Raw genomic sequence first — 72,089 nt, 5'->3', positions numbered from 1 at the left:
CTAGTGAAGTTGTTGAGCTCCTCTTGCATCGCCACCACCCAATCCGAATCTTGAAGTGCTTCCTCTACCCTATGTGGCTCAATAGAGGAAACAAAAGAGTAATGTTCACAAAAATGAGCAACACGAGATCTAGTGGTTACCCCCTTATGAATATCGCCGAGGATGGTGTCGACGGGGTGATCTCGTTGGATTGCTTGATGGACTCTTGGGTGTGGCGGTCTTGGTTCTTCCTCATCCTCCTTTTCTTGATTATTTTCATCTCCCCCTTGATCATTGCCATTATCTTGAGGTGGCTCATCTTCTTGATTTTGCCCTTCATCAACTTGAGCCTCATCCTCATTTTGAGTTGGTGGAGATGCTTGCATGGAGGAGGATGGTTGATCTTGTGCATTTGGAGGCTCTTCGGATTCCTTAGGACACACATCCCCAATGGACATGTTCCTTAGCGCGATGCATGGAGCCTCTTCATTACCTATCTCATCAAGATCAACTTGCTCTACTTGAGAGTCGTTAGTTTCATCAATCACAACGTCACATGAGACTTCAACTAGTCCAGTGGACTTGTTAAAGACCCTATATGCCCTTGTGTTTGAGTCATAACCAAGTAAAAAGCCTTCTACAGTTTTAGGAGCAAATTTAGATTTTCTACCTCTTTTAACAAGAATAAAGCATTTGCTACCAAAAACTCTAAAATATGAAATGTTGGGCTTTTTACCGGTTAGGAGTTCATATGATGTCTTCTTGAGGATTCGGTGAAGATATAACCGGTTGATGGCGTAGCAGGCGGTGTTGACCGCTTCGGCCCAAAACCGGTCCGGTGTCTTGTACTCATCAAGCATGGTTCTTGCCATGTCCAATAGAGTTCGATTCTTCCTCTCCACTACACCATTTTGTTGTGGCGTGTAGGGAGAGGAGAACTCATGCTTGATGCCCTCCTCCTCAAGGAAGCCTTCAATTTGAGAGTTTTTGAACTCCGTCCCGTTGTCGCTTCTTATTTTCTTGATTCTTAAGCCGAACTCATTTTGAGCCCGTCTCAAGAATCCCTTTAAGGTCTCTTGGGTTTGAGATTTTTCCTGTAAGAAGAATACCCAAGTGAAGCGAGAATAATCATCCACTATTACAAGACAATACTTACTCCCGCTGATGCTTATGTAAGCAATCGGGCTGAATAGATCCATGTGGAGTAGCTCAAGCGGCCTGTCGGTCGATATGATGTTCTTGTGTGGATGATGGACTCCAACTTGCTTCCCCGCCTGGCATGCGCTACAAATCCTGTCTTTCTCAAAATGAACATTTGTTAATCCTAAAATGTGCTTTCCCTTTAGAAGCTTATGAAGATTCTTCATCCCAACATGGGCTAGTCGGCGGTGCCAGAGCCAACCCATGTTAGTCTTAGCAATTAAGCATGTGTCAAGCTCAGCTCTATCAAAATCTACTAAGTATAGCTGACCCTCTAACACACCCTTAAATGCTATTGAATCATCACTTCTTCTAAAGACAGTGACACCTACATCAGTAAAAAGACAGTTGTAGCCCATTTGACATAATTGTGAAACAGAAAGCAAGTTGTAATCTAAAGAATCTACAAGAAAAACATTGGAAATAGAATGGTCAGGAGATATAGCAATTTTACCCAATCCTTTGACCAAACCTTGATTTCCATCCCCGAATGTGATAGCTCGTTGAGGATCTTGGTTTTTCTCATATGAGGAGAACATCCTTTTCTCCCCTGTCATGTGGTTTGTGCACCCGCTGTCGAGTATCCAACTTGAGCCCCCGGATGCATAAACCTACAAAACAATTTTAGTTCTTGACTTTAGGTACCCAAATGGTTTTGGGTCCTTTGGCATTAGACACAAGAACTTTGGGTACCCAAACACAAGTCCTTGACCCCTTGTGCTTGCCCCCAACATATTTGGCAACTACTTTGCCGGATTTGTTAGTCAACACATAAGAAGCATCAAAAGTTTTAAATGAAATAGCATGATCATTTGATGCATTAGGAGTTTTCTTTCTAGGCAACTTGGCACGGGTTGGTTGCCTAGAGCTAGATGTCTCACCCCTATACATAAAAGCATGGTTAGGGCCAGAGTGAGACTTCCTAGAGTGAATTCTCCTAATTTTGCTCTCGGGATAACCGGCAGGGTACAAAATGTAACCCTCATTATCCTGAGGCATGGGAGCCTTGCCCTTAACAAAGTTAGACAAATTTTTGGGAGGGGCATTAAGTTTGACATTGTCTCCCCTTTGGAAGCCAATGCCATCCTTAATGCCAGGGCGTCTCCCATTATAAAGCATGCTACGAGCAAATTTAAATTTTTCATTCTCTAGGTTGTGCTCGGCAATTTTAGCATCTAGTTTTGCTATATGATCATTTTGTTGTTTAATTAAAGTCATATGATCATGAATAGCATCAACATCAACATTTCTACATCTAGTACAAATAGATACATGCTCAACAATAGATGTAGAGGGTTTGCAAGATTTTAATTCTACAACCTTAGCTTGTAATATGTCATTTTTAGTTCTAAGGTCGGAAATAGTAGCATTGCAAACATCAAGATCTTTAGCCTTAACAAGCAATTTCTCATTTTCAATTTTAAGGCTAGCTAGGGAAGCATTCAACTCATCAATCCTAGCAAGTAAATCGATATTATCATTTCTAGGATTTGAAGTTGAAACATTGCAAACATGTGAATCAACCTTAGCATTTAAACTAGCATTTTCATTCCTAAGGTTGTCAATCATCTCACGGCAAGTGCTTAGCTCACTAGATAATTTTTCACATTTTCAATTTCTAGAGCATAAGCATTTTTAACCTTAACATGTTTCTTGTTTTCCTTAATAAGGAGGTCCTCTTGGGAATCCAAAAGGTCATCCTTTTCATGAATAGCACTAACCAATTCATTTAATTTTTCCTTTTGAGCTATGTTAAGGTTGGCAAAAAGGGTGCGCAAATTATCTTCCTCATCACTAGCATTGTCATCACTAGAGGATTCATATTTAGTGGAGGATTTGGATTTAACCTTCTTTTTGCCGTCCTTTGCCATGAGGCACTTGTGGCCGACGTTGGGGAAGAGAAGCCCCTTGGTGACAGCGATGTTGGCGGCGTCCTCGTCGTCGGAGGAGTCGCTTGAGCTCTCGTCGGAGTCCCACTCGCGACAAACATGGGCATCGCCGCCCTTCTTCTTGTAGTACCTCTTCTTCTCCTTTCTTCTCCCCTTCTTGTCGTCGCCTCGGTCACTGTCACTAGATATAGGACATTTAGCAATAAAATGACCGGGCTTACCACATTTGTAGCAAACCTTCTTGGAGCGGGACTTGTAGTCTTTCCCCCTCCTTTGCTTGAGGATTTGGCGGAAGCTCTTGATGACGAGCGCCATTTCCTCATTGTCGAGCTTGGAGGCGTCTATTGGTTGTCGACTTGGTGTAGACTCCTCCTTCTTCTCCTCCGTTGCCTTGAATGCAACGGGTTGAGCTTCGGATGTGGTGGCATCATCAAGCTCGTTGATCTTCCTCGAGCCTTCGATCATGCACTCAAAACTTACAAAATTCCCGATAACTTCCTCGGGGGTCATTTTAGTATATCTAGGATTACCACGAATTAATTGAACTTGGGTAGGGTTAAGGAAAATAAGTGATCTTAGAATAACCTTAACCACCTCGTGGTCATCCCACTTTACGCTCCCGAGGTTGCGCGCTTGGTTCACCAAGGTCTTGAGCCGATTGTACATGTGTTGTGGCTCCTCCCCTTTGCGAAGCCGGAACCGACCGAGCTCCCCCTCAATTGTTTCCCGCTTGGTGATCTTGGTGAGCTCATCACCTTCATGCGCGGTCTTGAGTAAATCCCAAATCTCCTTGGCGTTCTTCAACCCTTGTACTTTGTTATACTCCTCTCTACTTAGAGAGGCGAGGAGTATTGTTGTTGCTTGAGAGTTGAAGTGCTCGATTTGGGCCACCTCATCCTCATCATAGTCCTCATCCCCTACGGATGGTACCTGCGCGCCAAACTCAACAACATCCCATATGCTTTTGTGGAGCGAGGTTAGATGAAATCGCATTAAATCGCTCCACCTAGCGTAATCTTCACCATCAAAAGTTGGTGGTTTGCCTAATGGGACGGAAAGTAAAGGTGTATGTTTGGAAATGCGAGGGTAGCGTAGGGGGATCTTACTATACTTCTTGCGCTCTTGGCGCTTAGAAGTGATGGAGGGCGCATCGGAGTCGGAGGTAGAAGTTGATGAAGTGTCGGTCTCGTAGTAGACCACCTTCCTCATCCTCTTATGCTTGTCGCCTTTCCGATGCGGCTTGTGGGAAGAAGATTTTTCCTTCTTCTCTTGGTGGTGAGAAGAGGAAGCCTTTTTCTCCTTCCGTTTGGAGGAGTCCTTCTTTTTCTCCTTCCACTTGGTGCGGGACTCTTCCGATGAAGTGCTCCCATGGCTTGTAGTGGGCTTTTCGCCGGTCTCCATCTCCTTCTTGGCGTGATCTCCCGACATCACTTCGAGCGGTTAGGCTCTAATGAAGCACCAAGCTCTGATACCAATTGATAGTCGCCTAGAGGGGGGGTGAATAGGGCGAAACTGAAATTTACAAATATAAACACAACTACAAGCCGGGTTAGCGTTAGAAATATAAACGAGTCCGCTAAAGAGGGCGCAAAACAAATCACAAGCGAATAATGAAGTGAGACACACGGATTTGTTTTACCGAGGTTCGGTTCTCGCAAACCTACTCCCCGTTGAGGAGGCCACAAAGGCCGGGTCTCTTTCAACCCTTCCCTCTCTCAAACGGTCCCACGGACCGAGTGAGCTTCTCTTCTCAAATCAAAGCCGGGAACAAAACTTCCCCGCAAGGGCCACCACACAATTGGTGCCTCTTGCCTTGATTACAATGGAGTTGTGATCTCAAGAACAAGTGAGAAAGAAAAGAAGCAATCCAAGCGCAAGAGCTCAAATGAACACGGCAAATCACTCTCACTAGTCACTAGGGCTTTGTGTGGAATTGGAGAGGATTTGATCTCTTTAGTGTGTCTAGAATTGAATGCTAGAGCTCTTGTAGTAGTTGAGAAGTGGAAAACTTGGATGCAATGAATGGTGGGGTGGTTGGGGTATTTATAGCCCCAACCACCAAATGTGGCCGTTGGTGGAGCTGTCTGTTCGATGGCGCACCGGACAGTCCGGTGCCCCCTGCCACGTCATCACTGCCGTTGGATTCTGACCGTTGGAGCTTCTGACTTGTGGGCCCGCCAGGGTGTCCGGTGCACACCGGACAGGTACTGTTTGATGTCCGGTGTGCCAGCATGGGCGATTCTGACTTCTGCGCGCGCAGAGGGTGCATTAAATGCGCGGCAGAGAGCCGTTGGCGCGGAGATGACTGTTGCTTCGGAGGCGCACCGGACAGTCCGGTGCACACCGGACAGTCCGGTGAATTTTAGCGGGCAAGCCGTTGGCGTTTCCCGAAGCTGGCGAGTTCCTGAGGCCAACCTCCCTTGGCGCACCGGACACTGTCCGGTGTACACCGGACAGTCCGGTGAATTATAGCCGAGTCTCCCTGGAAATTCCCGAAGGTGGCGAGTTTGAGTCTGAGTCCCCTGGTGCACCGGACAGGTACTGTTTACTGTCCGGTGGCACACCGGACAGTCCGGTGCCCCAGACCATGGGTGCCTTCGGTTGCCCTTTGCTCCTTTGTTGAATCCAAAACTTGGTCTTTTTATTGGCTGAGTGTGAACCTTTTACACCTGTATAATCTACACACTTGGGCAAACTAGTTAGTTCAATTATTTGTGTTGAGCAATTCAACCACCAAAATTATTTGGGAAATAGGTGTAAGCCTAATTCCCTTTCAGTAACCTCATTCACCAAGCATACTCACCAGGACGTAGGGTGTTACGCATCTCTAAGCGGCCCGAACCTGTAAACACTGTCCACTGTCCCTCGTGCACCTGGCATGAACCATTTTGCTACAGTCGGTGACACCGTCCTACTCCTAAAAACACCTTGAGGGGCAACCCCGGGTGTGCGGTCGGACCCAAAACACCGACAGCTGGCGTGCCAGGTAGGGGGTGTGTCGACGATCCAAGCTAGCTCAATGGCCGTCACCTTCCACAGCAAGATCACCCTCCGTCCCGGATCCGTATTCTGCTTCGGAACAATCTCATCCATAGCAGATGAAGAGGGAACTCTACACCGCATTGCAGATCCGCCGAAAAAGAAGTCTCCTCCAACAAACTCCGAAAATATCGGAGAAGCGCAACCTCCAGCTCTCCGGAAAAAGATCGCCTTCAGAAAATCAGGGGCCGAGAGCCCGCTGACCCGGAGAACTCCATTGTCTACTTCCCCGACAAAAGAATGGACACAGATCGCGAGGAAGAAGGAGACCAAGGGGAAGCAAGTTGTTCTTTCCGTTCCTCCGCCCTCAAAGGAGAACGGAAAGAAGGTCGCCACGACAGCAGCACCATTATATCCCGATGTCCTCTTCATCGGGAGAGTGGAGTTGCCTCCCGTCTCCGACGACGAGCCGACCGCACCCGGAGAAGAACCACCTCAACGAGAATCCCGCCGACGGAGAAACCGGCGCCGGAACGTTTGACGACATCACAAGGCCAGAGAACGGAATCCGGAGCAACCTGTCTCGCGGGACGAGGTCTCGAAGATAGGAGAAACTCCGGAGGAACGCGTCTTCAGGGAACGAAGGAACTCCCGACGACGTGATCGCCGCCGGGCTCAGGAACAAGCCGAGCAAGACGCAAGGCAACGCTGGGAGAATCCATTCTTCAGGCGCAACCTGAATCCCGACTTCGCCCGAGCCATGAACACGCCAAGCGAAGTTGGAGGAGTACTAGCTCGGATAGCTGATGGACTCCCTCGGACTCCCGACGCCGAGGGCTACCGACGACTGTTCACCCAGGCAGCCAACCATCTTCTACCGCTTGCTCACCCGCCGAACGATCTATGACACACCATCAACAGTTGCCGAGACGCGCGAAGCTCCATCAATGCTTCGTGTGAACGACGGCACGAGAACGAGATCCGCCGCCGGGAGGAATACGACAGGGATCATGGCATCCCAGCTCGGAGCCAGGCCACCAGAACTGAGTCGGCAACGGCCTCAACTGGCGGTACTACCCGGGGACGGTCGAGGAACCACAACAACTACTCCCCTCCTCGGGACAGACATCATCCTCGACGACAGGAGGACACGTGTGGAGTGTCTGCTCTTACTCCGCGCCTTAGAGCCGTCCAATGGCCTCCTAACTTAAAGGTATCCAATGTCGACAAATATGAACCTAAGCAGGATCCAGGGGGCTGGCTAGCCGTCTACACCACCGCTGCTCGGGCCGCCGGGGCGTCCGAGGATGTGATGACCGCGTACTTACCCATTGTCCTCGGGCAAGACGCGCTACAATGGCTGCGACATCTACCCCGACACTGCATCGACGACTGGGGAGACTTCAGTCGACGCTTCACCGCCAATTTCCAGTCCCTCTCCGACAAACCGGCGCAACCGTGGGACCTCAAATCCATCAAGCGTCGGGGAGACGAAACTCTCCGGTCATACCTCAAAAGGTTCCAGACCATGAGAAATCGTATCCCTGAGGTCACGGAGGCGGCCGTGATCGAGGACTTCTACAGGGGATCCAATGACTCGGCCTTCGTCCGAGCCATATTACAGAAGGCACCGACTACTTCCGAGGAGCTGTTCCAGGAAGCCGACCTCTACATCACCGCCGACGAGCGGGCCCAGGACCTCATCGGAGGAGCAAAGCCCGCACCGGCGGCACCACGACGCGACGCGAACCATCAACCCGACAAACGCTGGGAGAAGAGGCCCCGCGAAGAAGTACACGCCGCCGGGCCACCAGCCTCTCGCGCCCGAGGAGGACCTCGTGGAGGCGAGCGCACGCTGGACGACATCCTCGACGCCCAGTGCTCGTACCACAAGGACATGCGCCACACTCTTCAGAACTGTCGGGACTTCAAGCACTCTGTCGGGCACAGCCGACCCTTCCAACCTCTACCTCCTCCTCCATCGAGGGGAGGACCAGATGAACCACGACAACCCCATCAGCAGGAGGAGGGAGGAGGAGGAGCTTTCCCGCGCGTTGACAGGGAGGTCAACGTCATCTTCGGCGGACACGGGTCGCAGGAGAACAAAAGACAACAAAAGCTCAACGATCGCCAGATACTGGTGGCGACCACCGGTCCTCCCGCCCCATACCGGTGGTCGGAGCACCCGATCACTTTCACTCGAGCGGATCAATGGCTCAACTTCGACCACCCAGGCAAATACCCGCTCCTCGTCGATCTGGTGATCCGAGAGAGCCGGGTGAAGAAGGTCCTAGTGGACGGGGGGAGCAGCATCAACGTCACCTTCCCCCGGACACTCCAAGGCTTGGGAGTTCACCTCAAAGAGCTCCACGAGTCGGACACTCCCTTCTTCGGCATCGTGCCGACTGAAGGGGAATACCCGCTGGGCCACATCTACATGCCCGTCACCTTCGGAACTCCGGAGAACTACAGAACCGAGTTTCTGAGGTTCGAAGTGGCGAACTTCGACTGCGGGTACAACACCATCATCGGGAGGCCGGGATTGGCCAAATTCATGGCCATTCCTCATTACACGTACATGATACTAAAGATGCCAGGACCACAAGGAATCATAACTGTGCGCGCCGACTTCCAAGGCGCCGTAGAGTGTTTCCGAGTGGCCATCCAAGTGGCCCTCACCGCCAAGCCGTCGACGATTTCTTCAACACATGCGAACTCTAAGCCTGAGGAGGACCTTGCAGTACCGGCAAACGAAGCTCAGGTCGCGACCTCTATGCGGCCGACTGAAGAAACTAAAAGGATCAACCTGGGGTTCGCTGATAAACGCAAGGCTGCCATCATCAGCTCCAGCCTAGACGACAAATAGGAAAGTGCGCTCGTCCAGTTTCTGCAAGATAACCGAGATGTATTCGCATGGCAACCTGCGGATATGTCGGGAGTCCCAATAGAACTGGCCGAGCACAAACTAAAGGTCTATCCCCAAGCAAGGCCGATTCGGCAAAAACTACGTCGTTTCACGCCCGACAAGAGAGAGGCCATTCGCGCCGAGTTAGCTCGCTTGGTCGCGGCTGGATTTATTAGAGAGGTGTTACACCCCGAGTGGTTAGCCAACCCTGTTCTTGTACTCAAAAAGAATAAAGTGGATTGGCGCATGTGCGTCGACTATACTGATCTCAACAAACACTGTCCGAAGGATCCCTTCGGGCTCCCGAGGATAGATCAGGTGGTGGACTCCACCGCTGGATGTTCTGTGCTATCTTTTCTAGATTTCTATTCCGGGTACCATCAGATTAGTTTAGCAAAGGAAGACGAGGAAAAAACAACATTCATTACTCCGTTTGGTGCTTTCTGTTATACCTCCATGTCGTTCGGCCTCAAAAACGCTGGAGCGACTTATTAGAGAGCCATTCAAACATGCTTAGCCGATCACTGGAGCAAATGTGTGGAGGCCTATGTAGATGATGTGGTAATCAAAACGGAGGACTCGGAAAACTTCATCGAAGACTTACAGCTGGTTTTCAACAGTCTGAGGCGGTATCGATGGAAGCTTAATCCCGAAAAATGTGTTTTTGGGGTACCAGCAGGAAAGTTACTCGGGTTTATTGTCAGCCACCGAGGAATTGAGGCTAATCCAGATAAGATTGAAGCTATCATGAAAATGGAAGCACCTCGATCACAAAAGAAGGTTCAGCGACTTACTGGATGTATGGCAGCTCTGAGCATATTTATATCCAGGCTGGGAGAAAAAGGTTTACCATTTTACAAGCTACTCAAGAAAGTGGATAAGTTTTAGTGGACTTCAGAGGCACAGGAAGCTCTAGATGCGCTGAAAAGATTCTTGACAACACCGCCAGTACTGAAGCCGTCACGGCGAGCCACATCAACTCAACCAGCTGAAGATCTGCTGCTGTACATCTCTTGCACGACTCACGTGGTAAGCACCGCGTTGGTAGTCGAGCGAGCAGAAGAAGGACATACCTACCCAGTGCAACATCCTGTTTACTTCATCAGTGAAGTTCTGGGTCCCTCGAAGAAAAAGTACCCTCAAGTTCAGAAGCTATTATATGCAGTACTTCTAACTGCCCGCAAGCTACGTCACTACTTTGATGACCACAAAGTCATAGTAGTCACTGGCTTTCCGATAGGGGATATTCTTTACAATAAGGAAGCCATTGGCCGAATAGCCAAGTGGGCTTGTGAGCTGGGATCTCATGACATCGAATTTCGACCTCGCACTGCCATCAAAACTCAGGCATTGGTTGACTTCGTATCAGAGTGGACTGAATAGCAAGTACCAGATAACCCAGAGACTGCAGAAATATGGCGGATGTATTTTGATGGCTCGCTGAAGCTGCAGGGAGCAGGAGCAGGAATTCTCTTCACTGCACCTGGAGGCGAGTACCTTAAATATGCCTTCCAGTTACTGTTTCCGGCCTCCAACAATGTTGCCGAGTATGAAGCTCTGATCCATGGATTGAACATCGCCATATCATTGGGCATCAAGAGACTGATGGTGTACGGGGACTCTCTGGTAGTCATTAGCCAGATAAACAAAGAGTGGGATTGTTCAAGCGATTCAATGGGAAAGTACTGCACTGCCGTCCGAAAGCTGGAAGATAAATTTGAGGGTCTGGAATTTCATCGTGTAGAAAGAGATCGGAACACGGCAGCCGATGTATTGTCCAAGCTAGGATCCAGTCGAACTCAGGTCCCACCTGGAGTTTTTGTACAAGAAATACTACAACCGAGCATCTCAATGGATCAAGCAGAAGAGTGTAATATGGTGAATCAACTAGAGTCAGACTCTGATGACTGGAGAAGGCCAATCATCAGGTATATAAAGAATGAAGAGGAACCGGATGACAGAAATGCGGCCGAGCGTATTGCCAGACAGTCAGCTCACTACACACTCATTGGGGAAACATTATACAGAAGGGGTGCGTCAGACGTCCTCATGAAGTGCATTCTCTCATCTACTGGGAAGCGACTTCTGGAGGAGGTCCATGCAGGGCAATGTGGAATACATGCGGCGTCCAAGACACTAGTTGGGAAGGTTTTCAGGTCAGGATTCTATTGGCCAACAGCGAAGAGTGATGCAGCCGAGTTAGTTCAGAGGTGCGAAGCTTGCCAGTACTTGTCAAAACAACAGCATCTACCAGCACAGCAACTGCAGACCATACCAGTGACTTGGCCCTTTGCGTGCTGGGGACTGGATATGATTGGACCTTTCAAGAAAGCTCAAGGAGGATACACTCATGTACTGGTAGCAATCGACAAACTCACTAAATGGATAGAATTCAAACCCATTGCCTCTTTGACCTCAGCTAAGGCCGTGGAATTCATACAAGACATAATATTCAGATTCGGGATACCAAACAACATCATAACTGACCTAGGATCCAACTTCACAAGTTCAGAGTTCTTCGACTTTTGCGAACAAAAAAGCATTCAGATCAGGTATGCTTCTGTAGCACATCCAAGAGCCAACGGGCAGGTTGAGCGAGCCAACGGGATGATACTGGAGGCACTCAGGAAAAAGGTCTTCGATAAGAATGAAAAGTTCGCAGGAAAATGGATAAGAGAATTGCCCTATGTCGTCTGGAGCCTAAGAACCCAACCTAGCCGAGCTCTGCATGGAAACACTCCTTTCTTCATGGTCTATGGGTCAGAGGCAGTATTACCAGCCGACCTCAAGTTCGGAGCGCCAAGGTTGATCTTCGAAAGCATAGCAGAAGTCGAAGCCACCAGGCTGGAGGACATTGATGTACTCGAGGAAGAATGGTTGAACGCAGTAATCCAATCAGCACGATACCAGCAGACTCTAAGGCGCTATCACGACAAGGCCGTGCGGCAGCGATCCTTCTCAGTAGGAGATCTCGTCCTCCGCCGAATTCTAACGGGGGAGGGACGGCACAAGTTATCGCCCTTATGGGAAGGACCCTTCATAGTAGCAGAAGTCACTCGGCCAGGATCATATCGTCTCACTTAGATGGACGGCACAGAAGTCAGGAACTCCTGGAATATAGAACACCTCAGGAAATTTTATCCCTAGCTGTATTTCAAAAGCTATCGGGACGACGATGTACTCTGTAAAATGGAAATATGTCATCAATAAAAAAGGCTTCAAAGATACTCAGTTTGTTCATGATTGACTTGCATTCTTACTTAACTCGGGGTGACCACTATGCCCTGCTAACGGAGCAATCGGCTTAAGTCGGCAACGACTTAAGGCGGTGCAACATGCTCGCGCTTACTTAACTCGGGGTGACCACTATGCCCTGCTAACGGAGCAATCGACTTAAGTCGGCAACGACTTAAACCGGTGCAACATGCTCGCGCTTACTTAACTCGGGGTGACCACTATGGCCTGCTAACGGAGCAATCGACTTAAGTCGGCAACGACTTAAACCGGTGCAACATGCTCGCGCTTACTTAACTCGGGGTGACCACTATGCCCTGCTAACGGAGCAATCGGCTTAAGTCGACAACGACTTAAGGCGGTGCAACATGCTCGCGCTTACTTAACTCGGGGTGACCACTATGCCCTGCTAACGGAGCAATCGGCTTAAGTCGGCAACGACTTAAACCGGTGCAACATGCTCGCGCTTACTTAACTCGGGGTGACCACTATGCCCTGCTAACGGAGCAATCGGCTTAAGTCGGCAACGACTTAAACCGGTGCAACATGCTCGCGCTTACTTAACTCGGGGTGACCACTATGCCCTGCTAACGGAGCAATCGGCTTAAGTCGGCAATGACTTAAACCGGTGCAACATGCTCGCGCTTACTTAACTCGGGGTGACCACTATGCCCTGCTAACGGAGCAATCGGCTTAAGTCGGCAACGATTTAAACCGGTGCAACATGCTCGCGCTTACTTAACTCGGGGTGACCACTATGCCCTGCTAACGGAGCAATCGGCTAAAGTCAGTAGCGACTTAAGCCGGTGCAACATGCTCGCGCCTACGCAATTCAGAGTAACCACTACACCCTATTAGCAGAAGCAATCGACTTAAGTCAGCAGCGACTTAAGGCGAGCTGACACGCTTATGATTACTCATATAGGGATGACTTCTATATCCCGCAAACAAATTTCAAAACCATCACACATCATTTTGCCACTGCAAATTTACGAACTGATGAATTCTGAAACAATAGGAGAATAACAATGTCATGTAAGTACTGAAATGACGTCCTCTAACAAATGTCTGACCATGCTAACCGCGCGCCCAAAGCACGCAACATGTTTCTCTATTTTGTGATATTTTTCTCAGGAGCGATCGATGAGGAAGGGCGACTCGAGGAATCAGGGGCAACATTCACGTCAGCCCTTATATCTTCGGGAACAACCACGCCGGGTCTCCTCATCAAGATTCGCCCCGCCCGAATGGCCTTGTCCATGGCTCTGTCGCGCTGGGCTCTGAGGGTAACGGAAGTTTCTTCAACAACCTTGGCAGCCAGTCGAGCAGTTTCTAACTCCTGGGCGATGGATTTCTTGGAAGCTCGGAGTTCTTTGATGGTAGCGTCCTTCGCTGATATCAACTGCTTGAGCCGGGTCACCTCATCTGTGGATTCCTGCAGCTTACAGCGTTGGTTGTCTAACTCTTCCATGGTGAAGCGATGACTCCTCTCCAGGATGGTCAGCGAGTTGCTAGAATCACGATACAATCTGTCAAGACTGTCGCGAGAAGCAGCAAGGATACATTTTTCTTCCTGCAAACAAAAGTCAACTCCCTCAAACATCAAGCAAGTAATAGGATCACAACAAGGCAAAGCACAGTTTCATACGTCACCTTTTCAGAATTAAGCTGAGCATGAAGAGAAGAACTCGGTGCATTGGCGTCATCTAAGGCAGCAGAGACCTGAGCTAGTTCAGTCTGACTTTGAGAATACTTTTCCTCAAAGTCAGAGCACCGCTGGACCAATTCAGCCTGATCTCGAGAATGTTTTTCCTCAAGAGTGGAAATCTGCCGAGTCATACCTAGCAGGAGACAATCAAACAAAAGGGGTCAGAATGTAAAGCAGTCTACAGTGAAGACAAAGAGAAGCAAAAAAGCACTAACCAGCATTGGTCGCCTCCAAGTCAGAGACACGATGTTGAAGTAACACTGGATTCCAACGCGCAAGAGACAAAGCTCCTTCTGGAACAGAAGTACCTTGTAACCTCAGCTGGCTAGCCATCCCGTCCACCAAAGCCTGATAAGGAGAACAGATGTTCATGCGTGCTTCGGGTAATGACAGCAGTTCATGCGGTATAAAAATCAAGCCAAAGTATATCACAGTACCTGGAGGTTGGAAAAGAACGAAGGGACCCCCAAATCATGAGAGATCAATTGATGACCGGGCGTAAGGCCGCCACCCGAAGCAGCTTGCAACGAACCAGCAGGAACCAACTCAGTGCCATCAACAGAGTCCACAACTTGGTCAGCGGGGACGCTGCCCCCTAAAGCGACCCCCTGGTCCAAAGCTTGGGCTACCACCATGCAGCCGGAGTGCGGAGGCGATCCCGCATGAACGTCCATGGAAGTACAAGAGGGAGACCCCGCTCAGACACCCTCGGGGGCTGGGTCATAGTTTGCACTGCCCACTTGAGCCGGATTATCCCCGGCAGCACCCTCGGGGGCTGGGCAGTGGCTTGCACTTCCCACCTGAACCAAGTCATCCCCGGCAACATCCTCGGGGGCTGGGCAAGTGTCAACACCATCCTTGGGGTCCAAGTTCTCTGCGGTAGCCACCTCTAAGGCTGATGGGCCCTCAGTCACTTCCATGGGACCAGGACGATCCAAGTTAGTCTCCTGACCCTCAAGATCGCGCTCTAAGGTCGACGAGGCACGGGATGACCTCAACCCAGCATCAAGCACATCAGCACAAACCTCCATCACACCATCATCTGCTGGCTCTGATAACAAATCCTCTGGAACCATATCCTCAAGAGTCTAATCAAAATTCACCAGGGACAATTCTTGCAGACCAATGAGAGCAGACAAAGCAGGAGAAGAAACTCCACTACTTTCACCACTAGCGATGAACTGCCGACTGTTTTTCCGAGTCAAAGGAACTTCGTCCTCTTCTTCCTCGTCGTCTACATTAGCAACACAGGCAACGCCCCCATTGGGATCAGCAACAGATGGAGCACCCACATTGGGATCAGCAGCAGATTGGGTACACCCATTGGGGTCAGCGTCAATAAATTCAGTTACAGGCACTTCTTCAGTAGCAGGAACCGAAGTACCAACGTCCCGATCCAAACTGGATACTCGCCGGAGGCGTCTCCTTTTCTTTTTCTGCTCATCAGCAGAAGGACCAGGTGGATTGGCTCGGCAAGGGCGCCTCGGGCGAGTACTGGTAGGCTTCTAAGTATCCAAGGTCGTACCAGCCTCTAGGGGGAGCGCCACCACCAATGTCCCAGCAGGAGCAGCATCAGAAGAGTCCTCAGCCAGCAAATCAAGCATAGCACTTATCTCTGCATCACTAGGATTCAGGGGCACCTCAAAATGTACCTGCCGTTCATCATCAGGAATCTCCCCGAGCGAGGCAACCAAGGCACTAACTTCTTCAGCAGAGGGTCGCACTCTAAGGCCCAAACTGCCATCAGTGTCAGGTGGATTCGACACAAAAAGGGTGAAGGCTTTGGGAGGAGGCAGGTTCCAGGCCGAATATGCCACTGGGGCACCAACATTTGACACCTTGCCTCTAAGGATCATCTCAAGTCGGTTCACCAAGTCTGCAGAGGGAATTCTTCTGTTGGTAACCCGAGTTGAGTCGGCTAGGCCTCGATATAGATAAGCCGGGTACGCCCTGTCTTTCAACGGCTGAATATTCTTGAAGACAAAATCAGCAACCACAGCTTCAGCAGTCAGACCCCTCTCCTTCAGCAATCCAACTTCAGCTAGCAAAGCACCTGCCTCAGCTACCTCCTGATCCGTGGGGGACTCGGTCCAACTCAGGGTGCGAACGTCCGGCTGTCTTCCCGACCGAGGGGGGAGAGAGTTTCCATAATTCTCAACAATGAACCACTCCAAGCGCCATCCCTTGATGCTGTCTTTGAGAGGGATTTCAAGATACTCAGTCTTCCTCCCACGACGCATCTCCAAGCTAGCACCCCAACTAACTGATGTTGTCCTCCGGCCATCCCAGGGCGACAGTGATACAAATACTTCCACAACCCAAAATGTGGCAGCACACCAAGAAAGGCTTCACATAAATGAACGAAAATGGAAATTTGCAGGATAGAATTGGGATTCAGATGGGTCAAGTTAAGATGGTAGAAATCAAGGAGGCCACAGAAAAAGGGAGAAATGGGAAGACCGAGGCCGCAGAGAAGGAAAGGAGCGTAAATCACGGACTCATGGGTATCCTCAGTCGGGACGGTAACCCCATGGCAAATCCGCCAAGAACAGAGTTCCCTCGGGGGAAGAACCCCGATGGACACGAGGTGGAGAAGTTCGGGCTCGGAGATGACAGACATGTGGTTACCTGCGAAAGGCAACTGGCTGTTGGGGTCGATTGGAGGAATCACCGTGGCAGACGAACTCGAGGCTTTCCTCTTGGGCGCCATCTCGATTCTACCGGCGAGCAGAGTTGAAGGCGAATTGCAGAGAGGATTCGGAAGCGAGAAAGGAAGAACTAGGGCACGGAAAGCAGAGGCGGCTAAAAGCGCAGCACTTATGGGATATTCCCGAGCCAGATACCGTTTCAAAAAGCGCCCAGTCAGCACCCGGCAGTTATTTCCAAAACACCGGCGAGCCACATCATCACCCGGCAGTTATTTCTAGAACACCGGTGCGCCACATTATCACTCGGCTATTATCCTCAAAGTGGCCCACACAGCCCGCTATCGCTCGGCGTTACCTCTAAAACGCTGACGTCGCCCTCAAGTCACTCGGCGTTACCTCTAGAACGCTGACGTCGCCCCCAAGTCGCTCGGCGTTACCTCTAAAACGCTGACGTCGCCCTCAAGTCACTCGGCGTTACCTCTAAAATGCTGACGTCGCCCTCAAGTCACTCGGCGTTACCTCTAAAACGCTGACGTCGCCCTCAAGTCGCTCGACGTTACATCTAAAACGCTGACGTCATCTTCAGTCGCTCGGCGTTACCTCTAAAACGCTGATGTCGCCCTCAAGTCGCTCGGCGTTACATCTAAAACGCCGACGTCGTCTTCAAGTCACTCGGCAGTTATCTCTAAAACTCTGACATCATCTACAAATCGCTCGGCAGCTACCTCTAAAAGCATCGATATGATGCCCGAGTTATTCACTTACTATTCCAAGGGAATCAACTTCACGAAAAAGGCGGGAAGAGAAATGATTCAAGAACTCTGAGTTATGAATATCAAATGAGCAACCATCACAGAGAAGCCAACATCATTAAAGGGAAGATATCATACTTACAAATCAACTCATTATGAGTTGATACTTCCCTACTACTACTACTACAACTACACTACACTATACTACTCTACACTACTAAATACTACTGAAAGTCGCCTAGAGGGGGGGTGAATAGGGCGAAACTGAAATTCTCAAAAATAATCACAACTACAAGCCGGGTTAGCGTTGGAAATATAATCAAGTCCGCAAGAGAGGGCACAAAACAAATCGCAAGCGAATAGTGAAGTGAGACACGCGGATTTGTTTTACCGAGGTTCGGTTCTCTCAAACCTACTCCCCGTTGAGGAGGCCACAAAGGCCGGGTCTCTTTCAACCCTTCCCTCTCTCAAACGATCCCTCGGATCGAGTGAGCTTTCTCTTCTCAATCACTTGGAACACAAAGTTCCCGCAAGGACCACCACACGATTGGTGTCTCTTGCCTCAATTACAAGTGAGTGTTTGATCACAAGAAAGAAAGCCAAAGAAAAAAAAGCGATCCAAGCGCAAGAGCTCAAATGAACACTACAAATCACTCTCTCTAGTCACTAGGGCTTTGTGTGGAGTTGAGAGAGGATTTGATCTCTTTTTGGTGTGCTTTGCAATGAATGCTAGCTCTTGTATAGTAGTTGGAAGCTGGAAAACTTGGATACAATGAATGGTGGGGTAGTTAGGGTATTTATAGCCCCAACCACCAAACTTGACCGTTGGTGGAGGCTGTCTGTTCGATGGCGCACCGGACAGTCTGGTGCACATCGGACATGTTCGGTGCGACAGCCACGTCACCAAATAGTCGTTGGGTCGACCGTTGGAGCTCTGTCTCTGGGCCCGCCTTGATGTTCGGTGGCGCACCGGACATGCACTGTAGAGTGTCCGGTGCGCCTGCTCCCGCGTGCCTGACGACTGCGCGCTTCTGGCGCGCATTAAATGCGCCTGCAGGTGACCGTTGGCGCGAAGTAGCCGTTGCCCCGAGGTTGCACCGGACAGTCCGGTGCACACCGGACATGTCCGGTGAATTATAGCGGAGCAGCCTTCGCGAATTCCCGAGACTGGCGAGTTCCTGAGCCGCGTCTCAAATGAGCACCGGACACTGTCCGGTGTACACCGGACAGTCCGGTGAATTTTAGCGCGCTGGCTCTGGAAATTCCCGAGGGCGACGAGTTTGAGTTGAATTCCTCTGGTGCACCGGACACTGTCCGGTGGCACACCGGACAGTCCGGTGCGCCAGACCAGAGGTGCCTTCGGTTAACCCTTGCTCCTTTATTTGAACCCAAAACTTGATCTTTTTATTGGCTAAGTGTGAACCTTTTGCACCTGTATAACTTATACACTAGAGCAAACTAGTTAGTCCAATATTTGTGTTGGGCAATTCAACCACCAAAATTATTTAGAAACTAGGTGAAAGCCTAATTCCCTTTCAATCTCCCCCTTTTTGGTGATTGATGCCAACACAAACCAAAGCAAATATAAAAGTGCATAATTTGAACTAGTTTGCATAATGTAAGTGCAAAGGTTGCTTGGAATTTAGCCAATATTGATACTTACAGGATGTGCATGGATTGCTTCTTTGTTTTTAACATATTGGACCACATTTGCACCACAAGTTTTGTTTTGCAAAATCTTTTGTAAATTCTTTTCAAGAACTTTTTGCAAGATAGTCAAAGATAAATGAGTAAGATTTTTGCAAAGCATTTTCAAGCTTGAAATTTTCTCCCCTGGTTTCAAATGCTTTTCCTTTGACTAAACAAAACTCCCCCTCAAATAAATTCTCCTCTTAGTGTTCAAGAGGGTTTTAAGACATCAATTTTGAAAATACTACTTGCTCCCCCTTTAGAACACGAAGAGATACCAATTTTGAAATTTTCCATCCAATTGAAAATCATTAATTTTGAAAATTAGGGTGGTGGTGCGGTCCTTTTGCTTTGGGCTCATATTTTCTCCCCCTTTGGCATGAATCGCCAAAAACGGAATCATTAGAGCCTTTTGAAGTACTTTCTCCTCCTTTGGTCATAAAATAAATGAGTGAAGATTATACCAAAGTTGGAGAGTGATGCGGAGCGACGGCGAAGGATGAGTAGTAGAGTGGAGTGGAAGCCTTTGTCTTCGCCGAAGACTCCAATTCCCTTTCAATATTCCTATGACTTGGTTTGAAATACACTTGAAAACACATTAGTCATAGCATATAAAAGAGACATGATCAAAGGTATACTTGTGTGCTATGTGTGCAAATTAGCAAAAGAAGTTCCTAGAATCAAGAATATTAAGCTCATGCCTAAGTCTGGTAAAAGATTGTTCATCAAGTGGCTTGGTAAAGATATCGGCTAATTGATCTTTACGTGCTGTTTGGTGAGGACTCCGTGAGTGCAACCGTTAATGGAATGGTTACCTCCGTGATTCAATAAACTGTAACGGAAGCCCGGGATTGTTTGTTTAGGGGATTTTTCTTTTGACTGGTAAGGGAATCAGTTAGCGCTGCAAGGTGAGCGGTATAGATATTATACTGCGCTGTAGCTATTAACGATGTGATCCGTTACACTACTGAGACGTAACCGAACAAGAAGCTATGGGATCCGTTAACCACGTGAATGGATTACAGGCCAAAAAGCCCCAACCAAACAGCACCTTAGTGTTAATGTAGGAAATCTCGATATCCCCCTTTTGTTGGTGATCCCGAAGAAAATGATACCGAATGGCTATGTGTTTAGTGCGGCTATGCTCGACGGGATTGTCGACCATTTTGATTGCACTCTCATTATCACATAGAAGAGGAACTTTGGTTAGTTTGTAACCGTAGTCCCGCAGGGTTTGCCTCATCCAAAGCAATTGCGCGCAACAATGGCCTGCGGCAATATACTCGGCTTCGGCGGTAGAAAGAGCGACCGAATTTTGCTTCTTTGAAGCCCAAGACACCAAGGATCTTCCCAAGAACTGGCAAGTCCCCGATGTGCTCTTCCTATTAATCTTACACCCTGCCCAATCGGCATCCGAATAACCAATCAAATCAAATGTGGATCCCCGAGGGTACCAAAGCCCAAACTTAGGTGTATAAGCCAAATATCTCAAGATTCGTTTTACGGCCGTAAGGTGGGATTCCTTAGGGTCGGATTGGAATCTTGCACACATGCAAACTGAAAGCATAATGTCCGGTCGAGATGCACATAAATAAAGCAATGAACCAATCATCGACCGGTATACCTTTTGATCCACGGACTTACCTCCCGTGTCGAGGTCGAGATGCCCATTTGTTCCCATGGGAGTCTTGATGGGCTTGGCATCCTTCATTCCAAACTTGCTTAGAATGTCTTGAGTATACTTCGTTTGGCTAATGAAAGTGCCCTCTTGGAGTTGCTTGACTTGAAATCCTAAGAAATATTTCAACTCCCCCATCATAGACATCTCGAATTTCTGTGTCATGATCCTACTAAATTCTTCACATGTAGATTCGTTAGTAGACCCAAATATGATATCATCAACATAAATTTGGCATACAAACAAATCATTGTCAAGAGTTTTAGTGAATAAAGTAGGATCGGCTTTGCCGACTTTGAAGCCATTAGCAATAAGGAAATCTCTAAGGCATTCATACCATGCTCTTGGGGCTTGCTTGAGCCCATAAAGCGCCTTAGAGAGCCTATAGACATGGTTAGGATACTCACTGTCTTCAAAGCCGGGAGGTTGCTCAACATAGACCTCCTCCTTGATTGGTCCATTGAGGAAGGCACTCTTCACGTCCATTTGGTAAAGCTTGAAGCCATGGTAAGTAGCATAGGCTAATAATATGCGAATTGACTCAAGCCTAGCTACGGGTGCATAGGTTTCACCGAAATCCAAACCTTCGACTTGTGAATATCCCTTGGCCACGAGTCGAGCTTTGTTCCTTGTCACCACACCATGCTCGTCTTGTTTGTTGCGGAAGACCCACTTGGTTCCTACAACATTTTGGTTAGGGCGTGGAACTAAGTGCCATACCTCGTTCCTTGTGAAATTGTTGAGCTCCTCTTGCATCGCCATCACCCAATCCGCATCTTGGAGTGCTTCCTCTACCCTGTGTGGCTCAATAGAGGAAACAAAAGAGTAATGCTCACAAAAATGTGCAACCCGAGATCGAGTAGTTACCCCCTTATGAATGTCGCCGAGGATGGTGTCGACGGGGTGATCCCGTTGGATTGCTTGGTGGACTCTTGGGTGTGGCGGCCTTGATTCTTGCTCATCCTCCTTTTCTTGATCATTTGCATCTCCCCCTTGATCATTGCCATCATCTTGAGGTGGCTCATCTTCTTGATCTTGCCCTTCATCAACTTGGGCCTCGTCCTCATTTTGGGTTGGTGGAGATGCTTGCGTGGAGGAGGATGGTTGATCTCGTGCATGTGGAGGCTCTTCGGATTCCTTAGGACACATATCCCCAATGGACATGTTCCTTAGCGCTATGCATGGAGCCTGTTCTTCACCTATCTCATCAAGATCAACTTGCTCTACTTGAGAGCCGTTAGTCTCATCAAACACAACGTCACAAGAAACTTCAACAAGTCCTGAGGACTTGTTAAAGACTCTATATGCCCTTGTGTTTGAGTCATATCCTAGTAAAAAGCCTTCTACAGTTTTAGGAGCAAATTTAGATTTTCTACCTCTCTTAACAAGAATAAAGCATTTGCTACCAAAAACTCTAAAATATGAAATATTGGGCTTTTTACCGGTTAGGAGTTCATAGGATGTCTTCTTGAGGATTCGGTGTAGATATAATCGGTTGATGGCGTAGCAGGCGGTGTTGACCGCCTCGGCCCAAAACTGATCCGGTGTCTTGTACTCATCAAGCATGGTTCTTGCCATGTCCAATAGAGTTCGATTCTTCCTCTCCACTACACCATTTTGTTGTGGGGTGTAGGGAGAAGAGAACTCATGCTTGATGCCCTCCTCCTCAAGGAAGCCTTCAATTTGAGAGTTCTTGAACTCCGTCCCGTTGTCGCTTCTAATTTTCTTGATCCTTAAGCCGAACTCATTTTGAGCCCGTCTCAAGAATCCCTTTAAGGTCTCTTGGGTATGAGATTTTTCCTGCAAAAAGAACACCCAAGTGAAGCGAGAATAATCATCCACAATAACTAGACAGTACTTACTCCCGCCGATGCTTATGTAAGCAATCGGGCCGAATAAATCCATGTGAAGGAGCTCCAGTGGCCTGTCACTTGTCATAATGTTCTTGTGTGGATGATGGGTGCCAACTTGCTTCCCGGCTTGGCATGCGCTACAAATCCTGTCTTTCTCAAAATGAACATTGGTTAGTCCTAAAATGTGTTCCCCTTTTAGAAGCTTATGAAGATTCTTCATTCCAACATGGGCTAGTCGGCGGTGCCAAAGCCAACCCAAGTTAGTCTTAGCAACCAAGCAAGTGTCGAGTTCAGCTCTATCAAAATCTACTAAGTATAGCTGACCCTCTAACACTCCCTTAAATGCTATTGAATCATCACTTCTTCTAAAGACAGTAACACCTACATCAGTAAATAGACAGTTGTAGCCCATTTGACATAATTGGGATACGGAAAGCAAATTGTAGTCTAAAGAATCTACAAGAAAAATATTGGAAATAGTATGGTCAGGTGATATAGCAATTTTACCCAAACCTTTGACCAAACCTTGATTTCCATCCCCGAATGTGATCGCTCTTTGGGGATCTTGGTTTTTCTCATATGAGGAGAACATCTTCTTCTCCCCGGTCATGTGGTTTGTGCACCCGCTGTCGAGTATCCAACTTGAGCCCCCGGATGCATAAACCTACAAAACAATTTTAGTTCTTGACTTTAGGTACCCAAACGGTTTTGGGTCCTTTGGCATTAGACACAAGAACTTTGGGTACCCAAACACAAGTCTTAGAGCCCTTGTGTTTGCCCCCAACAAACTTGGCAACTACCTTGCCGGATTTGTTAGTAAGCACATATGAAGCATCAAAAGTTTTAAATGAAATAGCATGATCATTTGATGCATTAGGAGTTTTCTTCTTAGGCAACTTAGCATGGGTTGGTTGCCTAGAGCTAGATGTCTCACCCTTATACATAAAAGCATGATTAGGACCAGAGTGAGACTTCCTAGAGTGAATTCTCCTAATTTTGCTCTCGGGATAACCGGCAGGGTACAAAATGTAACCCTCGTTATCCTGAGGCATGGGAGCCTTGCCCTTAACAAAGTTAGACAAATTTTTAGGAGGGGCATTAAGTTTGACATTGTCTCCCCTTTGGAAGCCAATGCCATCCTTGATGCCCGGGCGTCTCCCATTATAGAGCATACTTCTAGCAAATTTAAACTTTTCATTTTCCAAGTTATGCTCGGCAATTTTAGCATCTAGTTTTGCTATATGATCATTTTGTTGTTTAATTAAAGACATGTGATCATAAATAACATTAACATTAATATCTCTACATCTAGTACAAATAGAAACATGCTCAACATTAGATGTAGAGGGTTTGCAAGATTTTAGTTCAACAACCTTAGCATGCAACAAATCATTTTTAGTTCTAAGGTCGGAAATAGTAGCTTTGCAAACATCAAAATCTTTAGCCTTAGCAATCAAATTATCATTTTCTACTCTAAGGCTAGCAAGAGAATCATTCAATTCCTTAATCTTAGTAAGCAAATCATCATTATCATTTCTAAGATCGGGAATTGAATCAATACAAACATGAGAATCAACCTTAGCAATTAATCTAGCATTTTCATTTCTAAGGTTGTTAATGGTCTCATGGCAAGTGCTTAGCTCACTAGACATTTTTTCACATTTTTCTACCTCTAGAGCATAAGCATTTTTAACCTTAACTTGTTTCTTGTTTTCTTTAATTAGAAAATCCTCTTGGGAATCCAAAAGGTCATCCTTTTCATGAATAGCACTAATCAATTCATTTAATTTTTCCTTTTGTTACATGTTAAGGTTGGCAAAAAGAGTAAGCAAGTTATCCTCCTCATCACTAGCATTATCATCACTAGAGGATTCATATTTTGTGGAGGATTTAGATTTAACCTTCTTCCTTTTGCCGTCCTTTGCCATGAGGCACTTGTGGCCGACGTTGGGGAAGAGAAGCCCCTTGGTGACGGCGATGTTGGCGGCGTCCTCATCGGAGGAGGACTCGATGGAGCTCTCGTCGGAGTCCCACTCGCGGCATACGTGGGCATCGCCACCCCTCTTCTTGTGGTACCTTTTCTTTTCTCTTCTCTTGCCCTTCTTGTCGTTGTCCCTGTCACTGTCACTTGATAATGGACATTTAGCTATAAAGTGACCGGGCTTACCACACTTGTAGCAAACCTTCTTGGAACGGGATTTGTAGTCTTTCCCCTTCCGTTGCTTGAGGATTTGCCGAAAGCTTTTTATGATTAAGGCCATCTCCTCATTGTCGAGCTTGGAGGCGTCAATTGGTTGTCTACTTGGTATAGACTCCTCCTTCTTCTCCTCCGTCGCCTTAAATGCCACTGGTTGCGCCTCGGATGTGGAGGGTTCGTCAAGCTCGTTGATCTTCTTTGAACCTTTAATCATACATGCAAAGCTCACAAAATTCCCGATAACTTCCTCGGGTGTCATTAGTGGGTATCTAGGATTGCCACGAATTAATTGAACTTGAGTGGGGTTAAGGAAAATGAGAGCTCTTAGAATAACCTTAACCACCTCGTGGTCGTCCCACTTTTTGCTCCCGAGGTTGCGCACTTGGTTCACCAAGGTTTTGAGCCGGTTGTACATGTCTTGTGGCTCCTCCCCTTGGCGAAGACGGAAGCGACCGAGCTCCCCCTCGATCGTTTCCCGCTTGGTGATCTTGGTGAGTTCATCTCCCTCGTGCGCGGTCTTGAGTAGGTCCCAAATCTCCTTTGCATTCTTCAACCCTTGAACTTTGTTGTATTCCTCCTTGCTTAGAGAGGCGAGAAGAATAGTTGTGGCTTGGGAGTTGAAGTGCTTGATTTGGGCCACTTCGTCCGTATCATAATCTTCATCCCCTATTGATGGTACCTGTGCTCCAAACTCAACAACATTCCATATACTTTTGTGGAGTGAGGTTAGATGAAATTTCATTAAATCACTCCACCTAGCATAATCCTCGCCATCAAAGGTTGGCAGTTTGCCTAATGGAACGGAAAGTAATGGAGTATGTCTAGATGTACAGGGATAGTGTAAGGGGATCTTACTAAACTTCTTGCGCTCTTGGCGCTTAGAAGTTACGGACGCCGCGTCGGAGCCGGAGGTGGATGTTGATGAAGAATCAGTCTCGTAGTAGACCACTTTCCTCATCCTCTTCTTCTTGTCCCCACTCCGATGCGGCTTGTGGGAAGAGGATTTTTCCTTCTTCTCTTTGTGATGTGAAGAAGATATTTTCTCCTTCCCTTTGGAGGAGTCCTTCTTATTCTCTTCGTGGTGTGAAGAAGATCTTTTCTCCTTCCCTTTGGAGGAGACCTTCTTCTTCTCCTTCCTTTTGGTGTGGGACTCTTCCGATGAAGTGCTCCCTTGGCTTGTAGTGGGCTTGTCGCCGGTCTCCATCTCCCTCTTGGTGTGATCTCCCGTCATCACTTCGAGCGGTTAGGCTCTAATGAAGCACCGTGCTCCGATACCAATTGAAAGTCGCCTAGAGGGGGGGTGAATAGGGCGAAACTGAAATTCTCAAAAATAATCACAACTACAAGTCGGGTTAGCGTTGGAAATATAATCAAGTCCGCAAGAGAGGGCACAAAACAAATCGCAAGCGAATAGTGAAGTGAGACACGCGGATTTGTTTTACCGAGGTTCGGTTCTCTCAAACCTACTCCCCATTGAGGAGGCCACAAAGGCCGGGTCTCTTTCAACCCTTCCCTCTCTCAAACGGTCCCTCGGACCGAGTGAGCTTTCTCTTCTCAATCACTTGGAACACAAAGTTCCCGCAAGGACCACCACACGATTGGTGTCTCTTGCCTCAATTACAAGTGAGTGTTTGATCACAAGAAAGAAAGCCAAAGAAAAAAAAGCGATCCAAGCGCAAGAGCTCAAATGAACACTACAAATCACTCTCTCTAGTCACTAGGGCTTTGTGTGGAGTTGGGAGAGGATTTGATCTCTTTTTGGTGTGCTTTGCAATGAATGCTAGCTCTTGTATAGTAGATGGAAGCTGGAAAACTTGGATACAATGAATGGTGGGGTGGTTAGGGTATTTATAGCCCCAACCACCAAACTTGACCGTTGGTGGAGGCTGTCTGTTCGATGGCGCACCGGACAGTCCGGTGCACACCGGACATGTCCGGTGCGACAGCCACGTCACCAAATAGCCGTTGGGTCGACCGTTGGAGCTCTGTCTCTGGGCCCGCCTTGATGTCCGGTGGCGCACCGGACATGCACTGTAGAGTGTCCGGTGCGCCTGCTCCCGCGTGCCTGACGACTGCGCGCTTCTGGCGCGCATTAAATGCGCCTGCAGGTGACCGTTGGCGCGAAGTAGTCGTTGCCCCGAGGTTGCACCGGACAGTCCGGTGCACACCGGACATGTCCGGTGAATTATAGCGGAGCAGCCTTCGCGAATTCCCGAGACTGGCGAGTTCCTGAGCCGCGTCTCAAATGAGCACCGGACACTGTCTGGTGTACACCGGACAGTCCGGTGAATTTTAGCGCGCTGGCTCTGGAAATTCCCGAGGGCGACGAGTTTGAGTTGAATTCCTCTGGTGCACCGGACACTGTCCGGTGGCACACCGGACAGTCCGGTGCGCCAGACCAGAGGTGCCTTCGGTTAACCCTTGCTCCTTTATTTGAACCCAAAACTTGATCTTTTTATTGGCTAAGTGTGAACCTTTTGCACCTGTATAACTTATACACTAGAGCAAACTAGTTAGTCCAATATTTGTGTTGGGCAATTCAACCACCAAAATTATTTAGAAACTAGGTGAAAGCCTAATTCCCTTTCAACTACTACATTATTCTAACTATACTATACTAACATCTAATGACCAGTGGCTGCCCTGCTGCCGCCCCTACTGCTGCCGTCGCCGTCGCCCTTGCCGCCCCTGTTGCTGCCCCTGCCGCTGCCGTCACCGTCACCGCCGCCTTCGTCGTCGTCATCGTCGTCGTCGTCCTCCTCGCCGTCGCTGCCACCGTCCTCCTCGGACGAGTCCTCCTCATCCGAGGAGTACTCCGACTCATCCGAGCCCTCGAGCCCGGAGCGCTCGACGGCCCGGATGTACGTCCAGACCTCCGCCACGAGCCCCTGGGAGTCGTCTGAGTCATCAGACGACTCACGCAGGGGGATGGGAGCCGGAGACCCCTCAGACTCAGAGGAGAACTCCTCCTCTGAGTACTCTGAGTCACCAAAATCCTCCGATGGAGGAGTTGGCTCACGCTTGCGCTTGTTGTTCTTGCCCATGGTGGAAGCAAAGGGGAGAGAAGAAAAACAAGCAACAGAGAACAACAAGAGATGTGAAAAAGCCGGAGAGACAACGACATTATTTATAGAAGGACAAGGCAACCGCTCACCTCCAACCGCAGCCACTGAACAGTCGCAAAGCATTCAATAAGCACTTCAACCCGTCTGAAGACACGTCAGGCGGCTGACGCCGTTTCACGCAGCACAACACCCATTGGGACTCCAGTCAATAGCGCGGAGGATATGATTACACCCGCCGTCACATCACATTACTACTCAGAAGCAGCCGGCTAAAACACTCAGCGTACCAAGCCGTCCCTTGCCCACACCCATTGGGGGGGGACGCGCAGGAATTATCAACATATTTTTCAAAACTGTCACATCCGTGAAGGGCATGCAGTGAATACCTCAAGACAAAAATGAGATACCAGTAAGGATCAGAGGAAAGCCAAATATAGCCGGTGAAGTACAAAATATGGCCGACAGAAGCGGCGTGAAGACTAGACAGAGAACGTCCATCAAATGTCCAATCAGTCGCAGAGCAAATAAATTACACCACCTAGCAAGATATGGATGGATTGTGAACTCGGCTGCAAAAGACAAAAATACATGCTAACCTCTGAAGCATAATATTGATGACATAATGCTGATCTCCAAAGCACAATGCGGATGGCATCATGCCGATTTTTACAAGCAGAAAGGATAATCTTCAGCAAAAAGACACAAAAGGAAGACCTTCGAATGGATTATCCTAAAAAATCCACTTGAAGGTCGGGGGCTACACCCATTGGGTACACCTTCGGTGCACCCCATGGATCACCATTTCAAGCCAAGATAGTGCCGACTTCTAAGGCATGGGACAAGATTAAAAACAAGGCTGGCCCTCAACCAAAACGCAGGAGTAAAGATGAAAATAATTTCTGATGAAGACCTTCGAGTAGATTATTTTCTAAAAATCTACTCGAAGCTCGGGGGCTACACCCATTGGGTGCACCTCCGGTGCACCCAATGAAGTTCAGGGTCCTACAAAATGAAATGCCGACTTCTAAGGCACAAGCACGAAACAAAGCCTCAGTTTACGAGTGATCAAAGCAGGAGGAGACAGTAAGAAATCGTTTTCCTCAAATTACCTGTAAGCTGGACCTGTGATCTTTGGGCTGATTACCTCAAAATCAACCCAAAGATCGGGGGCTTGTGGGGGACAGATATCCCCCGGGTCCACTGGAAGAGTAAAAGACCTCACGAAAGGCCCAAGGGCCCAATAAATCGTAAGGTCATTCTTTCGTGGGCCTGGGGAGGGACAATCAACAAAACAGGTTGATATGAGGCCGGATTGGTGCAAGCCCGGACGACCCACAACGTTGAGCGAGCGACCACAACAGAGATCCGACTTTCCCGCGCTGGAGCCCCCATGCAACGGGGCCATGCGAGGATAGGTCGGCGGAACTATAGAGAGATAAAATCAAACAGTTCACTATCTTTTAGTTACACATTGTTATCATATCCACGTGTATTGCCCCACGGTCGAGTATATAAGGCCTAGGGGGCACCCCTTCAGAACGATCGACCTTATTACTCAGCCACCCACATCAACTCTCTGCATTCTCAATTCAGAGAGCTACCTTGTAACCTCATTCACCAAGCATACTCACCAGGACGTAGGGTGTTACGCATCTCTAAGCGGCCCGAACCTGTAAACACTGTCCACTGTCCCTCGTGCACCTGGCACGAACCATTTTGCTACAGTCGGCGACACCGTCCTACTCCTAAAAACACCTTGAGGGGCAACCCCGGGTGTGCGGTCGGACCCAAAACACCGACAGCTTGGACGCCGCGTGGAAGCTGCAGGGTGAGCTGGAGTAAGAGCTTGAGCGACCTTGCCGCCGCGGAGTTCGTCGCCCTCGCCGCTGATGCCGGGGTCTTGGCCGCCGCGGGCGACGCCGACGCCGAGGCCTTGGTGCTCGGGCTCTGCGCGGCTGACGCTCTCCTGAGCCCGAGCAGCTCGCGCCAGCGGCTGGACCAGCTGGGTGCCTTAGGCGAGAACGCGTAAGGGTCTGTGCCGTCAGCCGCCGCGGCGCGGAGAGGCTTGATCGGCTCCGTGCTAGTCGCCGGCATTGCCTCCTCTGGCTACGCCGGGGTGGCGCGGCGGCCTCCGGATCCGGCAAAGTCGCCGCCTTTCTCAGCGGTAGCAGCTTGCCGTCGGCGAATAGCTCGTCGGCGGGGAGCATGGTGGCGGAGCTGCCGAGGCTGAACTCGAAGTCAATGAAGTCCTTGGAGATCGCGGGCTCCGGCGTGGCATGGGCATCGGGGACGGCGACGTGAAGGAGATAACGGGGACCTACCTCTGCGACACGGGCATCGGGGACGGCGGCGTGAAGGAGATAACGGGGCGCCGCGTCGCCTGCGGCGGCAAGCAGCTGAAGAAGACGACGCCAGACGGAGAGAAGAAGACGACGCGAGACGGTGTCTGAGCACGGCGACGGTAAACGGTGAAAGGACACTGATACACCCTAAGTGAGTGTCTCGTATCTATTTTAGAGTTTATCTGTCGTCTGCGTCTCCAAAACAGAGAAGCCAATGCCTCCATTTCGTCGAATCCCCTTCTCTCTTCTTTCATAATGACACAATTGTCTCAGATCAGACAGGCGCTGCCGCGTCGTGGGCTGATGGACCGACCTGCAGGTACGATATGGGCCGTTGGGCTGAATGGTCTCAGGATGTGGAGATCCAGCGGCCTTCTAGGCCTGAGGGTTTCGGCGCAGAGTCCACTATATTTTCCGCCGAGGTAGATTCGCCGTCAGCGAAGTATTTCGAACGATCCCCGGAGGCCCGGATACTGTTTTTTTTTTCGTTTTTCTACCGGCGCCGGAAAGCTCTAGGCGCTGTTGCGTGGATCATATCTCCTCCGGTCTCCTCGTCGTCCTCTTCGAATCTATCTGCAGTTGAGCACCTGATCAGGTGAGAGTTGCATACGCGGTTGATTTTCAGTTTTGTTTTATTTATAGTCGATACTGTTCTGTTGCGGAAACTGGAATTGTGCCTCGCATTGCGTGATCGAGGGACTCCAATCCCGTTCTATACTTCATTTTGAGACGAGAGACTCCTGTGAAAGAGGGGGAGGGGGGCTTGTGCCCGAGGAACCCTCATCACTGATGCGCCAATGCGTCAATGCGCCAATCGCCATTGCGTGTGTCAGCAGGAAGGAAAACTGGTGAGTGATGCGCCATTGCGTGTGTTCACTTTTTCCCGCTTTTTCTGGAGATCCCATCCATGGCGTTCTCTTTTCTTTCCTTTTTCCCGTGGTTCTTATTTCGATGATAAAGAGAATATGTGTTCCTACCGTGGTTCAAAAACATTGTCTACATAGAAAGCACCAGGATATGTCTTGCCGTGTTCTGCAGATTTTCTAACTGTGCCATCAAATGTGAAATAATGCACCTCTGAATGTCTATCAGCTTTGCTACTATAGTTCTTCTAGAAACAATTGTTTTCTTGATGAACTATAGAAACACAATTGAATTCAGAAAGACTGACCATTTTAGCAGTAAATATACCGGACTACGATGAAGAGGCTGAAACCTGGTTGGATATTTGATAACATGCTAAGTAAAAAGAATGCAATCATTAGATATTTGATAACATACTAGCTAAACAATCTCAAATGTAACCAAATTTAGAGTAAAAAAACTCCCTGTGTCAGATATTGTATTAAGAAGAAGACCTTTCTACGTCTAGGGCGGCTCACCTTCTAAAATTGAGTCCAGGAATTAGGCGTGTATAGACAGGGATTCAAGGAAGCATATCATTCATTATTTGCCAGTAACATCCTTTGCAAAATATCATGCCAAATAGGTAGGACACGCCCATGACCATGAACATGAACCATTGGAGGGTTGCATCAGTCAAGGTGTGTGGTCCCAGCATTTTATTGCACCGACACTGTCCGAGCTTGGCAGCTTGCCATCGGCCCATCACAAAACTGCATTTTACCCCCTTCCACATGAGGTTTTCTATCTTTCAAGCCAAAAGGAAAAGCAAAAAAAAATGCTGGGAGCAAATGGAGGCCCTACAATATCTCCCCCCCATAACCCTCCGCGGTGCCCTTTGGCCATTGACCAAATCCTGTCCACCCTCCAACTCCTCCATGAAGGCGAAAGAACAAACGGGGTGAATCATCTCCTGTGCCAGACTGCCAGTGCGTGACGGGGGAGATAAAAGAGGGCAACAGCTCAAAAGGAGAGCCTTTTGGTCTTTTCCCCCCGCTTCTACTGCAAACAACCATCATGGGCGGGCAAAGCTGCCCCTGCCCAGATCAATGATAGAGTGGGCGACAGTCAGAGACGGCACAGCGAATTTGCTACGGCGACAGGGGGAATACTGGGGTATATATATATATCCACTGTTATAGTGTTATAAGGTGGGTGATTCCAAGATTTACTGCAGTTCTCGTGTGGTCAATTTCGTTGTGTTAGCTCATGTTTTTTATTGATTAATTCTTGGAATTGTGTTAAGGCTTTCTGTCTGCCATCGACAATTGTCTTGGGTCCTTCCAATGTAGTCGGTTAAATTAGCCAACAAGATTATTGGCGGGCGACATTGTCAAGAAAAAAAATGAGCAGGGTTTTGAAATGTCAAAAAGATTGTTCAGAAACCAATAGTCCGGAAATTCTGTTCAGAAACCAATATGTCAGAAATCTAGATCACATTTCTCGTCATGGTTCATGCATGAAGTCAAGGACAGAAACGTTCACATTCGTGCAAGAGGCCTAATTCAGAGGAGCGAAGGCTATTTCTTCTTCGGAATCATCTTCCTCCCAGGATCCACTGCGCTCGCTGGGGTCTCCACACCATTACCACGTGAGCAAGGACAGGTCGTGGTCTCGCCTCGCCCTCGGTGGCTCCCCGCTTTTTCCTTCCCACCAATGCCACACTATTTTTATTCTGATGTCGGCCTCATCTTTCCGGGTGTGGCCTCCATTCAACACCCCCGCTTTCTTTATTTATGAAAGGTTAGCTAGGGCGCCGCTGACAACATGTGAGCGTGTTCGGCATTACTCCACTTCACTCCCTCCCTCCCTCACCTCTGGCTCATCAGTGCCTGCCTCACTAACCTCACCATTACTGAAATGCAGAGCTCGCATAAATAGGCAGGACCCGTGGTGCTACTCTCCTGTCCCCTTCCGGCCTTTTCCCCCCTTCTGGAGCTTGGGGGGAGGCACTCTGCACCTTCGTCTTCGTCTTGGCGTCCTCCAGCGCTCTGCCTTCCTGAGCTGGCTTCTTGTCCGCAGGTCAGGTTCCTCCCGCTGATTTCGTTTCGTGCGCTTTGTTTCTCGGAGGGGATGGATCCATTTGGGAATGCAACGGCTCCCGACTTAGGGGCATTCATGGGGGTCTGCTTCCCATTTCGTTAAGTTTTTCGGATTCATGGGGCATGGGCTGGTGCTTAGCTGCCATTGTCGTGTGGCTTCTGATTTGCCTTTTGCTGGGAATCTTTACTGTTTAGCCTGCTTTGCCCTTTATGCTAGAAGGACATACTTGCCTTCAGCAAGAAGCATAAGTCTGCTGGTTTTTATTTGAGGCGTGCTTTATCACGATCTGAGTTTTCTCCTCTCGGGCAAAGCAAAAACCTTTTGGAGATTTATCACGATCTGAGGTTCTTATCGTCCATCTTTTTTTTCTCTGCCTGCTTCTTCGAACTTGTTTTTATGGGTTAGGTAGGTAATTTGGTGCCTCTTTAATTTTTTTGGGCAAACATAAATTCAGGTGTTATTCAGAAATCAAACCAAGCAAATCTACTGCCAGTGAATTTCGTTTTAAGTTATAAAGTCAGTAGCTAACCACAGAAATTTACTGCCGGTGTTCAGACTAGTTAGTTCTGATCTCACCAAACGGTACATTAATTGTGCTAAAAAAACCTCGCTGAAACAGAGACTCCGCTGAAACATGACGATTTACTAAGTTTCAATTTTTGATATTTTCTTAGATTCCTTTCACTGCTCACAGTAAAATTAGTTCATCTGTCAGTGCAAACCATGTGCCTTCATCTTCAGTGTTCAGTTCAATTGCTCAAATAAAAAATGCGTAGCCTAAATTTGTCAGTTTAACCCATCTACCCTGAACTCTGAGATGTTCCTGAGTTGGCTGCCTTTCTCCATTAGATCAAATTAAATTCTGTTGGCACCTTACTATGTTCTTGGAACTGCAGGATCCATGGCGAAGGACTACCCAGCTTCTCCGAAAGCTCAGCAGCTCCAGGAATCCAAGAAGCAGCGCCTGACATACATCCTCGTCGTAAGCGCGCTCTGCATCGCCTTCTACGTCCTTGGCGCATGGCAGAACACCACGCTTCCAAAGCCCATAGGCAACTCGGCGATCACCCGGGTTGGCTGCGATCCCACTGCCGCCACGGCACAGTCCTCTGGCTCTGTGCCGTCGTTTGGGCCAGGCTCCGGCGAGGTGCTTGACTTCGACGCACACCACCGGCTCACCATCAACAACACGGACGGCGATGGGGAACTGCAGCAGTTCCCGGCGTGCCCTCTCAACTTCAGTGAGTACACGCCGTGTGAGGACCGTAGGCGCGGGCGCCGGTTCGACCGAAACATGCTAGTGTATCGGGAGCGCCACTGTCCTGGCAAGGACGAGCAGGTCCGATGCCTCATCCCAGCACCGCCTGGGTACAGGACCCCCTTCAAGTGGCCTCGTAGCAGGGACTACGCCTATTTCAACAACATCCCCCACAAGGAGCTCAGCATTGAGAAGGCGGTGCAGAACTGGATCCAGGTTGAGGGCGACAAGTTCAAGTTCCCCGGTGGTGGCACTATGTTCCCGCGTGGTGCTGATGCCTACATAGATGACATCAATAAGCTCATCTCGTTATCAGATGGGAAGATCAGGACGGCTGTTGACACAGGTTGCGGGGTAAGTGGAAGGACACCTTGGTGGGTCTAGGTTCTAGATTTGCGTTGTGATAGTGCTGATGCTTTTGCTGTTGAAGGTTGCTAGTTGGGGAGCTTACTTGCTGAAGAGAAACATCATCGCCATGTCATTTGCGCCGAGAGACACGCACGAAGCTCAGGTGCAATTCGCGCTGGAAAGAGGTGTCCCTGCCATCATTGGCGTCATGGCGAAGCAGCGGTTGCCTTACCCATCTAGGGCGTTCGATATGGCACATTGCTCGCGCTGTCTGATTCCTTGGGATGAACACGGTGAGTACTCCAAGGACATTTTTCAAGTTGTTCTTGGGTAGAAAACGAACTGACTGACTTGGTGCATGCTCTCAAACTTCCTTTAGATGGACTGTACCTTGCTGAAGTCGATAGGATTCTGAGGCCAGGAGGATACTGGATCCTCTCGGGACCTCCGATCAATTGGAAGACACACCACAGGGGGTGGGAGAGGACGAAGGACGACCTCAAGCGGGAGCAGGACAAGATCGAGGATGTTGCGAGGAGCCTTTGCTGGAACAAGGTGGTTGAGAAGGGGGATCTGTCCATCTGGCAGAAGCCCAAGAATCACCTTGAGTGTGCCAACATTAAGAAGACATATAAGACACCCCATATCTGCAAGAGTGACAATCCTGATGCTGCCTGGTATAGAACCGCTTAACCAATAAAAAATTGTGTGATGATCCATTTAGCTGTCTAGGAGTACTTATTTTTTCTTATGTCCCATTATACAGGTACACACAGATGGAAGCCTGTGTTACTCCACTGCCTGAAGTGAGCAACCAGGGAGAAGTGGCTGGGGGAGCGGTGGAGAAATGGCCAGAGAGGGCGTTCTTGGTTCCCCCCAGGATCAAAAGGGGCATGATTCCAGGACTGGACGCCAAGAAGTTTGACGAGGACAAGAAGCTTTGGGAGAAGAGGGTGGCCTACTACAAGCGCACCATACCAATTGCAGAGAACAGGTACAGAAATGTGATGGACATGAACGCCAACATGGGTGGGTTCGCTGCTTCTCTAGTGAAGTACCCCGTGTGGGTGATGAATGTCGTCCCTGTTAACTCCGACCGGGACACCCTCGGGGCAATATACGAGCGAGGGTTCATCGGCACGTACCAGGACTGGTGCGAAGCTTTCTCGACGTATCCAAGAACATATGACCTCCTGCATGCTGACAATCTGTTTAGCATCTACCAAGACAGGTAAGGGAACTATGTGCTTCGATCTTTATCTTAAATACTACTATATGGCAAGCAAATTTTTTTACAACATACAGGCCATCATGACGCGTTTTGTTATCCCCTAAACTTTCCAGGTGCGATATAACTGGCATCCTCTTGGAGATGGACAGAATATTAAGGCCCGAGGGCACAGCTATCATCCGCGACACAGTCGACGTGCTCACGAAGGTCCAGGCAATAACCAAGCGGATGCGGTGGGAGAGCCGCATCATGGACCACGAGGACGGCCCCTTCAACCCGGAGAAGGTCCTCATGGCGGTCAAGACGTACTGGACCGCCGAAGCCGAGGAGGAGCACTAGCACACGAGTGACACCGAGCTCACTTGAAAGCGTGAACCAAGCCTGTTCTACACTTCTACTACCGGTCGAGAGGGATGGCGTCAGCGTTTTGCGTCTCAGTGTAGTATGTATGTCCCTTTTCACCTTTTCTCTAGTTCTTTGTAGCTAGCTACAATCAGATGGGAAGGTAAGGGAGAGTTTTGAGACGGGGGGGGGGGGGGGGTTGGTTGGTCCTCTAGTTGAGATACAGGAAGCGGTTTTGTAGCAGGGGAAGGTTTCGCTGGTCTTGCGTAGGTTCCTGGCCCTGTTTCACGAGGGGTTGAACTAGGTTTTAGTTTGTAATGCGATGGCACCGGGCAGGCATTGTTAATCGTATATTGGGGTGACCATAATAGTAACAGGTATTTATTTAGTTTTCATCTGAAAAAAAAAAGTGCTTGGAAATTTGAACTGTCGGTGCATTTCTGATGCAACCAGATTCTGGTTGTTCCGTTGTGGAAGTAGCAGTCGACGGTCCCTACTGTGGCTATCACTAGACAGAAGACATCCATATGGGTTTTGGCTTATTGCTTCCCTGCACTGGCTTGGCCCATGAACATGTTCAGCTGGGTTGTCTTTGTACAATCTCGCACATACTCGTCAACGGGCAGCAGCCCAAGAGGAATTGACGAAACGCCAGGCGCTACGTATTTTCAGTGTCATGATAATAATAATAGCAGCAGCAGCAATAGCAATAATAATAATAATAATAATAATAATAATAATAATAATAATAATAATAATAATAATAAGAAGAAGAAGAAGAAGAAGAAGAAGAAAGAGATGTCAAAACATAAAGCATACACGCCCGATCACTTGGCTCGTCTTCTGCCCCCAACTCTTCAAGGCTTTCGGCGCACCACGCGAACAATTGAGGCCCTGTTTGGGAACAAAGTTTTTGAAAACCATAGTTTTTGAAATACTACAGTATACTTTAGTCATGACAATACCGCAGTTTTGAAAACTGAGGTCCAAACCTAAGTTTAGAATAGCTTAAAACTACTATAGTATTTGCAATACTTCAGTTTTGAAAACAGAGATTTTATCCAGCTTGCCAAACACCATTCTGTATATAATACTGTAGTATTTGAGAATACTGCAGTATTCTTCCAAAACTGTGAAAAAACTTCACTCCCAAACACCCCCTGAACAGCTAATCTATAGAGTCTAATGGCCTGCCCTATTTAATTAAAAAAAACGTAATGGTTTTTTTGTCCTCTTCTTTTCTTTTGGCATAATGAGCTTACACGCACCTTTATTCTTCCGTTCGCTTTATTAAAGCTCCGGCTCTCCTAATCACGAAATTTCCTATGCCCAAGCTAAAAGGTAACGCTTGCCATTATATACCCTGACGCCGCCCGCTCATGAAAGATACGGCTAACAGACCCCCCAACCCGTTTGTCTTTGCTGGCTAATTTCATGCCGACCAGTCAAAGAAGAAAAATGCCAAAAACTATGCGGTGGTTTTAGCAGTCTACCCTACTTGCCGAGTAAAGGCAGAATGAGCTTTCAATTTCGAGCAAAAACAGCTAGACACAAGAATTGGCAAAACAAACTCATGTAGCATCTAGAAGCCATCCTAACACACACGCAACTATTTGGAGTTTCAGACGAACAAATAAGGGACGCACGCGTGATGCAACCTTCTCAATATATAGTAGGGGTGTGGTCATATGGGCAAATAATTCGTGTGTTGATATGTAGCATTGAGATGAATTAATAGTATAGAATACGTTCAATCTACAAACACATGACACGCATTGATTTGACGGTACTTATTCAGTCTATCAGATGTAGAGAGTACAAAGTTGTCATTGCATGCAGGCTAAATTTTAGCCTATCAGATGGTTGCAATATCTCCTTCTTCACGTCATAAACAGATGCCACGTAGTAGCACGGAATGAATGACGACCCACAACGACGACCTCAAGTACTACTAAACAGGTGTACTCGATCGCCATAAAATACCACGCTTGGGTTTAATTGGGGTTCTCTTGGGTAGGTGAGGATCAGATTCAGTGTCCTTTTCTCTGTCCGAGAAATGGATTTCGGATCCAATTTAATTAAAATTCCAGAGCCCAGAAGAGAGGAGGGGCCGTTGATTTGAAACCGACACATCGAATACTTACTCACACGCACGCATGTGCTTGCCGTCCATGGCGGATTAGTGGGAAAAGGCCTGTCAGGTTGTGTGCGCTCATTGCGTGCTGGCGGCGCTTTAGCTCGCGGCGAGATTTCCGGAAACCTTCTCCGAACACCCAGGTGGTCACTGGCCTGGCCTTGGACTTTCGACTCCGCCACGCCAGCTGCTGCGCGCATTGCGGCTGATTCAATTCAAGACGACGGAGCCGCTGGTAGGTTGGTTCGTTTGGTTGGCAGGTACTAGTTCGTGCTTGGTTAGAGGAAGCAAGGGGAAGGAACAGCTAGCTGTGATTTTGTTGATTCAGCAACTGCGATTAGACAGAGAAGAAACAATTATCTCGTGACTGTTTCCAAGTGATATATTTACGTACTGTTAAAAAAAAGCTAGCTCGACACGGACATATCACATATATAAGAATGTTACTAGTACATGCTGCTACGGATATTACAATGGAATATGCTCGGAAAGGTGGACAACAACCGAGCTGTCCTTGCACGACGAATTTTCCATCAACGTAAACTACTTACAGTCTATTGGAGTAGTAATTATTATTATGTGTGGACCCTGCTGGCGCGTGTTAACTGCTCACGAATTTGCTCTGGTGAAATGGCACGTCGCTCGGAAAGCTTGACGGGAAAGCGAGTCTCGGCTGGCTATAGTGCTAGTCTAGCTCATCGAATCAGATGCGCTGCTGGTGTTGGTGTTGACGCGTTTGTGAAGCATAATAATCGTTGCATATATTGCAAAAAAATAATACTCCCTCAATTCCAATTTATAATTCTCGTTTGAATGTGGTTTCGGATTTTTTTTTGAAAAAAAAATAAATAAGATGAGTCGGTTAAATATAGAGAAAAAAAGTCAAACAAATTATAATTTGAAACCGAAGGAGTAATAGTTTACAAGAATAGAGCTAGCACAAGTACTTCTGCAGAGCATGGTATTAGCAGAGTAAGTGTTGACGTATAAGGAAATGAAAAGAAAATAGAGAAAAGCTACATCATCATCCTCTCTAGATCTTTACACTTGATATCCACGATCATCACAAATTTTTCGCCATCGTCAACAGCTAGATGCATCGTCCTCCCACCCTGGCCCATGTCTCTCTCGCCACAGAGCTTCAAGCAGAAACGGGAGAGATCCGGAGAGGGAGGACGAGCCACACCAAAGGCTGGTTAATCAAGTAGTAAAACAAGCAGCAGCGACCGCCTCGACGGACGGACGGACGGACCGTGTCGTCAGGCGCGGAAGCAGCCAACGAAGCGCGGCAGGTGGAGGTGGTGCTGGTGCTGGTGCTGCGCGGCGGCGGCGGCGGCGCCGTCGAGGTCGACGAGGTGGTGGGCGCAGGCGCCGTGGAGGTCCCGGCCGATGAGGCGCTCGAGCTGGACGAAGCGGTCGACGCGGCAGGGGATGGCGAGGGCGCCCTGGTGCCGGAAGCCGTACTCGCGCTCGGCCTCCTCCAGCAGCGCGCCGAAGAGCGGGTGCTTGAGGTGGCCCAGCGGCACCGCGAACCGGCGCTGCTCCTCCCCCTCCAGGCCCACGCGCACCGTCACGCACCCCTTGGGCGCTGCTGCCGCCGCCGCCGCCGTTGCCGTTGCCGTCATGTGCTGCTGGTGCTTTCCGGGCATGACGGTCGCCAGATCGGTGGAGCTCTCGATCGGTGTCGCTTGCTTGGTTGGTCGCTGCTCGGTTGCAAGAAGAACAAGGGGAAGGGACGGACTCGAGGGGCTGGTGGTTAGAGGCAGGAAGAGAAGGGCCACGGGTCGGAGCTGGAGATGGCGAGGCGGAAGACGGTGAGGGGGGAGTCGCGTAGGGAGGTGGGCACGTTGGACATGGCCGCCTACTCCTCCACTAGTATGTCTCTTCGCAACAACGACGACGAAGACGATTCGGGTCTGCCTTGCCTTGTGTGGACTGGAGTCAGTCGGTTTGCTGTTTGTGAGGAGAGCTAGCTGCGGTGCCGAGCAAGGGAGGTTGGGACTTGGGAGGCTTTTATAGCCCCCCGCGCACGCCGCCAGGTGGGGTTGGTGTTCGGTTCCCAGTTCCCACCGCCGGGTCCCGTCCCGTGCGTGTTTGTGTCGTCCCGGGGGCGACGCAACGCTACTGGAAGGTGCCATATGCGTGTGCGCGGCGTGCGCCTGGCCGCCTGCGCGTTGTGTTTCTTCCCTTTCTTTAGGGATAAGCAACCAGTCCAAAGGGTGCGAGCGCGCTGGGTTCAGATAGCGCCGGTCAGGCTTATCATTTTTTTGTAGAACTTGGATGGGACGTTTTGGAGTTGGCTGGAACGCGTGGGGATGTTTGGAGTCATTTTCAAGTTCGCGCTTGTTCAGCTATTGCTGCTCGCCCTGTTCAGCTCCCTCTAGAGCCTCCGCTACACGAACACGACGACGATCAAGTTCGGCACGACGAGAGCACCATGCATGATTTTTACACCGTTGCCTCGCGTGAAGGTCGGTCGAACATGGATGCGTATGCGTGCCTGCTGGCGTACACGTTTGTCCTTGTCCATGCCTATATTTTACTACTATTCTTCCTCTTGATGTTTACGTACTATTTACTCCTACGTCTGTCTAGCTGACCAGAGACTCTCCCTCCCGACAAACTGGTTCGACTGTTGTCCAGCAGACAAAGACACAAAGTTATTGCCGTCTTCTCTGGAAAACAGATGGCATTTTTCCCCCTCTAGTTCAGCTAGCTAGTTGATTAGTTTCTCTCCATTTTTTTTTCTTATATTTGGGCAACTATATGAACATAATTTGTAACCGTAGTTTCGATGTGGTATTCAGAATGACGACATGCAATCCACCAGTGAGAAAAGAAAGTGGCCTCAGCTTAATTATTGCATGGTTACCGGACTCGGTCCTGCCTGCTTGGATGCCCACGCGCTAAACTTTAGCACCCCTTGTGCTATTGTGTGCTAAAGTTGAGCACTTCATATCTAATATAATATATTTTATCACCTCTTACTCTTAGGGGGTGTTTGGTTCTGTGGACTAAAGTTTAGCCCGGATCACATCAAGCGTTTGACTTTCAAGTAGGAGTATGAAATATAGACCCAACCAACTGTACTAGATTCGTCTCACTTTTTAATCTTCGGCTGAGAAATTAGTTTTATAATCCGACTACATTTAATACCCCGAACGGAGGTTCAAACATTCGATGTGATAGTGGCTAAATTTTAGCAGGGGCAAACCAAACACCCCCTTAGTATCCGTCGTGTTTGCGCTTGTTTGAAAAAAAAATCCTATCAGTACATCATATTTTTTTTGTGTCGTCGTTCATGATAGTAAAATTCTAATAGACCTGACGATTGGTAGTGTGTTTTGTCGATGGCACGCCGACAAGCAGATTGATAGTCCAACAATAGAAGTTATCTACCGATAGGGGAGAAAAAAAATGAAATTTTCTATTCCTTTTTGTTATATCGGAATTTGTCCTGATTTAAAATGTCGTTGTTTTTGCATTTTTTTCTGTCGGTTTCTGATTCCCAGTAGTGGTTGGACCTTGACCCGCATCGCACCCAGTGGATCAATACACAACCCCCACATGTAACACGGCCGTCGGGAATAATCAAAGGCGCGCACCGAAGGACGGACGACCACGCCCACAGCCCCAGCCCCGGCCCCGGCCCCGCCGCGCGTTGACATGGCCTGCGTTTCCCTCGCGGTTCGCGAACCGCGATGTGGCCGGCTGTCGCGCACGCCGGGCGTGAAAATTCTTTGGAAGAGACGGGTACGGCCGGAGTCGCACGGCGCGCGGGTCGCGGAAGAATCGGTCCATCTGGCGTCTCCCCTCCCGGCGTCTCGGCGCGGGGCGCGCTGGGGAGGCGGGGCCCGAGCCACGCGCCGACCTACGCCGCCTTTTGGGCCACTCGATGCGTCATGACTGAGCCCTTGGACTCCTGGAGGCTACTTGTTGCGTGGTTCTTGGACCCGGGCTACGAGAGCCTGTACAGGATGCGCATTTGCCTGCACAACTACAGGCAGGCCGGGCGGGGGCCGGGGGCGGTTGGAGTGGCGAAATCTCTTGCGCGATTTGGAACCGACGGCAGGCCGTGTGCCGTGCGCGCGCACATGTTCCAGATGACATGACCCTGATTTTTACTGTTGCCATCATCTGATTCACGCGATGATTTGGGGACGGTAGTTGACTCGCCGAGGGGCGAGGGCGGTGTCGTGTCGCTCCCCGCGTAGCGCTGCGTGGACACGTCGCCTGGGGGGCCAGGTTCGGTGGCGTCGTACCTCGTACGCAGGTCAGGTCACCTGACGGGTCGATTTGTGCCGTTTGTGGGGTGACTGCCTGACTGGTGAGTGAGGGTGGCTGGCTGGGCGTGGGCCCCGCCTTAAAACTGGGATCATCATCCTGCATGCTGCGTGCGTCGGCAAACTGGTCAACGCAGGCGGAAGGTATTGATTTCGTGTGGGACGCGGGGACGGACGGCCGCAGAACCGGCGCTTGCGTGCCGGCCGGATGGTGCTGCTCTGTACAACTATGCAACTAGCGCACGTCTATACGTTGCGTGAGGTGAGGCCGGCCGGGAAAGTGGCAAGTATTTGTATTTTGCATATATTTGAAGGAAATACAAACCGACAAGTGTTGGTTAGATTTGTTAGGAATTCCTTGTCCGGAGGGTTAGTGAGACGGGCTCCTTTGTCATAGTCTCGCTCTATGGTTCTCAAGCTTCTTCGAGAGTCCATTCTCTAATACAGTGTTTACGAGTGATTCTCTAGCGGAAGTGAATGTATTTGACGAAAATCGTTTGGTAATTAGCTGAGAAGTGATTTTTGAGAAGTTAGAGAGTGGGAAGCGGAGGACATATCCTGTGCAATCACTCATTTTGGTGCAAGCGTGCAATCAAACTATCCAGAGCATTCAGTCTAGATCCAACGGTTTCATATGGAAGTGGTTAAATGTAAAATAGACACTAGGTTTCAGGTGGAAGGGGTTAAATGTAAAATAACAGTTACCATTAGATCTAGATCGGATGCACCAGATCGCTTGATTGCATGCTTGCACCAGGATAAGTGATTGCATAGGATATTTTCCCTGGGAAGCGGGTTGGAGAGGTGGGAAGCAGAGTTTTTTTTCTTCCACTTTATAGTACGAAATAGATACTGAATTCACTACACTCCCACCACGGAGCAATTCAGATTTTTTACCGTTTGACTCAGCAGAAGTGATTCTCGCTGGGAGCGGAGCTGTGGGAGCTCTATAAAACGCCCCCTTCTTAGATTCTTATGTCTAGTTATTTGCTTACAAATAATTAGCTAGTGTATGTTTGGAGTCTTGGCTAACGAATGCCTTAAACATAGTTACTAGTTTCCGCTAGTCATCGACAAAGATCATCAAATATAATTTGTAGGAACTTGAAGTGTATACTAGTGTAACCGAAGCCTCATGGTACTTCTTTCTTGCTCTAAAAGAACAGTAGGGTAGAACTTTACAGCTAATTAAAGAACATCATCAATTCTGAATGAATCTTTAGGATCCAAATAAGTAATGTAGTATTAGAGGTTGTATGGCTTGTTCATCGAACCTATAATCCGATTCTTGTGCTTGTTGGTCAATGAAAATATCATATTTTAAAGTGATGCTCAACAATAGTCTCCACGGGATTTAATGTAGTCTGTATATAAGTCACTCATATTTGGACCTAGTTTTTGTAGCCGATGCGGACACCCCTGCTACGACACGTAGCTCTGGTGGCTAGCACCGCTGGCGCTCAATCTGTTGCTTTGCGTGACCTCCTTCTCTGGACTCTAGTTGTGGCGTAAGGCCAAGTCAAGTGGCCAGCGGCAACCGACAGCTGCCCAACCAGACGACAAGATGAATCACAAAGGGATGAGATTCAAGGATCAGCCAATTGCCAGCAAATTAGGTTTGACGTCTTAGTCTCTAAGTTTTTGGCCGGTCGTTGCACATGTAGGGTCAATCCGTCAATTTGTCATATAACAAATATTTTATCTTACATTGTTTATCTCTTTTAGGCTTTAGATGGCATACTATAACAGATTTATGGATAATATGTTATCGATCACTATATTAAACCTTTGCTACCGCTGCTATTTACTGTGCATGTCAGACTGTAGGTTTATTATTATTATTTTCACATTTTTCGAACCGTTTAGTACCGGGTATCTATGCAAAGTCTCATGCATGCTTCTTTATATATATCTCATATAATAAAAAATGTCTTTCGTACGCTCGCTCACAACATCACACATGTGCATGCGTTGATGTGATTGTGAACTGGGATTGAGATCTGCTGACCATTCCGTGGTTTTTGGAGGCCTGCAGACTGCAGCTGCAAGCGATAGAACGAACATAGCTGTCCCACACAGGTTTTCTATAATATATGCATAAACTGACTTGAGAACCCATAACTTGCACAGGCAGGCAGGCTGGCTTGATTCGTGACTCAATGTTCATGACTCATGACTTCATGAGCCATGCGGTGTACTACTAATTAAAACACAGCGATTCGTCGATGCTCCGTTGCAGTGCTTACCACAACAGCGTTTACTTTCGTTTTCGATGTCCACTGTTATTTTCGACGGTGGCAGACAAGTTTTGCGCCGGCTACGTAGGGATATAAATAGTAAGAATATTATTGGTTTATATTTGAATTTGATCCATCTGAAAAATCTGAGATCCATTTCATATCTGAATTTCAGTATTTAGGATCTGATCCATATCCGTATCCATATCTGTATTATGAAAGTTAGATATTTAAACAACTCGATAATATCTATATCGGATGAGAATATAACGAGAAAATATGAAACGAGTCGATGTTCCGAATACATCCTAGGCACGACGCATGCCACTCTTGCACCCAGGGGTGGTAATGGGCTATAAACTTTACACTACAAATTTTAAGGATCAAATCGGATTAGGGTCGGATTCTATTCTTATTCATTTTTGAACTAATATTATTTAAGGGTCTTAACTTTTGTGAAGGGGCATTTGGATCATGATCCATTACCACCCCTACTTGCACCACATCTGCATGGAGATAACATCTGTGTTTTCTCTGAAGTTCGCCGGCCATATGCAGTTCAGAACTGCCAGGAGAGAGCAAATGCAATCTTTAAAGGGTGACGGATACCGTCATATATATGATTTTATAACTAAATGGCGTAGGATTAGATTACACATATAACCACATTAAAGCGACAGTTTTATGTAAGATAAAGGCAAGAAGTCAACTGAGACGAGCCATATCTTAGCTCACACCTCTCTCTCTCTCTAAGGCGTCGTAGCTGTTGCCATATTATCTTTGTAAAGTGCCACAGCAATTGGCCAGAAGCGTTGACACTTCGAAATCAAATTTGAGGATTTGTGTGCCTGTACCATAAAACTACGCACCCAGCCACACAAATTGCAGTTTAGTCATTGTGAGATACACGGTTGCAACTAGCGCTGGGAATTGGGCCGGGCCGGGTCAGTCCGGCCAAGCCCATCGTGCTTCGTGCCAAATAGATTCGGGCTAGCAAAGCCCAAAAAAATTTTGGGTCGTGTCGTGTCAGGCCGAAGTGTAAAAACAGTGGTCCAGCCCGGCCCTAAACCATGTTGTGCCTTCTTTAGGCCGTGCCGGCCCAAACCCGACCCGTATATTTGACCACATAAAATCAAAATATTATAACCATATAATGTTCATAGCTTACTAAATTAAATATATTAAACAATTATAGCATCATTGGACCACATAAACTCCAAATATAACAACAATATAAAGTCGATATCTTACTAAATTAAAGAAATTAAACAGATTGGGCTTAATTGCGCCGTGCCGGCCCAAGCCCGGCCCATCTATGCGGGTCGTGCCAGGGGCCCGACGGACCGGAAATTGAGGCCCAGCCCAAGCCCGCCTTCGGGCCGTGCTAGCCCGACCCATATTATTTCGTGTCGTGTCGTGCTTTGGGCTTCTATTTTCGGGTTGTGCTCGTGCTGGCCCGAAAAGCCCAGCCCATATTCCCAGCACTAGTTGCAACGACATGAAAAGGGTCTCATGTTGTTTGGTTCTTTCATTTTCCTTTCATCTTCTGTTTTTGGCTTATGCCGTTAACTCTGCTACAATACAAGTGTTAAAAGAAGAAGCGGATTTGTTCCTGTCGCAGCATCGACCCCATTTTTCTAAGAGGTCTGCAAATGAAGCCAGAACCTGAAGTACTTTGGCGTATTGGACCAGTCCGGTGTGTACCAGACCAGTCGAGTGTCTGCAAATGAAGCCAGAACCTGAAGTACTTTGGCGTATTGGACCAGTCCGGTGTGTACCAGACCAGTCGAGTACAACGGGAAGTTTCGGTTGTCAATGGTTGACTTCAATGGCTAGCTGACGTGGTAGGACACATGGCATGGTCCGATGCAGCATCGGATCGGTCCGGTGAGTCTATGGAAGGCAATATCGAAAGCAATCCTGTTGGAGGTCTGATGCCCTCGAGAAAAAAGTAGATTTTGCAGATTTTTAGCAAGAGGTATTTGGAGGTTTTGGTCTATAAATACATCCAACCAGCCTACTCGACATAAAAATCACCTCTAGAGCTGAGCAACACTCACATGCACTTGTACAACACATCCACGTCATTCCGAGAGATCCAACCACTCCATCTAAGCTAAGATAGTGATTTTAGAGAGTGTACTTGAGCAATCTGATTTCTTGGTGTTGTTGCAGTGTTTTTCCTCTTGATTTTTGTGATACTTATTGTAAAGGCTAGCAAGAGGCTCTAGACTTTGTGGAGTGCCTTGCGGAGACTCTATCTTTATTCTTAGTGAACCTGAGGGCTCAATTTGACTGATGGATCACTTGAGAGGGTCAAGAGAGACCTCATCGACACCTCAACGGGAACGTAGGTTATTCAGAACCAAAACTCGGCAAACAAATTGTGTGTCTCTTGTGTTCTTTACTTTGCGATTTGTTCTTGTCTCCCTCGCTCTTTAAGTTTTATCCTCTACATATTGATCATATTGAGCTAACCTCTAATTTAGGATTTAGTTTGTTTTAAGTGTTGAATATATATGTCTTGTCTATTCACCCCCTCTAGGCAACTATCAAGAGTAATTTAGTCCCCACAATGATCGAAACGAAAAAATAGTCCTCATTGCGTCCACAGGGATGAGGAACCATCTCCCATCCATGTTCCCCACGTACTCGCCACACGAACTTCTTTTGATCTAAATTACTTCACTAGCATGTTAAAATTATACTAAAAACTCAATACACATCCAATTATAAAATAGCAAACTAAACTCTAAAGTAGATATCTTTTGAAATTGTAAATCTTATTTATTCAATTTATATTGATTTGATATAATCAATTTGAATTCACCTTTTAATATTGTATTTTCTAACAGGGACAGATTCCCCATGTGGATAAATTCCCCGATAGGGACGGGATAGGAGAAAAATTCCCCCATGAGCGTCCGCGTGGACAGGGATAGGGAGATTTTATTCATGTGGGGACAGGGACGGGGAGGCATTATTTGATGGGTAATTTCCCATTGCCATCCCTAATCAAACGTCCATGACATCAAAATTAGATGTGACTAAGGAAAGCCGTAAGCTATTAGCATCACTGATGCACTTAAATCGTTCACCTAGAGTGGTACTTCAACCTATGTAACTGTCTTTCTCATAAACAAGGAATAAACAAATAGCTAGCATGGTGTATCATGAAAGTGAATTTTAGACAAGTATATTATTACATGTTCAAAAGACAGAAACTTTGCTACACTTAAGCTCATGAATGAGTGACAGCGAAGACCACCTTGCATGGACTTACCTAATTGCACACAAAAACCTCTATTGACATGTGTTTCATCTCTATCATCAATCCATGGTACTTTGAAGATAATACGTCTCTCAGGTTCCAACAAACATTCCAAAATTTGAATATATCTAAAATATTATTAAATGAAACTATGTTATACTGAACATTTAGGCATATTCTGAAACAAAGAGGAGGATTACAAAACATATATAACAAACATGCAAGATGAGTACCTACCATTTGACATGCCTGGAACTGCAAGTGATGGCTAATAATAATCATAGCTTTGTGTGATTGTTATGGTATAGATGCTTGTTCCAAATATTATAGGTTTCGTCAAAGTTTCAGAATTTGCATCTTAATTAGTTGACTCTGCCAGAGTTAGCACCCTGAGTTGCTTTAGCTTTCAGACCTGGTTAGGCAACAATGCTGGAAGGGATCCAGAATTACCTACACTTGCATAAACATACATTAGCAAACACGACAATGTGCATATCTTGTTATACAACAGTACCAATAATTAAGCTAAATTTAGCCATTAACTACTAAATAATATGATTGTTGGTAGCAATGGTAGACCAAAGAAGCAGAAAATTCTAGAAATTATAAGTGGAGTGCACGAGAGGATATATTCCTACACGCACAAATATGTTCATAACGTCATACCCTTATTTGTGAACAGTTAAGCTCATATCAGTTGATAAAAGGCGAATTCATCTCAATAACTCAACCACTGTTCGCTAACATGACTATGTGACATGTGACGTGTTCACAGTTTGTTGACCAGAAATAAAAATTAAAATTTGAGTCATCAACAACATTCTCTAAAATGTGTGATCTAGCCAATAGAACTCCATCACCTACCAAATGGCCTTAGTTCAAGGTAAAATTTCTGAGTTCATACTCGATATTCTTTAGACCAGAAACCCCATGGTCTAGCTTTTGTTGAAAGCCACACAACACACCATGGAAAACCCATGGAACCAACAGGTATACACCGAGACACACAACAACGTATGGAAAGCGGAAAACAATGTAAGAATTGCAAGGTGCAGGCTACGATCATACTCTTGTAGTCATTCAAGGTGTCGTAGGCGAGGAGTTGGAGCAAGTACAGTGACGACGTGTACTGGATGCTAGTGAGCTATGCCAATAAAAAACAAACCGAGTCTGATCAAGTCGCACACCACTTGATCGACGCGAAGAGAAACGAACAATGAAACCCTAACCATAGTCCATCAACGGGGTCCTATGGGAACTTGGTAACCAAAGGAAGGAAAAGCGGGGAAATGAGAAGGGAAGGAGATGCATGAGCGTTCAAGGGAGTAGGACCTTAGATCTAGAGGTCGAGGATGCAAACTCTTTGCGGAGGCCATGCTACCACTCGCACAGTTGTGGCGGCAATGGCGGCCACAGCTTGAGCATGCTCTTCACCTTCTTCATCGGTGTCGACAAACTAGGGATAGATCGGAGGAGATTTCACACTCAATTCCAAAAAGCTTCAAGCGGGCTTATTCCCTCATCGTAAAGACCGAACAACTCCCCGTCCTCGTCCCCAGCGAGCTCGTCTCAGTCGTGGACATTTAAGACCATGTCATGATGTTACTCTCCCGTGGAGATCCTAGGAGGGAAGCTAGTAGGGGGTGAGCAGCAGTGGACTTCGTGAGGAGGTTGAGGAGGAAGGTGGGCGGTATGGAGGAGGGGATGGGGGTGGAGACGTGGGGTGCTGTGTGGAGGGTGAAGGTAGGCCGTATGGGGGAGGGGAAGGGGGGTGAACATGTGGAGTGTTGTGTGGATGGAGACAACAGGCAGGCGAGGAGCGAACCAGAGAGGGGAGCACACTACACCAAAAACATACACTTCTTACGAGTTTTTAACTTCCTACAACTTTTATAACAAACCGTAGGAAATAAATAACTTTCGGGAGACAACTGGTAGCTCTAGAAAATAAACATAACTTTCTACGGTATTTTATAAAAGCTGTAGGAAGTTAGCTTTCACATGCTGACCCGTGTGTGCGGTCAAACGAGCCGCTAACTTCTTACGACCTCCTCTAGGAAGTTAGCTTTCAGCGTTTGACCAGTCAAACGAAAAGCTAACTTCCTATGGCCTCTCTAGGAAGTAAGATTCTCCTGGTAACTGAGAGCACCTAGAGGGGGGGGGTGAATAGGTGATCCTGTAAAACTTGAAACTTAAGCCACAAAAACTTGGTTAAGCGTTAGCACAATAATGCCAAGTGGCTAGAGGAGTCTCAACAAAACACAATAACCACAAAGATATCAATCACAGAGATGGCACGGTGGTTATCCCGTGGTTCGGCCAAGACCAACGCTTGCCTACTGAAAGGGAATTAGGCCTACACCTAGTTCCTATAATATTTTGGTGGTTGAATTGCCCAACACAAATCTTTGGACTAACCAGTTTGCCCAAGTGTATAGAGTATACAAGTGTAAAAGGTTCACACTCAGCCAATAAAAAGACCAAGTTTTGGATTCAACAAAGGAGCAAAGGGGCAACCGAAGGCACCCCTGGTCTGGCGCACCGGACTGTCCGGTGCGCCACCGGACATGTCCGGTGCACCAGGGGGACTCAGACTCAAACTCATCACCTTCGGGAATTCCTGAGGCGACTCGGCTATAATTCACCGGACTGTCCGGTGTACACCGGACAGTGTCCGGTGCGCCAAGGGGGGTCGGCCTCAGGAACTCGCCAGCTTCGGGAAAAGCCAACGGCTCGTCCACTATAATTCACCGGACTGTCCGGTGTGCACCGGACTGTCCGGTGCGACTCCGGAGCAACGGCTACTTCACGCCAACGGCTACCTGCTGCGGCATTTAATGCGCGCGCAGGAGTCAGAATCGCCCATGCTGGCACACCGGACAGCAAACAGTACCTGTCCGGTGTGCACCGGACACCCAGGCGGGCCCACAAGTCAGAAGCTCCAACGGTCAGAATCCAACGGCAGTGATGACGTGGCAGGGGGCACCGGACTGTCCGGTGTGCACCGGACTGTCCGGTGCGCCATCGAACAGACAGCCTTCCAACGGCCACTTTTGGTGGTTGGGGCTACAAATACCCCAACCACCCCACCATTCATTGCATCCAAGTTTTCCACTTCCCAACTACTACAAGAGCTCTTGTATTCAATTCTAGACACACCAAAGAGATCAAATCCTCTCCAATTCCACACAAAACCCTAGTGACTAGTGAGAGTGATTTGCCGTGTTCATTTGAGCTCTTGCGCTTGGATTGCTTCTTTTCTTTCTCACTTGTTCTTGTGATCAAAACTCCATTGTAATCAAGGCAAGAGGCACCAATTGTGTGGTGGCCCTTGCGGGGAAGTTTTGTTCCCGGCTTTGATTTGAGAAGAGAAGCTCACTCGGTCCGAGGGACCGATTGAGAGAGGGAAAGGGTTGAAAGAGACCCGGCCTTTGTGGCCTCCTCAACGGGGAGTAGGTTTGCAAGAACCGAACCTCGGTAAAACAAATCCACGTGTCACACTCTTCATTTGCTTGCGATTTGTTTTGCTCCCTCTCTCGCGGACTCGTTTATATTTCTAACGCTAACCCGGCTTGTAGTTGTGTTTATATTTGTAAATTTCAGTTTCGCCCTATTCACCCCCCCCTCTAGGCGACTATCAATTGGTATCAAAGCCCGGTGCTTCATTAGAGCCTAACCGCTCGAAGTGATGTTGGGAGACCACGCCAAGAAGGAGATGGAGACCGGCGAAAAGCCCACTACAAGCCACGGGAGCACTTCATCGGAAGAGTCCCGCACCAAGAGGAAGGAGAAGAAGAAGGACTCCTCCAAACGGAAGGAGAAAAAGTCTTCCTCCTCTCACCACAAAGAGAAGAAGGAAAAGTCTTCTTCTCACAAGCCGCATCGGAGAGGAGACAAGCACAAAAGGATGAGGAAGGTGGTCTACTACGAGACCGACACTTCATCAACATCGACCTCAGACTCCGATGCGCCCTCCGTCACTTCTAAGCGCCAAGAGCGCAAGAAGTATAGTAAGATCCCCCTACGCTACCCTCGCATTTCCAAACATACACCTTTACTTTCCGTCCCATTAGGCAAACCACCAACTTTTGATGGTGAAGATTACGCTAGGTGGAGCGATTTAATGCGATTTCATCTAACCTCGCTCCACAAAAGCATATGGGATGTTGTTGAGTTTGGTGCGCAGGTACCATCCGTAGGGGATGAGAACTATGATGAGGATGAGGTGGCCCAAATCGAGCACTTCAACTCTCAAGCAACAACAATACTCCTAGCCTCTTTGAGTAGAGAGGAGTATAACAAAGTTCAAGGGTTGAAGAACGCAAAGGAGATTTGGGATTTACTCAAGACCGCGCATGAAGGTGATGAGCTCACCAAGATCACCAAGCGGGAAACGATCGAGGGGGAGCTCGGTCGGTTCCGGCTTCGCAAAGGGGAGGAGCCACAACACATGTACAATCGGCTCAAGACCTTGGTGAACCAAGCGCGCAACCTCGGGAGCGTAAAGTGGGATGACCACGAGGTGGTTAAGGTTATTCTAAGATCACTTATTTTCCTTAACCCTACTCAAGTTCAATTAATTCGTGGTAATCCTAGATATACTAAAATGACCCCCGAGGAAGTTATCGGGAATTTTGTAAGTTTTGAGTGCATGATCGAAGGCTCGAGGAAGATCAACGAGCTTGATGATGCCACCACATCCGAAGCTCAACCCGTTGCATTCAAGGCAACGGAGGAGAAGAAGGAGGAGTCTACACCAAGTCGACAACCCATAGACGCCTCCAAGCTCGACAATGAGGAAATGGCGCTCGTCATCAAGAGCTTCCGCCAAATCCTCAAGCAAAGGAGGGGGAAGGACTACAAGTCCCGCTCCAAGAAGGTTTGCTACAAGTGTGGTAAGCCCGGTCATTTCATTGCTAAATGTCCTATATCTAGTGACAGTGACCGAGGTGACGACAAGAAGGGAAGGCGAAAGGAGAAGAAGAAGTACTACAAGAAGAAGGGCGGCGATGCCCATGTTTGTCGGGAATGGGATTCCGACGATAGCTCAAGCGACTCCTCCGATGACGAGGACGCCGCCAACATCGCCGTCACCAAGGGACTTCTCTTCCCCAACGTCGGCCACAAGTGCCTCATGGCAAAAGACGGCAAAAAGAAGGTTAAATCTAAGTCCTCCACTAAATATGAATCCTCTAGTGATGACAATGCTAGTGATGAGGAAGATAATTTGCGTTCCCTTTTTGCCAACCTTAACATAGCTCAAAAGGAAAAATTAAATGAATTGGTTAGTGCTATTCATGAAAAGGATGACCTTTTGGATTCCCAAGAGGACCTCCTTATTAAGGAAAACAAGAAACATGTTAAGGTTAAAAATGCTTACGCTTTACAAGTTGAAAAATGTGAAAAATTATCTAGTGAGCTGAGCACTTGCCGTGAGATAATTGACAACCTTAGAAATGAAAATGCTAGTTTAAATGCTAAGGTTGATTCTCATGTTTGTAATGTTTCAATTCCCAATCCTAGAGATAATAATGATAATTTGCTTGCTAGGATTGAAGAATTAAACATTTCTCTTGCTAGCCTTAGATTAGAGAATGAAAATTTGATTGCTAAGGCTAAAGATTTTGATGTTTGCAATGCTACCATTTCCGACCTTAGAACTAAGAATGAAATGTTGCATGCTAAGGTTGTAGAACTTAAATCTTGCAAACCATCTACATCTACCATTGAACATGTCACTATTTGTACTAGATGTAGAAATGTTGATATTGATGCTATTCATGATCACATGATTTTAATTAAGCAACAAAATGATCATATAGCTAAACTAGATGCTAAAATTGCCGAGCACAACTTAGAAAATGAGAAATTTAAATTTGCTCGTAGCATGCTTTATAATGGGAGACGCCCTGGCATCAAGGATGGCATTGGCTTCCAAAGGGGAGACAATGTCAAACTTAATGCCCCTCCTAAGAACTTGTCTAACTTTGTTAAGGGCAAGGCTCCCATGCCTCAGGATAACGAGGGCTACATTTTATACCCTGCCGGTTATCCCGAGGACAAAATTAGGAAAATTCATTCTAGGAAGTCTCACTCTGGCCCTAATCATGCTTTTATGTATAAGGGTGAGACATCTAGTTCTAGGCAACCAACCCGTGCCAAGTTGCCTAAGAAGAAAATTCCTAATGCATCAAATGAACATAGCATTTCATTTAAGACTTTTGATGCATCATATGTTTTGACTAACAAATCCGGCAAGGTCGTTGCCAAGTTTGTTGGGGGCAAACACAAGGGCTCCAAGACTTGTGTTTGGGTACCCAAAGTTCTTGTTTCTAATGCCAAAGGACCCAAAACAGTTTGGGTACCTAAAGTCAAGAACTAAACTTGTTTTGTAGGTTTATGCATCCGGGGGCTCAAGTTGGATACTCGACAGCGGGTGCACAAACCACATGACCGGGGAGAAAAGGATGTTCTCCTCTTATGAGAAAAACAAAGATCCCCAACGAGCTATCACATTCGGGGATGGAAATCAAGGTTTGGTCAAAGGACTTGGTAAAATTGCTATATCTCCTGACCATTCTATTTCCAATGTTTTTCTTGTTGATTCTTTAGATTACAACTTGCTTTCTGTTTCCCAATTATGTCAAATGGGCTACAACTGTCTTTTTACTGATTTAGGTGTCACTGTCTTTAGAAGAAGTGATGATTCAATAGCATTTAAGGGTGTGTTAGAGGGTCAGCTATACTTAGTAGATTTTGATAAAGCTGAGCTCGACACATGCTTAATTGCTAAGACTAACATGGGTTGGCTCTGGCACCGCCGACTAGCCCATGTTGGGATGAAGAATCTTCATAAGCTTCTAAAGGGAGAGCACATTTTAGGATTAACAAATGTTCATTTTGAGAAAGACAGGATTTGTAGCGCATGCCAGGCGGGGAAGCAAGTTGGAGTCCATCATCCACACAAGAACATCATGACGACCGACAGGCCGCTTGAGCTACTCCACATGGATCTATTCAGCCCGATTGCTTACATAAGCATCGGCAGGAGTAAGTATTGTCTTGTAATAGTGGATGATTATACTCGCTTCACTTGGGTATTCTTTTTACAGGAAAAATCTCAAACCCAAGAGACCTTAAAGGGATTCTTGAGACGGGCTCAAAATGAGTTCGGATTAAGGATCAAGAAAATAAGAAGCGACAACGGGACGGAGTTCAAGAACTCTCAAATTGAAGGCTTCCTTGAGGAGGAGGGCATCAAGCATGAGTTCTCTTCTCCCTACACACCTCAACAAAATGGTGTAGTGGAGAGGAAGAATCGAACTCTATTGGACATGGCAAGAACCATGCTTGATGAGTACAAGACACCGGACCGGTTTTGGGCCGAAGCGGTCAACACCGCCTGCTACGCCATCAATCGGTTATATCTTCACCGAATCCTCAAGAAGACATCCTATGAACTCCTAACCGGTAAAAAGCCCAACATTTCATACTTTAGAGTTTTTGGTAGCAAATGCTTTATTCTTGTTAAAAGAGGTAGAAAATCAAAATTTGCTCCTAAAACTGTAGAAGGCTTTTTACTTGGTTATGACTCAAACACAAGGGCATATAGGGTCCTTAACAAGTCCACTGGACTAGTTGAAGTCTCATGTGACGTTGTGTTTGATGAAACTAACGGCTCTCAAGTAGAGCAAGTTGATCTTGATGAGACAGGTATTGATGAGGCTCCATGCGTAGCGTTAAGGAACATGTCCATTGGGGATGTGTGTCCTAAAGAATCCGAAGAGCTTCCAAGTGCACAAGATCAACCATCCTCCTCCACGCTAGCATCTCCACCAACTCAAAATGAGAATGAAGCTCAAGTTGATGAAGTAGAAGATCAAGCAAATGAGCCACCTCAAGATGACGGCAATGATCAAGGGGGAGATGCAAATGATCAAGACAAGGAGGATGAAGAGCAAAGACCGCCACACCCAAGAGTCCACCAAGCAATCCAACGAGATCACCCCGTCGACACCATCCTCGGCGACATTCATAAGGGGGTAACTACTAGATCTCGGGTTGCTCATTTTTGTGAACATTACTCCTTTGTTTCCTCTATTGAGCCACACAGGGTAGAGGAAGCTCTCCAAGATTCGGATTGGGTGGTGGCGATGCAAGAGGAGCTCAACAACTTCACTAGAAATGAGGTATGGCATTTAGTTCCACGTCCTAACCAAAATGTTGTAGGAACCAAATGGGTCTTCCGCAACAAGCAAGATGAGCATGGTGTGGTGACAAGGAACAAAGCACGACTTGTGGCCAAGGGATACTCCCAAGTCGAAGGTTTGGATTTCGGTGAAACCTATGCACCCGTAGCTAGGCTTGAGTCAATTCGCATATTATTAGCCTATGCTACTTACCATGGCTTTAAGATTTATCAAATGGACGTGAAAAGTGCCTTCCTCAATGGACCAATCAAGGAAGAGGTCTATGTTGAGCAACCTCCCGGCTTTGAAGACAGTGAGTACCCTAACCATGTCTATAGGCTCTCTAAGGCGCTTTATGGGCTCAAGCAAGCCCCACGAGCATGGTATGAATGCCTTAGAGATTTCCTCATTGCTAATGGCTTCAAAGTCGGAAAAGTCGATCCTACACTCTTTACTAAAACTCTTGAAAATGACTTGTTTGTATGCCAAATTTATGTTGATGATATCATATTTGGGTCTACTAACGAGTCTACATGTGAAGAGTTTAGTAGGATTATGACACAGAAATTCGAGATGTCTATGATGGGGGAGTTGAAGTATTTTCTAGGATTCCAAGTCAAGCAACTCCAAGAGGGCACCTTCATTTGCCAAACGAAGTACACTCAAGACATTCTAACCAAGTTTGGAATGAAGGATGCCAAGCCCATCAAGACACCCATGGGAACCAATGGGCATCTCGACCTCGACACGGGAGGTAAGTCCGTAGATCAAAAGGTATACCGGTCGATGATTGGTTCATTACTTTATTTATGTGCATCCCGACCGGACATTATGCTTTCCGTTTGCATGTGTGCAAGATTCCAATCCGACCCTAAGGAATCCCACCTTACGGCCGTAAAACGAATCTTGAGATATTTGGCTTATACTCCTAAGTTTGGGCTTTGGTACCCTCGGGGATCCACATTTGATTTGATTGGTTATTCGGATGCCGATTGGGCGGGGTGTAAAATTAATAGGAAGAGCACATCGGGGACTTGCCAGTTCTTGGGAAGATCCTTGGTGTCTTGGGCTTCAAAGAAGCAAAATTCGGTCGCTCTTTCCACCGCCGAAGCCGAGTACATTGCCGCAGGCCATTGTTGCGCGCAATTGCTTTGGATGAGGCAAACCCTGCGGGACTATGGTTACAAATTAACCAAAGTCCCTTTGCTATGTGATAATGAGAGTGCAATCAAAATGGCCGACAATCCCGTCGAGCATAGCCGCACTAAGCACATAGCCATTCGGTATCATTTTCTTAGGGATCACCAACAAAAGGGAGATATCGAGATTTCTTACATTAATACTAAAGATCAATTAGCCGATATCTTTACCAAACCACTTGATGAACAATCTTTTACCAGACTTAGGCATGAGCTCAATATTCTTGATTCTAGAAATTTCTTTTGCTAGCTTGCACACATAGCTCATAAATGTACCTTTGATCATGTCTCTTCCATATGCTATGACTAATGTGTCTTTCAAGTCTATTTCAAACCAAGTCATAGGTATATTGAAAGGGAATTGGAGTCTTCGGCGAAAGACAAAGGCTTCCACTCCGTAACTCATCCTTCGCCATCGCTCCAAGAAAAGAACCTTGTCCTTCGGGGAAAGAATAAAAGCCCCAAGCAAAAGGACCGTACTTCGTCTTTGGTATAATCTTAACTCATTTACTTATGACCAAAGGGGAAGATAGTACTTCGAGGGCTCTAATGATTCCGTTTTTGGCGATTCATGCCAAAGGGGGAGAGAGTATGAGCCCAAAGCAAAAGGACCGCACCACCACCATTTTCAAAAAAAACTTAGGTGTTAAGCATTTATCAATTGGTTTTCCTATTATGTTCAAAAAGGGGGAGAAAGTAGTATTTCAAAATTATATATCAAAACCCTCTTGAACACTAAGAGGAGTATCTCATTTAGGGGGAGTTTTGTTTAGTCAAAGGAAAAGCATTTAAAACAAGGGGAGAAAATTTCAAATTTTGAAAATGCTTTGCAAACTCTTATTCATTCACCTTTGACTATTTGCAAAAGATCTTTGAAATGGAGTTATAAAAGGATTTGCAAAAACAAAACATGTGGTGCAAACGTGGTCCAAAATGTTAAAATTAGAAAGAAACATTCCATGCATATCTTGTAAGTAGTTTTATTGGCTCAATTCCAAGCAACCTTTACACTTACATTATGCAAACTAGTTCAGTTATGCACTTCTATATTTGCTTTGGTTTGTGTTGGCATCAATCACCAAAAAGGGGGAGATTGAAAGGGAATTAGGCCTACACCTAGTTCCTATAATATTTTGGTGGTTGAATTGCCCAACACAAATCTTTGGACTAACCAGTTTGCCCAAGTGTATAGAGTATACAGGTGTAAAAGGTTCACACTCAGCCAATAAAAAGACCAAGTTTTGGATTCAACAAAGGAGCAAAGGGGCAACCGAAGGCACCCCTGGTCTGGCGCACCGGACTGTCCGGTGCGCCACCGGACATGTCCGGTGCACCAGGGGGACTCAGACTCAAACTCATCACCTTCGGGAATTCCTGAGGCGACTCGGCTATAATTCACCGGACTGTCCGGTGTACACCGGACAGTGTCCGGTGCGCCAAGGGGGGTCGGCCTCAGGAACTCGCCAGCTTCGGGAAAAGCCAACGGCTCGTCCACTATAATTCACCGGACTGTCCGGTGTGCACCGGACTGTCCGGTGCGACTCCGGAGCAACGGCTACTTCACGCCAACGGCTACCTGCTGCGGCATTTAATGCGCGCGCAGCGCGCGCAGGAGTCAGAATCGCCCATGCTGGCACACCGGACAGCAAACAGTACCTGTCCGGTGTGCACCGGACACCCAGGCGGGCCCACAAGTCAGAAGCTCCAACGGTCAGAATCCAACGGCAGTGATGACGTGGCAGGGGGCACCGGACTGTCCGGTGTGCACCGGACTGTCTGGTGCGCCATCGAACAGACAGCCTTCCAACGGCCACTTTTGGTGGTTGGGGCTACAAATACCCCAACCACCCCACCATTCATTGCATCCAAGTTTTCCACTTCCCAACTACTACAAGAGCTCTTGTATTCAATTCTAGACACACCAAAGAGATCAAATCCTCTCCAATTCCACACAAAACCCTAGTGACTAGTGAGAGTGATTTGCCGTGTTCATTTGAGCTCTTGCGCTTGGATTGCTTCTTTTCTTTCTCACTTGTTCTTGTGATCAAAACTCCATTGTAATCAAGGCAAGAGGCACCAATTGTGTGGTGGCCCTTGCAGGGAAGTTTTGTTCCCGGCTTTGATTTGAGAAGAGAAGCTCACTCGGTCCGAGGGACCGATTGAGAGAGGGAAAGGGTTGAAAGAGACCCGGCCTTTGTGGCCTCCTCAACGGGGAGTAGGTTTGCAAGAACCGAACCTCGGTAAAACAAATCCACGTGTCACACTCTTCATTTGCTTGCGATTTGTTTTGCTCCCTCTCTCGCGGACTCGTTTATATTTCTAACGCTAACCCGGCTTGTAGTTGTGTTTATATTTGTAAATTTCAGTTTCGCCCTATTCACCCCCCTCTAGGCGACTATCACCTACTCCACGTTGTGGCGTCCCAACGGACGAGGGTTGCAATCAACCCCTCTCAAGTGGTCCAAAGACCCACTTGAATACCACGGTGTTTTGCTTTGCTTTTCTTAATCCCGTTCGCGAGGAATCTCCACAACTTTGAGTCTCTCACCCTTACAAAGATGTTTACAAAGAAGCACGGAATAAGGGTGGGATTAGTAACTCACACAAGACACAAAGATCACAGCAAGTACGCACACACAAGACCCAGACTTAAGCTCAAAAGACTAGCACACTAGAACGGAGCTCAAATCACTAGAATGTCGAACAAGTGCGCAAGAATGGAGTGTGAGTGATCAAGAGTGCTCAAGGAATGCTTGGTTTTCTCCTTCATGCGCCTAGGGGTCCCTTTTATAGCCCCAAGGCAGCTAGGAGCCGTTGAGAGCAATCTGGGAAGGCAATTCTTGCCTTCTGTCGCCTGGCGCACCGGACAGTCCGGTGCACCACCGGACACTGTCCGGTGCGGATTTCCTTCCTTATTTGGCGAAGCCGACCGTTGGCATCCTTGGAGCCGTTGGCGCACCGGACAGTCCGGTGCCCCCTTCTAGCCGTTGGCTCGGCCACGTGTCCCGCGCGGATCGCGCGACCGACCGTTGGCCCGGCCGACCGTTGGCTCACCGGACAGTCCGGTGCACACCGGACAGTCCGGTGAATTTTAGCCGTACGCCGTTAATCATTTCCCGAGAGCAGCTAGTTCGCCTGAGCCGGCCTGGCGCACCGGACACTGTCCGGTGCACCACCGGACAGTCCGGTGCACCCAGACTGCGCTGACCTTGGCTGAACTTAGCCATCTCTGCTCCAATTCAATCTTTCTTGTTTCCAGCACTTAGACACAATACATTAGTCCATAAAACAATGTACTAAGTCTAGAAACATACCTTTTGACATGATTTGCACTTTGTCCACCACTTTGCATAGATTAACACAAAAGTACTTGCGTTGGCACTCAATCACCAAAATACTTAGAAATGGCCCAAGGGCACATTTCCCTTTCAATCTCCCCCTTTTTGGTGATTTATGCCAACACAACATTAAGCAACTAGAACAAGTGCAATATCAATGCAAATGAGAACTCAAAATTGTTTTGATTCATATTTGGCATATATGGATCACTCTTTGCCACCACTTGGTTTGTTTTTGCAAATCAAACTCAAATTTCTATCTCTAAGTCCAACACACTTGTTAATACACAAAGAGAGTCATTCCAAGAGAATTTGATTCAAGATTTCAAAAACTCCCCCCTTTTCCCATAATCAACACTTCTCCCCACAAGAAGCCAACTTTTGACAAGAGAGACAATAAAAGAGTTTTGACAAACCAAAAGCTCTATTCTACTATTTTCAAAAACTCTCAAGTGGTAGCTGATCCATTTATTGCTTTGGCCTTTATTTTCTCCCCCTTTGGCATCAAGCACCAAAACGGGATCAATCTTGGCCCTTTAACCCCATTGCCTCACCAAAATCTTCAATTAAGAGTAAAAAGGCAATAGGAGCACTAAGATGAACTTGGAAAAAGTTACTCTTTCATCGGAGTGCAGTGGAAGTCTTTCATGGTCCAAGTCCACCTTTCCCTTTCAAACCTCCTTTGAGACTAAAACAAGCAAACTCAAGCACACGGTTAGTCTCAAAGGGTCAAGTTGTAGCACATCTCCCCCTAAATATGTGCATCACTTTGCAACAGACTTGTGAGGTCCGGGGAGTGCTTGTACAACTTGAGCACCATAAATAAGCAACACAATGCAAAAGGAACATGATCAAAGGCATAAACACATGTATGCTATAAATCAATCCAAGTTCCGCGAATCTAAGACATTGAGCTCACTACGCAACTTGCAAAAGGTCTTCTCATCTAAAGGCTTGGTAAAGATATCGGCTAGCTGGTTCTCGGTGCTAACGTGAAACACTTCGATATCTCCCTTTTGCTGGTGGTCTCTCAAAAAGTGATGCCGGATGTCAATGTGCTTTGTGCGGCTGTGCTCAACAGGATTTTCCGCTATTCGGATAGCACTCTCATTATCACATAGGAGTGGGACTTTGCTCAGATTGTAGCCAAAGTCCCGGAGGGTTTGCCTCATCCAAAGTAGTTGCGCGCAACACTGTCCTGCGGCAACGTACTCGGCCTCAGCGGTGGATAGGGCAACGAAAGTTTGTTTCTTAGAACTCCATGACACCAGGGACCTTCCTAAGAATTGGCACGTCCCCGATGTGCTCTTTCTATCGACCTTACATCCAGCATAGTCGGAGTCTGAATATCCAATCAAGTCAAAGGTAGACCCCTTTGGATACCAGATCCCGAAGCAATGCGTAGCGACTAAATATCTAAGAATTCGCTTCACAGCCACTAAGTGACATTCCTTAGGATCGGATTGAAATCTAGCACACATGCATACGCTAAGCATAATATCCGGTCTACTAGCACATAAATAAAGTAAAGACCCTATCATAGACCGGTATGCTTTTTGATCAACGGACTTACCTCCTTTGTTGAGGTCGGTGTGTCCGTTGGTTCCCATCGGAGTCTTTGCGGGCTTGGCGTCCTTCATCCCAAACCGCTTGATCAGGTCTTGCGTGTACTTCGTTTGGGAGATGAAGGTTCCATCCTTGAGTTGCCTCACTTGGAACCCCAGGAAGTAGCTTAACTCGCCCATCATCGACATCTCAAATTTATGAGTCATCACCCTGCTAAACTCTTCACAAGACTTTTGATTAGTAGAACCAAATATTATGTCATCAACATAAATTTGGCACACAAAAAGATCACCATCACAAGTCTTAGTAAAAAGAGTTGGATCGGCTTTCCCAACCTTGAAAGCATTAGCAATTAAAAAGTCTCTAAGGCATTCATACCATGCTCTTGGGGCTTGCTTAAGTCCATAGAGCGCCTTAGAGAGCTTACACACGTGGTCGGGGTACCGTTCATCCTCGAAGCCAGGGGGTTGCTCCACGTACACCTCCTCCTTGATTGGCCTGTTGAGGAAAGCGCTCTTCACATCCATTTGGAACAACCTGAAAGAATGGTGAGCGGCATATGCTAGCAAAATACGAATGGACTCTAGCCTAGCCACAGGAGCAAAAGTCTCCTCAAAGTCCAAACCTGCGACTTGGGCATAACCTTTTGCCACAAGTCGTGCCTTGTTCCTTGTCACCACCCCGTGCTCGTCTTGTTTGTTGCGGAGCACCCACTTGGTTCCCACAACATTTTGCTTGGGACGAGGCACCAGTGTCCAAACTTCATTTCTTTTGAAGTTGTTGAGCTCCTCCTGCATGGCCAACACCCAGTCCGGATCTAGCAAGGCCTCTTCTACCCTGAAAGGCTCAATAGAAGAGACAAAGGAGTAATGCTCACAAAAATTAACTAATCGAGATCGAGTAGTTACTCCCTTGCTAATATCACCCAAAATTTGGTCGACGGGATGATCCCTTTGAATCATTGCTCGAACTTGGGTTGGAGGTGCCGGTTGTGCTTCTTCCTCCATTACATGATCATCTTGTGCTCCCCCTTGATCACACGCCTCCTGTTCATCATCTTCAGTTGGGGGTTGCACCATTGTTGAGGAAGAAGGTTGATCTTGCTCATCTTGTTCCTGTGGCCGCACATCTCCAATCGCCATGGTGCGTATTGCGGCCGTTGGAACTTCTTCTTCATCTACATCATCACAATCAACAACTTGCTCTCTTGGAGAGCCATTAGTCTCATCAAATACAACGTCGCTAGAGACTTCAACCAAACCCGATGATTTGTTGAAGACTCTATACGCCTTTGTATTTGAGTCATAACCTAACAAAAACCCTTCTACGACTTTGGGAGCAAATTTGGAATTCCTACCCTTCTTCACTAGAATGTAGCATTTACTCCCAAAAACTCGTAAATACGAAACATTGGGTTTGTTACCGGTTAGGAGCTCATATGACGTCTTCTTGAGGAGGCGGTGAAGGTAGACCCCGTTGATGGCATGGCAAGCCGTGTTCACGGCTTCCGACCAAAAGCGCTCGGGGGTCTTGAACTCTCCAAGCATAGTCCTCGCCATATCAATTAGCGTCCTGTTCTTCCTCTCTACCACACCATTTTGCTGTGGTGTGTAGGGAGCGGAGAACTCGTGCTTGATCCCTTCCTCCTCAAGATATTCCTCCACTTGAAGGTTCTTGAAAGGACCCATTGTCGCTCCTTATCTTCTTCACCTTGAGCTCAAACTCGTTTTGAGCTCTCCTTAGAAAGCGCTTGAGGGTCCCTTGGGTTTCAGACGTATCCTGCAAAAAGAACACCCAAGTGAAGCGGGAAAAGTCATCAACAATAACTAAACCATACTTACTTCCTCCTATGCTTAGATAGGCGACGGGTCCGAAGAGATCCATATGTAGCAGCTCCAGGGATCTTGATGTGGTCATCACATTCTTGCTGTGATGCGCTCCTCCCACTTGTTTGCCTGCTTGACAAGCTGCACAAGGTCTATCTTTTTCGAATTGCACATTAGTTAGACCTATCATGGTTCTCCCTTTAGAAGCTTGTGAAGGTTCTTCATCCCCACATGTGCTAAGCGGCGATGCCACAGCCAGCCCATGCTAGTCTTAGCAATTAAGCATGCATCTAGACCGGCCTCCTCTTTTGCAAAATCAACTAAGTAAAGTTTGCCGTCTAATACACCCTTAAAGGCTAATGAACCATCACTTCTTCTAAAGACAGACACATCTACATTAGTGAATAAACAGTTATATCCCATATTGCATAATTGACTAACAGATAGCAAATTATATCCAAGAGACTCAACTAAAAATACATTAGAAATAGAGTGCTCATTTGAGATTGCAATTTTGCCTAAGCCTTTCACCTTGCCTTGATTCCCATCACCGAATATGATTGAATCTTGGGGATCCTTGTTCTTGACGTAGGAGGTGAACATTTTCTTCTCCCCCGTCATATGGTTTGTGCATCCGCTGTCAATAATCCAGCTTGAACCCCCTGATGCATAAACCTGCAAGGCAAATTTAGGCTTGGGTCTTAGGTACCCAACTCATGTTGGGTCCTACAAGGTTAGCACAAATATCCTTAGGGACCCAAATGCAAGTTTTGTCTCCCTTGCATTTTGCCCCTAATTTTCTAGCAACTATCTTCCTATCCTTTCTACATATAGCAAAGGAAGCATTTAAAGCATGATATATTATAGAGGGTTCATTAACTTTCCTAGGAACATTAGCAACATTTCTCCTAGACATATGAACACAATATCTCCTAGACATATCTTTACCATGCATATAGGAAGAACTAGTAGCAAACATGGCATGAGAGTCGAAAGCATCATAATCATTACAACTCCTATACGATTGTCTTCTATCATGGTACATAAACGCATGGTTCCTTTTAGCACTACTAGCCATAGGAGCCTTCCCTTTCTCCTTGGCGGAGATGGGAGCCTTATGGCTTGTTAAGTCCTTGGCTTCCCTCTTGAATCCAAGTCCATCCTTAATTGAGGGGTGTCTACCAATCGTGTAGGCATCCCTTGCAAATTTTAGCTTGTCAAATTCATTCTTGCTAGTCTTAAGTTGGGCATTAAGACTAGCCAATTCATCATTTAATTTGGAAATTGAAGCTAGGTGTTCACTACAAGCATCAATGTCAAAATCTTTACACCTCTTGCAAATCATAACATGTTCTACACAAGAGTTAGATTTACTAGCTATTTCTAACTTAGCATTCAAACCATCATTCATGCTCCTTAAGCTAGAAATTGTCTCATGGCAAGAAGATAGTTCACAAGAAAGCATTTCATTTCTTTTAACTTCTAAAGCAAGTGAATTTTGTGCACTAACAAATTTATCATGCTCTTCATATAAAAGGTCTTCTTGTTTCTCTAAGAGTCTATCCTTTTCATTCAAGGCATCAATCAATTCATTGATCTTATCTATTTTAGTTCTATCCAATCCTTTGAACAAACTAGAGTAGTCTATTTCTTCATCACTAGACTCATCATCACTAGAAGACTCATAAGTAGTACTGTCTCGAGTACATACCTTCTTCTCCCTTGCCATGAGGCATGTGTGACGCTCGTTGGGGAAGAGAGATGACTTGTTGAAGGCGGTGGCGGCGAGTCCTTCATTTTCGGAGTCGAATGACGAACAATCCGAGTCCCACTCCTTGCCAAGGTGTGCCTCGCCCTTAGCCTTCTTGTATGCCTTCTTTTTCTCCCTCTTGCTCCCTTGTTCCTGGTCACTTTCATTATCGGGACAGTTAGCAATAAAATGACCAATCTTACCACATTTGAAGCATGAGCTCTTCCCCTTTGTTTTGGTCTTGCTTGGCTGTCCCTTGCGACCCTTTAGCGCCGTCTTGAAGCGTTTGATGATGAGGGTCATCTCTTCATCATTTAGCCCAGCCGCCTCAACTTGCGCCACCTTGCTAGATAGCGCCTCTTTGCTTCTCGTTGCCTTGAGAGCAATGGGTTGAGGCTCATGGATTGGACCGTTCAACGCGTCGTCCACGTACCTCGCCTCCTTGATCATCATTCGCCCGCTTACGAATTTTCCAAGGACTTCTTCGGGCGACATCTTGGTGTACCTAGGATTTTCACGAATATTGTTCACCAAATGTGGATCAAGAACAGTAAAGGACCTTAGCATTAGGCGGACGACGTCATGGTCCGTACATCGCGTGCTTCCGTAGCTCCTTATTTTGTTGATAAGGGTCTTGAGTCGGTTGTATGTTTGGGTTGGCTCCTCTCCCCTGATCATTGCGAATCTTCCAAGCTCGCCCTCCACCAACTCCATTTTGGTGAGTAAGGTGACGTCGTTCCCCTCATGTGAGATCCTGAGGGTGTCCCAGATCTGCTTGGCATTGTCCAAGCCGCTCACCTTATGATACTCGTCCCTGCACAAAGAGGCTAACAAAACAGTAGTAGCTTGTGCATTTCTATGAATCTGTTCATTGATAAACATAGGACTATCCGAGCTATCAAATTTCATTCCACTTTCCACAATCTCCCATATGCTCGGATGGAGAGAGAACAGGTGACTACGCATTTTGTGGCTCCAAAATCCGTAGTCCTCTCCATCAAAGTGAGGAGGTTTGCCAAGTGGAATGGAGAGCAAATGAGCATTTGTACTTTGTGGAATACGAGAGTAGTCAAAGGAAAAGTTCGAATTAACCGGTTTCCTTCTCTCGTAGTCGTTGTCGTCGTTGTCATTTTGGGAAGAAGTGGACTCATCGCTGTCGTCGTAGTAGACGATCTCCTTGATGCGTCTTGTCTTCTTCTTCTTCCCATCTTTGCGTCTGTGGCCCGAGCCCGAGTCGGTAGGCTTGTCATCCTTTGGCTCGTTGACGAAGGACTCCTTCTCCTTGTCGTTGATCACGATTCCCTTCCCCTTAGGATCCATCTCTTCGGGCGGTTAGTCCCTTTCTTGAAGAGAACGACTCTGATACCAATTGAGAGCACCTAGAAGGGGGGGGGGGTGAATAGGTGATCCTGTAAAACTTGAAACTTAAGCCACAAAAACTTGGTTAAGCGTTAGCACAATAATGCCAAGTGGCTAGAGGAGTCTCAACAAAACACAATAACCACAAAGATATCAATCACAGAGATGGCACGGTGTTTATCCCGTGGTTCGGCCAAGACCAACGCTTGCCTACTCCACGTTGTGGCGTCCCAACGGACGAGGGTTGCAATCAACCCCTCTCAAGTGGTCCAAAGACCCACTTGAATACCACGGTGTTTTGCTTTGCTTTTCTTAATCTCGTTCGCGAGGAATCTCCACAACTTGGAGTCTCTCACCCTTACAAAGATGTTCACAAAGAAGCACAGAATAAGGGAGGGATTAGTAACTCACACAAGACACAAAGATCACAGCAAGTACGCACACACAAGACCCAGACTTAAGCTCAAAAGACTAGCACACTAGAACGGAGCTCAAATCACTAGAATGTCGAACAAGTGCGCAAGAATGGAGTGTGAGTGATCAAGAGTGCTCAAGGAATGCTTGGTTTTCTCCTTCATGCGTCTAGGGGTCCCTTTTATAGCCCCAAGGCAGCTAGGAGCCGTTGAGAGCAATCCGGGAAGGCAATTCTTGCCTTCTGTCGCCTGGCGCACCGGACAGTCCGGTGCGCCACCAGACACTGTCCGGTGCGGATTTCCTTCCTTATTTGGCGAAGCCGACCGTTGGCATCCTTGGAGCCGTTGGCGCACCGGACACTGTCCGGTGCACACCGGACAGTCCGGTGCCCCCTTCTAGCCGTTGGCTCGGCCACGTGTCCCGTGCGGATCGCGTGGCCGACCGTTGGCCCGGCCGACCGTTGGCTCACCGGACAGTCCGGTGCACACCGGACAGTCCGGTGAATTTTAGCCGTACGCCGTTAATCATTTCCCGAGAGCAGCTAGTTCGCCTGAGCCGGCCTGGCGCACCGGACACTGTCCGGTGCACCACCGGACAGTCCGGTGCACCGAGACTGCGCTGACCTTGGCTGAACTTAGCCATCTCTGCTTCAATTCAATCTTTCCTGTTTCCAGCACTTAGACACAATACATTTGTCCATAAAACAATGTACTAAGTCTAGAAACATACCTTTTGACATGATTTGCACTTTGTCCACCACTTTGCATAGATTAACACAAAAGTACTTGCGTTGGCACTCAATCACCAAAATACTTAGAAATTGTCCAAGGGCACATTTCCCTTTCAGTAACTTTCTACGGCCTCCTCTAGGAAGTTAGCTTTCAGTTGCTGATCCACGGGTGCGGTCAAACGAGCCGCTAACTTCCTACGGCCGCCTCTAGGAAGTTAGCTGTCCATGCTAACTTCCTACGACCTACTCTAGGAAGTTAGCTTTCAGCTTTTGGCCAGTCAAACGAAAAGCTTACTTTCTACGGCCACCTCTAGGAAGTTAATTGCTCATGCTAACTTACTACGACCTCCTCTAGGAAGTTAGCTTTCAGTTTTTGACCAGTCAAACGAAAAGCTAACTTCCTACGACCTGCTCTAGGAAGTTAATTAACTTCCTAGAGTACATGTACAACCTCTAGGAAGTTAAGTAACTTCATACGAATTTACTCTAAGAAGTTATATTTTTTATCTTAATCCGTGCATCAACCTTATCTTCTCCTCACTTTCCTTTCTCACTCTTGTTTCTGCCCCGCCTCGCCATTTCGCTCCGCCCGCTTCGCTTTTCTCTCGCCTCCACCCCAACCACTCCCCTCGTTCTGCATGCATCACCTGACTCAATCCGATTCTATCCACCCGCACCGCAACCCGCCGACGCCGCACGAGATCCCGCCCCTAGGGTTCCGTCCTGTGTGATGTGTGGATCTGGCTGAGGGCGAGCCATGCCGAGCGTCGGCGTGAAGATCTACATCGTCTTCTTCAAGCTCTTGCTCCGCCACCGCCTCCAGTCGCTGGCCTCCGCGGGGGGCCTTGACAACGTGGCCTTCGGGGTCTCCTGCCGCCCCGACGAGGCCACCGCGCCGCCTAACCCTGCCTTCTCCTCCGCCGCCTCCAAGGACCTCCACATCGACCCCAACTCCTCGCTCTCCGTCTGCATCTTCCTCCCGACGCCCTGCACGCGCACCCGCGCCGCGCTAGCGACCCCACCCCGACCACCCCCGGCGTGCCGTACCGAGGCTACCTCCCGCACGCCGTAGCCTTGCCGCGCACCGCCGCGTCGTCGCGCCGGAGGCTGCCCATCGTCGTGCAGTTCCACGACGGCGGCTTCGTCAGCCGTAGGAAGTTAGTTAGCTGACGGCGCTGACGGCGTGAAGCTACTAACTTCCAAGAATCTACTAACTTCTGATAGACTTCTTTGGTTGTAGAAAGTTAGCTAACTTTCTAGAGGGCTCTAGGAAGTTAAGCTAACTTCCGACAAAAAAAATCGAGAGTCAAACTTCCGACGGGATGACTTTGCTTCCGAGAGTTTAGCTACTTTCTAGAGTTTAGGACTAACTTTCTAGGGTTTAGGCTCTAAAAAGTTTACTATTTTGGTGTAGTGACAGTTGCATGGAAGAAACGTGCGGTAGAGCGATGCACGACAAAACTCATATTATTAAGAAAAAGTCGCTATTTAATATATTTACGAACATGGAAATGAAGTTACGCAAGCATGACTGCATATCATATGCTCCATTATATTTGCGCCGTACCTTAGAAAATATGGCTACTGCTCTCCATTTGGCAATACTGAACTGCTCTCCACATACCTCAAAGAGGTGCACAGATTTTGTTCCATGTTTCTAGCGTCGTCTGGGAACCCAAAGGGCAGGTATTTTCTACCGGTGCCAGTGCCTCTCGCGTCTCGCCGGTCAGGTCCACTGTCCACGCCATGTCGTCGCGTGAAATTACACCAGTTGACCGAGCAAGCAAACTGCATCGAATTGGAACAAGGATCCTTCGCCGGGTGGTCATCGATGGAGAGTTGCGGCTATGCTTGGCTGCTGCCTCGTGGACTCGTAGTAGACTGGACTAGAGATGTCAATGGGGACCCGATACCCACCAACCCGTGGGGAATTCCCCTATTAGGGCTTGTTCGGTTAGCTCTCAATCCATGTGGATTGAGCGGGATTGGATGGGTTTGAATCCCAAACAAGTCAAACTTCTTCACAATTTTTTCCAATCCCATCCAATCCATGTGTATTGGGAATAACCGAACAAGCCCTAGTGTACGGGTATGAGACAAAAATTGTACCCATGGGTATGGATATGGGACAAAATCTCCACCCATTGGGTAAACGGGTATGGGTTTGGGAAGCAATAATCCGAACCCGATTACCCATGGGTATTTCATACGTGTACACCTGCCGTGTTTGTATGAATGAGTTGAGGCCGAGCCGGCCACCAAGCCCAGCACGGCAGCGCACCAGGCCCCGGGTCCTAGCCCAATAAGGCAACATGGCAAGGCAACTAGCAGACTAGCAAAAAACAAAACTCTAAAATAATCAGTCATATGCTACACCCTGCCCAAATGACGATGACGACCATGGATTCTCGGGCGGCAACGAACTCAGATGGTGACCAAGGAAGGTGAGCAAACTCCATTTTCCATTTCTTATATGGTCCCGAAGTACTTATTTCTTTTCTGATGGATGGATGAATGAACCATGGTTCATGGATGAGTGCTTGTCGGTGTGGTGATGTCTGAAATCTAGATTGTTTGTGCTACCTGTTAGTACCTAGTTATCCCTTAATTGGGGATGGGGACCCATTGTAGGACCCGAAACCCGAATGGGGATGGGTATGGGATAAGTTTTGCACCCATGATGGGTATGGGGATGAGTATGGGGATGGATCAAACATGATGGGTATGAGTATAGGATGCTATAACCCGATGAGGAATTCCCCATTGACATCTCTAGACTGGACCCACTGTCACTTTTTTGTGGGGCTCACTGGCTCAGCACAACAATTGGCTCCTAGAGATTATCTTCGTAAGCTCTAAATATTTATTTGGATTCCTTATTTCCCGAAATCAATCTTTTGGAAACTTAAAGATGTTTTGCGTGATTTCAAAACATTATTATAAGGTGTTTATCGGATTTTAATTAAAAAGGGTGAAACAGCATTGAAAAAGCACATCTCACCGAGGCCAGGAGTTTAATTTAAACGGCTGCAAGAGTCGACAGAGGTAGTTTGTCTGGTGGTGAAATTCTAGGAAGAAACGCAAATTCCATTGATAGTTTAGGATAAAAAAAGGACTTTGTGCAAGCCCAAGTGTTGCCGCGGTCCATTAGGGTTGATTTGGTAACCCGGGATCCCAGGAGGATTGGAGGGGATTGAAGGGGAAATTAGTTTATTTCCCCCTCAATCCTCCCGGGATCCCCTTATCACCAAATTAACCCTTAGCGTGTGCTTGATGGGCTGATGATCTCCTGAACAAAATACAAAGAAAAGAAAAGAAAAAAAGAGAGTACGTCAGGAACAAAGGAATTCCTATATCCTATTCCTTCCTGCTAATTATGGGACCTTACTTTGAATTCCTCAACAAAAAAAGACATATGGGCCCTTACCCTACCGATTGTAAGCTGGATCAGATGTCGCACACTGCATTCTCTTCCTGTAGGTCTGTACCATGCCTCATGCAGCCGCTTCTTTTGCTTCATCCATCCTGTCAGAAATATAATTCCATATAC

General features: G+C 47.5%; 2 protein-coding genes across 7 annotated transcripts; one reads left to right on the top strand and one right to left on the bottom strand.

The window, feature by feature from the left end:
* The first annotated feature begins 30,534 nt into the window (after positions 1–30,534).
* LOC100282582 (uncharacterized) lies at positions 30,535–36,669 on the top strand. Of its 6 annotated transcripts, none has more exons than XM_008678326.3 (7): positions 30,535–30,713; positions 32,888–33,043; positions 33,961–34,676; positions 34,753–34,963; positions 35,050–35,347; positions 35,437–35,901; positions 36,015–36,669. In XM_008678326.3, exons 3-7 carry the CDS (start codon positions 33,966–33,968, stop codon positions 36,238–36,240), a joined length of 1,911 nt encoding a protein of 636 aa, XP_008676548.1. In that variant the 5' UTR covers positions 30,535–30,713; positions 32,888–33,043; positions 33,961–33,965; the 3' UTR covers positions 36,241–36,669.
* A 2,868-nt stretch (positions 36,670–39,537) lies between these two features.
* Positions 39,538–40,346, bottom strand: LOC107546748 (uncharacterized). Its single transcript, NM_001322423.1, has one exon. It carries the CDS (start codon positions 40,024–40,026, stop codon positions 39,637–39,639), a length of 390 nt encoding a protein of 129 aa, NP_001309352.1. The 5' UTR covers positions 40,027–40,346; the 3' UTR covers positions 39,538–39,636.
* Between the last annotated feature and the right edge of the window lie 31,743 nt (positions 40,347–72,089).

This window comes from Zea mays, chromosome 1, assembly GCF_902167145.1.
Source record: "Zea mays cultivar B73 chromosome 1, Zm-B73-REFERENCE-NAM-5.0, whole genome shotgun sequence".
Lineage (NCBI taxonomy): Eukaryota > Viridiplantae > Streptophyta > Magnoliopsida > Poales > Poaceae > Zea > Zea mays.
Note: the sequence above shows the minus strand (reverse complement) of the source record. Positions and strands in the feature narration are given on the sequence as shown.

What these genes read in the sequence shown, in the direction of transcription:
- LOC107546748 (NM_001322423.1), bottom strand. Translation starts at nt 40,026, where the DNA reads ATGCCCGGAAAGCACCAGCAGCACATGACGGCAACGGCAACGGCGGCG.
- LOC100282582 (XM_008678326.3), top strand. Translation starts at nt 33,966, where the DNA reads ATGGCGAAGGACTACCCAGCTTCTCCGAAAGCTCAGCAGCTCCAGGAA. An exon ending in GACAATCCTGATGCTGCCTG is followed by an intron (nt 35,348 to 35,436) that starts GTATAGAACCGC and finishes CCCATTATACAG; the next exon opens with GTACACACAGATGGAAGCCT. An exon ending in TTTAGCATCTACCAAGACAG is followed by an intron (nt 35,902 to 36,014) that starts GTAAGGGAACTA and finishes TAAACTTTCCAG; the next exon opens with GTGCGATATAACTGGCATCC.